This window comes from Cyprinus carpio, chromosome A3 (genome assembly GCF_018340385.1).
Source record: "Cyprinus carpio isolate SPL01 chromosome A3, ASM1834038v1, whole genome shotgun sequence".
NCBI classification, from domain to species: Eukaryota; Metazoa; Chordata; class Actinopteri; order Cypriniformes; family Cyprinidae; genus Cyprinus; species Cyprinus carpio.
Window position 1 is genome coordinate 1,402,464 of NC_056574.1, and position 72,089 is coordinate 1,474,552.

Consider the following 72,089-nt stretch of genomic DNA (forward strand, 5'->3'; position numbering starts at 1 on the left):
TTAATGTTCTGGCCAGACATCAATTATTAATGAGCCCTGACCCGCTAATAATAAGATATGTTGGTTTAGCTTGTCAGTGTGAATTCAATTTATTTATTTATTTGTATTTTTAACCGATTTAAAAGTGAAACTAAGCGAGACTCCTCCCTTTCACTCCCGGGAATTGCTCCTGTAGAGGCGCAATTTCTCTCAGACAATGAAAGTCTCAGCACACACTACACTCCTCACACAGAGCCAAAAATCCATATTCAAATCAAAATAGCCGACTTCCTTTTGGTTGTAGCTAATGACTGTAAATTAGAAATTTGTCCGGCTTGATAAGAACAATATATGTACCGAGTCTGGTGTCTGTTGGTGTCATGTTATCTGCTTCAAAATTAACAGAAAATAATGTTTAAGTTTGACATGTTGCCATGGCACCAATATTATAGATATTAATATCCCCTCAATAGTTTTGTATCGGCCGTGTTTTGACAATATTCTGATGAAGTTTGAAGCAAATTGAGTAAAAATATGATGCTAAATTCAAAGCATTTTTAAAATGACACACTTCCTGCTGCCAGTTGGTGGCGCTATAACTTTGACTCCTAATAGTCACATCTATGCAATCGGCATCATACATCGAACAATCCGATGAAGTTTGATCTAAATCAGAAAATGTATGTGGATGTTATTAGACATTTCCTGTTTCCTCATTTTTTGCCCTAATTTCAACGCCTCGCCACGGACAAACCGTTCGAGATATCAAAAATCCCCTGGCAATTTTTCATCCCCAATGTCTTGAGATCATGTTCACCGAGTTTCGTGGAGAACGGGTGGAAAACCTCAGAGGAGTATTTCAAATTCCAGAGCATGCACTTTTTAAACAGCCCTGAATAGCCGACTTCCTGTTGGGTGGAGCCTATTGCATGAAAAGCGAAAGTTGTTCAGCTCAATGAGATCTATAAGTGTACAGAGTTTCATATAAATACATGCAAGTATGTGTGAGCTATACTTCAAGATTTCTGACTGTGTTCCAGGGGGCGCCGTAGAGCCACTGTGCCACGCCCGGATCCCAGCCTCTGGGGCGTCCTAACTATCATTAATACTTATATGTGTTTTGAGTTTCATGAAATTATATGTATGTTTTCTGCCTCAAAATCACCAGAGAAGAATATTCAGGTTTGACATGTTGCCATGGCAACAATATTATAGTTATCAATATCCCGTCAACAGTTTTATATCGGCCATGTTTTGTCATTATTCTGATGAAGTTTGAAGCAAATTGAGTAAAAATACGATGCTGAATTCAAAGCATTTTGAAAATTGACACATTTCCTGCTGCCAGTTGGTGGCGCTATAACTTTGGATCCTAATAGTCACATCAATGTGATCAGCATCATAAAACGAACAAACCCCTGAAGTTGGATCAAGATCAGAAAATGTATGTGGATGTTATTAGACACTTCCTGTTTCTCATTTTTCGCCCTAATTTTAACGGCTCGCCACGGAAAAACCGTTCGAGATATCAAAAATCCCCTGGCAATTTTGCATCCCCAATGTCTTGAGATCATGTTCACCGAGTTTCGAGGCAAACAGTTGAAATTCCTCAGAGGAGTATTTCAAATTCCAGAGCATGTGTTTTTCACAAAACCCTAAATAGCCAACTTCCTGTTGGGCGGAGCTTATGACATGCAGTGCGAAAGTTGTTTGGTTTGATGAGATCTACATGTGTACCGAGTTTCATATGTATACGTGCAAGTATTCATGGTATATGGCCCTCAGTATTCCATGGGGGGGTGATTGTGGACCTGTGCCACGCCCGTGTATCAATCTCTGTCCGGCCCTAATGGCCGCAGATTCCAAGGTGTGTGCCAATTTTCAAGACTTTTTAAGCATGTTAAGGGCCCCAAAAGCCCCCGAAACCTTGGAGAAAAATAATAATAATAACAAATAATCCTAAGGAAAACAATAGGGCTCTTCGCCCTCCAGGCTTGAGCCCTAATAATAATAAACGAAGCAATTCCAAGAGGGTCCTCGCACCTCGGTGCTTGGGTCGCCATTATGGCTTGAAGCAGCGATGGCGGGCCCGAGCTGTCAGCGCAAACGCCACCCCGGTGCCATCAGTCAAAGTGTGCCCAGCGGGCACATATACAGTAACCGTCTAGCTCAGGGTTGTCCAACCCTGTTAATGGCGATCGACTGTGCTGCAAAGTTTAGCTCCAACCCTAATCAAATACACCTAAAGCAACTAATTAAGGTCTTCAGGATCGCTTGAAAATTAAAGGTAGGTGTGACTAATTAGAGTTGGAGCTGAATTTTGCAGGACAGACGATCACCAGGAACAGGACTGGGCACACTTACTTTAGCAGTTTGGATTTAAGGGATACAGCAATGAAAGGGTTAATCCGAACCATCAAGAGACACACACACAACACAACATATAAAACTTGAGTAACACTTTCAATAAGGTTTCAGTTATATAATTAATTTAAATAAACAATAATTGTCTAGGGGTGGGCGATATGACCAAAATCTTATATCACGATATGATAAGTGAATTAGTCTTCACTGTCTACGTTATTTTCATCTATCTATCTATCTTTTTTTTTTTTTTTTTTTTTTTTTTTTTTGTGTGTGTATATATATATATATATATATATATAGATATAGATATAGATATAGATAGATAGATAGATACTAACGTAGACAGTGAAGACTAATTCATTTATCAGTCAAATAGCAAATTAGCATTATTTGTTTATTTATTTTCTTCTTATTCTAGTTACAAAAGTGATTTAGTCAAGAGCAGTGAGAGATTTTCATGAATGGAAGACAGGACGAATATTGGACAGCTTCCCCTTTAAGACCGAAGTCCGGATCCAATATACTGTTATATATGCGCTTTCTCTCGCAACTGTTTACAATCATTTAAAACCTAAATGACTGTGTTTATGAGGATACTTGCATTTGGACGCATATAAGTGTTTATGCAATCGTTCAAAGCCAATAAAGCGACAAAAATGCTCACGAGATCTATTAGCAGCTGATGCGCAGCTCACGCACTCCTCTCACACAGAAACAGAGACAGCGCGCGCATATAGCTATTGTTTTTGTGTTTCAACGGCCTAAAATCAGTAGTTTATACATTTAAAAAAAATTTTTTAATATTTTTGTTTTTATGTTTGAGCTTATATATCTTTATTATCATAACTGAGTAATTCTGAGTAATTCTGATTCTTGAACAGTAAACTTTGAAGTGTCAGCTTTGTGAACATATGTTGATTATGTATCTAGTCAGAAAGACTCATGAGCAGAAACCTTTTTATTTTGGGTATGTCATTTCTGTCTCTATGCCGAAAATGGGGGTATACTGTTAAGGGGTCAAACTGCAGTGCTTAAAAACCATGACCACGCGCACAGCAACGTGACGTGAGCGCGCGCATGCTGTTATTCACGCGTCTGTCTGCATACACGTGTAATGCATGTGACTGCCATCATTCAAATAATGAAAACATATTGCCGTAAACAATGTGCTTTGCGGCACCACAAAATAAACGATAGAGCACAACATGAATCGATAGACTTTTAATTTCGTCCATCCGATTTAAATCGTCATATCGCCCAGCCCTAGCATTTAATAATGTGAGTCTCTCTCTCTCTCTCTCTCTCTAACACACACACACACACACACACACACACACACACACACACAAAGAATATATATAAGATTCTTGTAACACTTTTCATGATCTATAACCATTTTAAAAAAATACTTTTAATGATCTATAAACATTTGTGAAATGATTATATAAAACTATATTACCAGTAAAATTCATTAACTTTTTAAAATACATATTATTATTCTTTGAAAGTTTTGTATAAATGATTTAAATGCTCTATACGCGTTCTACCATAATTATTTAAAAGTAATCCTATAGCTCCTTCTGGTGGCCATCACTGGTAGTAAAAAATGCATGCTAGATCCAGAAGTTATGATAGTTTTAATTTTATGCTGGCTCCTGAACATGATAAATTTATGAAACTTACTGTGTTTTCTAAGAATGACTTCTACTACATATGTAAAAAAATATGAAGGGTTGGAATAAAGAATTCAAAAGATATAGGAAAATAACTGTTGCATTTTTTTATGTTAATTTAATAAATCGCTATGGCCACACCATTCAAGGTATCCTAAACCCATTCGCAATTTAACATCTTCAGTATATTGGCATCATGTTGACAAAGTTTGGTGTGTATACTGTAATTATCCTCTGAGCAGTATGCATTAATTCACAGCTATATTTTTCCAAAAATCCACATTTAAACCAAAATAGCCAACTTCCTGTAGGTCACAGCTGATGACTGTAAATTAGAAAGTTGTCCGTCTTGATAAGAACAATATATGTACCAAGTTTGGTGTCTGTAGCTAAAACTAACCCCCCCACTTTTGACAAAAGGTGGCGCTATAGAGTGCCTCCTCCACGCCCTTTCATGTGCTTTTGCCATTGTCTAGCTATCATTAATACTGATATGTGTTTTGAGTTTCATGTAATTCTGAGCATTTTATCTGCCTCAAAATCACCAGAACAGAATATTCAAGATTGACACGTTGCCACGGCAACACTATATTAGATATCAATATCCCCACAACAGATTTACATCGGCCGTGTTTTGTCATTATTCTGATGAAGTTTGAAGCAAATCGAGTGAAAATAAGATGTTGAATTCAAAGCATTTTGAAAATGACACACTTCCTGCTGCCAGTTGGTGGCGCTATACCTTTGACTCCTAAAAGTCACATCTATGCGATCGGCATCATACATCGGACAATCCGATGAAGTTTGATAAAACTCAGGTAGTGTATGTGGATGTTATTAGACATTTCCTGTTTCTCATTTTTTGCCCTTATTTCAACGCCTTGCCACGGACAAACCGTTCGAGATATCAAAAATCCCCTGGCAATTTTTCATCCCCAATGTCTTGACATCATGTTCACCGAGTTTCGTGGAAAACGGGTGGAAAACCTCAGAGGAGTATTTCAAATTCCAAAGCATGCTTTTTTTAAACAGCCCTGAATAGCTGACTTCCTGTTGGGCGGAGCCTATGTCATAGAGCGCGAAAGTTGTTCGGCTCAATGAGGTCTATAAGTGTACAGAGTTTCATATAAATACATGCAAGTATGTGTGAGCTATGGTTCAAGATTTCTGACTGTGTTCCAGGGGGCGCTGTAGAGCCCCTGTGCCACGCCCGGATCCCAGCCTCTGCGGCGTCCTGATGGCCGCAGGTTCCAATGTGTGTGCCAATTTTCAAGAGTTTTTGAGTATGTTAAGGCCTCCAAAAACCGAAGGAAGGTTTATAAAAAATAAAAAAAATAAGAATAATAAGAATAATCCTTAGAAAAACAATAGGGCCCTGCGCCCATTGGCTCGGGCCCTAATTAAAGCTGCAAGCAGCGATGAACGGGCCCTCGCACCCGGGCTCACCACCACCGGGTGGCTTTTGTAAAACAGCGAACGGCGAGATATATGCGTTTAATGTGGTAAATATAAGAGAAATATGCCAAAGTCATTTGTATGTGCCAATCTTCCTGCTGCCAGCTGGTGGCGCTATGACTATAACTGGATTTTAGCATGTACATTTCTTCAGTCCAGTACTTTTATCAAGCATATGAAATTTAGTGCAGATTGAAAATGGAATGTTTGAGTTAGTATAAAGCATGAGGTGTCCTATTGCCAACAGGTGGCGCTATGTTAATAACTGAATATTGGCCTTTAGATATCTTCAGGTCATGACTCTTTCCAAATATTTGAAGTTTGGTGCAGATTGGACATTGCATGTTAAGTCAAGACATTTCCTGTTGCCAGCAGGTGGCGCTATGATTATAGTGGAACATTGACCTTCAGATGTGTTCAGGCCAAGACTCTTTTCGAACATGTGAAGTTTGGGGAAGATCGGACATCTTATGCCTGAGTTACAACAACTTCTATTCCCATGGCGAGACATCGAACTTTGTCACGGCGCCATGGCCACACCCTTTAATGAAACCTCAAGATGTTCACAATTTAACATCGCAAAGGCCTTTAGATTAGACTGACCAAAAAAATTATAAAATGTCATAAAATTTCTAGGAGTAGTATGTTACGGCGTAAAACATGTCACTTCCTGTTGCCAGCAGTTGGCGCTATAGCGATATCTGAATATTGGCATGTAGATATATTCAGGTTAGGAGTCTTCTCAAACATGTGAAGTTTGTTGCAGATTGGACATTGTATGTCTGAGTTATAGCAACTTCCTTTCTCATGGCGAAACATCGAAATTTGTAAGGCTGCCACAGACACGCACTTAAACGAAACATCAAGATCTTTGCAATTTAACATCGCAAAGGCCTTTAGATTACACTGACAAAGTTTGGTGTTGATCTGAATAAATCTCTAGGAGGAGTTCGTTAAAGTACAACTCCTGAAAATGGCAAAAACGACACAAATTTTGCAGAGAAAATTCAAAATAACTGACTTCCTGTTGGGATTCGAATTTTGTACCAAGAGACTTTTTTGTAGGTATTGGTGTGTTACATGTGTGTACCGATTTTTGTACATGTATGTGAAACGTAGCTCGAGGTGCACTCCGTTGAAAATGTATAGGTGGCGCTATCGAGGCATTTTGCCACACCCAATGGAATATTGGCCTTGAGATGTGTTCAGGCTAGGACTCTTATCGAACATGTGAAGTTTGGGCAAGATTGGACATTTTATGCCTGAGTTACAATAACTTTTATTCCCATGTCGAGACATCGAACTTTGTGACGGCGCCATGGACACGCCCTTTAAGGAAAACTCAAGATCTTCACAATTTAACATCGCACAGGCCTTTAGAATAGAGTGACTGAAAAAAAAAAATGTATGTCGTAAAATTTCTGGGGGTAGTTTGTTACAGTGTAAAATATGTCACTTCCTGTTGCCAGTAGGTGGCGCTATGACTATAACTGAATATGGGCATATCAATCTGTTCAGGTCAGGAGTCTTATCAAACATGTGAAGTTTGTGGCAGATTGGACATTGTATGTCTGAGTTATAGCAACTTCATTTTTCATGGCGAATCATCGAAATTCGTCAGGCCGCCACGGACACGCCCTTAAATAAAAACTCAAGATCTTCGCAATTTAACATCGCAAAGGCCTTTAGATTAGCCATACCAAATTTGGTGTTGATCTGAATAAATCTCTAGGAGGAGTTTGTTAAAATACAAGGCATGCAAATGACAAAAATGATGCAAAATTTGCTCATGAAATTAAAAATAACCGACTTCCTGTTGGGTTTCGGATATTGCTCCAAGAGTCTTTTTTGTAGGTACTGATGCTTTACATATGTGTGCCAATTTTCGTGCATGTACGTGAAACACAGCTCGAGGGCTGTTGATTTTTTTTACATAGGTGGCGCTGTCGAGCCATTTTGCCACACCCTCTTCTCAAACCTATATCAGACGTAAATTTTCACCAGGTCTGACGCGTGTGCAAAGTTTCAGGACTTTTCGAGCATGTTTAGGCCCTCAAAAATGCGATTCATTTTGGAGAAGAAGAAGAAGAAGAAGAAGAATAATAATAATAAACAAAGCAGATACAATAGGGTCCTCACACCATTGGTGCTCGGGCCCTAATAATAAACTAAGCAGATACAAGAGGGTCCTCACACCATCGATGCTCGGGCCCTAATTAAAGCTGCAAGCAGCGATGAACGGGCCCTCGCACCCGGGCTCACCGCCAGCGGGTGGCTTTTTGTAAAACAGCGAACGGCGAGATATATGCGTTTAATGTGGTAAATATAAGAGAAATATGTCAAAGACATTTATATGTGCCAATCTTCCTGCTGCCAGCTGGTGGCGCTATGACTATAACTGGATTTTGGCATGTAGATTTCTTCAGTGCAGCACTTTTATCAAGCTTATGAAATTTAGTGCAGATTGAACATGGAATGTTTGAGTTAGTATAAAGCATGACGTGTCCTATTGCCAACAGGTGGCGCTAGGATTATAACTGAATATTGGCCTTTAGATATCTTCAGGCCATCACTCTTTCCAAATATTTTAAGTTTGGTGCAGATTGGACATTGCATGTTTAAGTTAGTGTAAAACAAGCCATTTCCTGTTGCCAGCAGGTGGCGCTATGATTATAGTGGAATATTGACCTTCAGATGTGTTCAGGCCTAGACTCTTTTCGAACATGTGAAGTTTGGGGAAGATCGGACATCTTATGCCTGAGTTATTGTAAGTTGTTTTCCCATGGTTTGTAGTCGAACTTTGTCACGGCGCCATGGCCACACCCTTTAATGAAACCTCAAGATATTCACAATTTAACATCGCAAAGGCCTTTAGATTAGACTGACCAAAAAAAAATTATAAAATGTCATACAATTTCAAGGAGTAGTTTGTTACGGCGTAAATCATGTCACTTCCTGTTGCCAGCAGGTGGCGCTATAGCGATATCTGAATATTGGCATGTAGATATGTTCAGGTCAGGAGTCTTCTCAAACATGTGAAGTTTAGGGCAGATTGAATATTGTATGTCTGAGTAATAACAACTTCCTTTCTCATGGCGAAACATCGATATTTGTAAGGCCGCCAGAGACACGCCCTTCAACGAAACCTCAAGATCTTCACAATTTAACATCGCAAAGGCCTTTAGATTAGCCATACCAAATTTGGTGTTGATCTGAATAAATCTCTAGGAGGAGTTCGTTAAAATACAAGGCATGCAAATGACAAAAATGATGCAAAATTTGCTCATGAAATTAAAAATAACCGACTTCCTGTTGGGTTTTCGGATATTGCTCCAAGAGTCTTTTTTGTAGGTACTGATGCTTTACATATGTGTGCCAATTTTCGTGCATGTACGTGAAACACAGCTCGAGGGCTGTTGATTTTTTTTACGATAGGTGGCGCTGTCGAGCCATTTTGCACCCCCCCCTCTTCTGAAACCTATATCAGACGTAAATTTTCACCAGGTCTGACGCGTGTGCAAATTTTCAGGACTTTTCGAGCATGTTTAGGCCCTCAAAAATGCGATTCATTTTGGAGAAGAAGAAAAAGAAGAAGAAGAAGAAGAAGAAGAAGAATTAAAGCTGCAAGCAGCGATGAACGGGCCCTCGCACCCGGGCTCACCGCCATTGTGTGGCTTTAGTAAAATAGCTAACAGTGAGAAATATGCGTTTAATGTGGTAAATATAAGAGGAATATTTCAAAGGCATTTATATGTGCCAATCTTGCTGCTGCCAGTTGGTGGCGCTATAACTATAACTGGATTTTGTCATGTAGATTTCTTCAGTCCAGCACTGTTTATCAAGCATATGAAATTTAGTGCAGATTGAACATGGAATGATTGAGTTAGTATAAAGCATGATGTGTTCTTTTGCCAAGAGGTGGCGCAATGATTATAACTGAACATTGGCCTTTAGATGTCTTCAGGCCATGACTCTTTCCAAATATCTGAAGTTTGGTGCACATTGGACATTGCATGTTTAAGTTGGTGTAAAACAAGCCATTTCTTGTTGCCAGCAGGTGGCGCTATGATTATAGTGGAATATTGACCTTCAGATGTGTTCAGGTCAAGACTCTTTTCGAACATGTGAAGTTTGGGGAAGATCGGACATCTTATGCCTGAGTTACAACAACTTCTATTCCCATGGCGAGACATCGAAATTTGTCACGGCGCCATGGACACACCCTTTAATGAAACCTCAAGATGTTCACAATTTAACATCGCAAAGGCCTTTAGATTAGACTGACCAAAAAAAATTATAAACTGTGAGTTTATTTTTGGGTGTAGTTCGTTACAGCGTAAAACATGTCACTTCCTGTTGCCAGCAGGTGGTGCTATGGTTATAACTGAATTTGGGCATGTAGATATGTTCAGGTCAGGAGTCTTCTCAAACATGTGAAGTTTAGGGCAGATTGAATATTGTATGTCTGAGTTATAACAACTTCCTTTCTCATGGCGGAACATCGATATTTGTAAGGCTGCCAGAGACACGCCCTTCACACGAAACCTCAAGATCTTCGCAATTTAACATCGCAAAGGCCTTTAGATTACACTGACAAAGTTTGGTGTTGATCTGAATAAATCTCTAGGAGGAGTTCGTTAAAGTACAACCCCTGAAAATGGCAAAAACGACACAATTTTTGCGGAGAAAATTCAAAATAACCGACTTCCTGTTGGGATTCGAATGTCGCACCAAGACACTTTATTGTAGGTATTGGTGTGTTACATGTGTGTACCGATTTTTGTACATGTACGTGAAACGTAGCTCGAGGCGCACTCCGTTGAAAGTGTATAGGTGGCGCTATCGAGGCATTTTGCCACACCCGATGGAATATTGGCCTTCAGATGTGTTCAGGCCAGGACTCTTATCGAACATGTGAAGTTTGGGCAAGATCGGACATTTTTTGCCTGAGTTACAATAACTTTTATTCCCATGGCGAGACATCGAACTTTGTGACGGCGCCATGGACACGCCCTTTAACGAAAACTCAAGATCTTCACAATTTAACATCGCACAGGCCTTTAGAATAGAGTGACTGAAAAAAAAAATTGATGCAGTAAAATTTCTAGGAGTAGTTTGTTACAGTGTAAAATATGCCACTTCCTGTTGCCAGTAGGTGGCGCTATGACTATAACTGAATATGGGCATATTGTATGATTGGACATTGTATGTCTGAGTTATAGCAACTTCATTTTTCAAGGCGAATCATCAAAATTCGTCAGGCCGCCACGGACACGCCCTTCAACGAAAACTCAAGATCTTCGCAATTTAACATTGCAAAGGCCTTTAGATTAGGCATACCAAATTTGGTGTTGATCTGAATAAATCTCTAGGAGGAGTTCGTTAAAATACAAGGCATGCAAATGACAAAAATGATGCAAAATTTGCTCATAAAATTAAAAATAACCGACTTCCTGTTGGGTTTCGGATATTGCTCCAAGAGTCTTTTTTGTAGGTACTGATGCTTTACATACGTGTGGCAATTTTCGTGCATGTACGTGAAACACAGCTCGAGGGCTGTTGATTTTTTTACGATAGGTGGCGCTGTCGAGCCATTTTGCCACACCTTCTTCTGAAACCTATATCAGACGTAAATTTTCACCAGGTCTGATGCGTGTGCGCTAAGTTTCAGGACTTTTCGAGCATGTTTAGGCCCTCAAAAATGCGATTCATTTTGGAGAAGAAGAAGAAGAAGAAGAAGAAGAAGAAGAAGAATTAAAGCTGCAAGCAGCGATGAACGGGCCCTCGCACCCGGGCTCACCGCCAGTGGGTGGCTTTAGTAAAACAGTGAACGGTGAGAAATATGCGTTTAATGTGGTAAATATAAGAGGAATATGTCAAAGTCATTTATATGTGCCAATCTTTCTGCTGCCAGCTGGTGGCGCTATGACTATAACTGGATTTTGGCATGTAGATTTCTTCAGTCCAGCACTTTTATCAAGCATATGAAATTTAGTGCAGATTGAACATGGAATGTTTGAGTTAGTATAAAAGATGTTGTGTCCTATTGCCAACAGGTGGCGCTATGATTATAACTGAACATTGGCCTTTAGATATCTTCAGGCCATGACTCTTTCCAAATATTTGAAGTTTGGTGCAGATTGGACATTGCATGTTTTAAGTTAGTGTAAAACAAGCCATTTCCTGTTGTCAGCAGGTGGCGCTATGATTATAGTAGAATAATGACCTTCAGATGTGTTCAGGCCAAGACTCTTTTCGAACATGTGAAGTTTGGGGAAGATCGGACATCTTATGCCTGAGTTACAACAACTTCTATTCCCATGGCGAGACATCAAATTTTGTCACGGCGCCATAGCCACACCATTTAATGAAAACTCAAGATGTTCACGATTTAACATCGCAAAGGCCTTTAGATTAGACTGACCAAAAAAAAATTATAAAGTGTCATAAAATTTCTAGGAGTAGTTCGTTACAGCGTAAAACATGTCACTTCCTGTTGCCAGCAGGTGGCGCTATAACGATATCTGAATATTGGCATGTAGATATATTCAGGTCAGGAGTCTTATTAAACATGTGAAGTTTGGGGCAGATTGGACATTGTATGTCTGAGTTGTAACAACTTCCTTTCTCATGGCGAAACATCAAAATTTGTATGGCTGCCACAGACGCGCCCTTCAATGAAACCTCAAGATCTTCGCAATTTAACATCGCAAAGGCCTTTAGATTACACTGAGAAAGTTTGTTGTTGATCTGAATAAATCTCTAGGAGGAGTTCGTTAAAGTACAACCCCTGAAAATGCACAAAAACGACACAAATTTTGCAGAGAAAATTCAAAATAACCGACTTCCTGTTGGGATTCAAATTTCGTACCAAGAGACTTTTTTGTAGGTATTGGTGTGTTACATGTGTGTACCGATTTTTGTACATGTACGTGAAACGTAGCTTGAGGCGCACTCCGTTGAAAGTGTATAGGTGGCGCTGTCGAGCCATTTTGCCACAACCAATGGATATTGGCCTTCGGCTGTGTTCAGGCCAGGACTCTTATAAAACATATGAAGTTTAAGGAAGATCAGAGATTTTATGACTGAGTTACAACAACTTTTATTCCCATGGCGAGACATCAAACTTTTAACGGCGCCATGGACACGCCCTTTAACGAAAACTCAAGATCTTCACAATTTACCATCTCAAAGGCCTTTAGATTAGATTGACCGAAATAATATGTTGATGTCATTAAATTTCTAGGAGTAGTTTGTTACAGCGTAAAACATGACACTTCCTGTTGCCAGCAGGTGGCGCTATGACTATGACTGAATATGGGCATGTAGATCTGTTTAGGTCCGGATTCTTATCCAACATGTGAAGTTTGGGGCAGATTGGACATTGAATGTTTGAGTTATAGCAACTTCCTTTTTCATGGCGAATCATCGAAATTTGTCAGGCCGCCACGGACACACCCTTTAACGAAAACTCAAGATCTTCACAATTTAACATCACACAGCCCTTTAGATTAGACTGACTGAAAAAAACTATTTGTTGTCATTAAATTTCTTGGAGTGGTTCGTCACAGCGTAAAATATGTCACTTCCTGTTGCCAATAGGTGGCGCTATGGCTATAACTGAATATGGGCATGTCAATCTGTTCAGGTCAGGAGTATTATCAAACATGTGAAGTTTGGGGCAGATTGGACATTGTATGTCTGAGTTATAGCAACTTCCTTTTTCATGGCGAATCATCGAAATTCGTCAGGCCGCCATGGACACGCCCTTCAACGAAAACTCAAGATCTTCGCAATTTAACATCGCAAAGGCCTTTAGATTAGGCATACCTAGTTTGGTGTTGATCTGAATAAATCTCTAGGAGGAGTTCGTTAAAGTACAACGCATGGAAATGGCAAAAAACACACAAAATTTGCTCATAAAATTAAAAATAACCGACTTCCTGTTGGGTTTCGGATTTTGCTCCAAGAGTCTTTTTTGTATGTATTGGGGAGTTACATGTGTGTACCGATTTTCATACATGTACGTGAAAACGTAGCTCGAGGTGCACACCGTTGAATGTGTATAGGTGGCGCTGTCGAGCCATTTTGCCACACCCACTTCAGAAACCCATATCAGATGTAAATTTTCGCCAGTTCTGAGGTGTGTGCAAAGTTTCATGACTTTTCGAGCATGTTTAGGCCCTCAAAAATGCGATTCATTTTGGAGAAGAAGAATAATAATAATAATAATAATAAACAAAGCAATTCCAATAGGGTCCTCACACCATCGGTGCTCGGGCCCTAATTAAAGCTGCAAGCAGCGATGAACGGGCCCTCGCACCCGGGCTCACCGCCATCGTGTGGCTTTAGTAAAAAGGTGAACGGTGAGAAATATGCATTTAAAGTCGTAAATATAAGTGGAATATGTCAAAGTCATTTATATGTGCCAATTTTTCTGTTGCCAGCAGGTGGCGCTATCATTATAATTGAATAATGGCCTTCAGATTTGTTCAGGCCAGGACTCTTTTCGAACATGTGAAGTTTGGGGAAGATCAAACATTTTATGCCTGAGTTACACCAACTTCTCTTCCTTTGGCGAGACATAAAATTGTCACAGCGCCATGGACACGCCCTTTAACAAAAACTCACTATTGCAAAGGCCTTTAGACTAGACTGACCAGAAAAAAATATTGATGTCATAAAATTTCTAGGAGTAGTTTGTTACAGTGTAAAAACATGACACTTCCTGTTGCCAGCAGGTGGCGCTATGACTATCACTGAATATGGGCACGTAGATCTGTTCAGGTCAGAAGTCATATCTAACATGTGAAGTTTGGGGCAGATTGGACATTGTATGTCTGAGTTTGAGCAACTTCCTTTTTCATGTCGAAACATCGAAATTTGTCAGGCCGCCATGGACACGCCGTTTAACAAAACCTCAAGATCTTCGCAATTTAATATCGCAAAGGGCTTTAGATTACACTGACCAATTTTGGTGTTGATCTGAATAAATCTGTAGGAGGAGTTCGTTAAAGTACAACCCTGAAAATGGCAAAAAACAAGACCAATTTTGCAGGAAAAATTCAAAATAACCGACTTCCTGTTGGGATTCGGATTTCGTACCAAGAGACTTTTTTGTAGGTATTGGTGTGTTACATGTGTGTACCGATTTTCGTACATGTACGTGAAACATAGCTCGAGGCGCACTCCGTTGAATCTGTATAGGTGGCGCTATCGAGCCATTTTTCCACACCCGATGGAATATTGGCCTTCAGATGTGTTCAGGCCAGGAATCTTATCAAACATGTGAAGTTTGGGGAAGATCGGACATTTTATGCCTGAGTTATAACTTCTTTTATTCCCATGGCGAGACATCGTACTTCGTCACGGCGCCATGGACACGCCCTTTAACGAAAACTCAAGATCTTCACAATTTAACATTGCACAGGCCTTTAGATTAGACTGACCACAAAAAAGACATTGATGTCATAAAATTTCTAGGAGTAGTTTGTCACAGTGTAAAATATGTCACTTCCTGTTGCCAATAGGTGGCGCTATGACTATAACTGAATATGGGCATGTCAATCTTTTCAGGTCAGGAGTCTTATCAAACATGTGAAGTTTGGGGCAGATTGGACATTGTATGTCTGAGTTATAGCAACTTCCTTTTTCATGGCGAAACATCAAAATTTGTCAGGCCGCCAAGGACACGCCCTTTGACGAAAACTCAAGATCTTCGCAATTTAACATCGCAAAGGCCTTTAGATTAGGCATACCAAATATGGGGTTGATCTGAATAAATCTCTAGGAGGAGTTCGTTAAAATACGATGCATGGAAATGGCAAAAATTACACAAATTTTGCTCATAAAATTTAAAATATCCGACTTCCTGTTGGGTTTCGGATTTTGCTCCAAGAGACTTTTTTGTAGGTATTGGTGAGTTACATGTGTGTACCAATTTTCGTACATGTACGTGAAACACAGCTCGAGGCGCACTGCGTTGAAAGTTTATAGATGGCGCTATCGAGCCATTTTGCCACACCCACTTCTGAAACCCATGTCAGATGTAAATTTTCACCAGTTCTGATGCGTGTGCAAAGTTTTGTGACTTTTCGAGCATGTTTAGGCCCTCAAAATTGCGATTCATTTTGGAGAATAATAATAATAATAATAATAATAATAATAATAATAATAATAATAATAATAATAAACACAGCAATTCCAAAAGGGTCCTCGCACCACCGGTGCTCGGGCCCTAATAATAAACAAAGCAGATACAATAGGGTCCTCACACCATCGGTGCTCGGGCCCTAATAATCCTTAGGAAAACAATAGGGCCCTGCGCCCATTGGCTCGGGCCCTAATAATTAAAGCTGCAAGCAGCGATGAACGGGCCCTCGCACACTGGGTCGGGCTCACCACTACCCGGTGGCCATAGGAGAACAGCAAACGTTGGGACATATGCTTATAAAAAGGTTAATATTTGTGCCACATTTCCTGCTGCCAACAGGCAGCGCTATGATTATAACTGAATATCGGCATGTATATGTCTTCAGGCCAGGACTCTTACCAAACATGCAAAGTTTCGGGCAGATCAGACATTTCATGTTTAATTTAGTGTAAAAGAACTAATTTCCTGTTGCCAGCAGGTGGCGCTAAGGCTATAAATAAATATTGGCCTAAAGATGAGTTCAGGCCAGGACCCATATCAAACACATGAACTTTGGGCAGACCGGATATTGCATGCTTAAAATAGTTTAAAACAAGTAATTTCCTGTCGCCAGCAGGTGGCGGTATGATTATATTGGAAATATTGGCCTTAAGTTCTGTTGAGACCAGGAATCTTATCAAACATGTGAAGTTTAGGGCAGATCAGACATTTCATGTTTAAGTTAGTTTAAAATAAGTCATTTCCTGTTGCCAGCAGGTGGCGTTACAATTATAATTGTTTGAGAATATTCCTAGCATGATTAGCACACTATGGCATATTTTACTGTCTTGTAATAGTGCATAAAAGTGTAAAACATGTCACTTCCTGTTGCCAGTAGGAGGCACTATAACTATAACGAAATATGAACATGTAGATATCTTCAGGCCAGAACTCTAATAAAACTTGTGAAGTTTGAGGCAGATTGGACATTGTATACATGAGCTACAATAATGTTCTGCTTCACTGCATTAATAGCATGCTTTAACACTTAGCTAAGTGTTGCTAGCATGTTTTAGCATGCTTCTAGAATGTTGCCAGTCTATTTAACACTTGCTGACGCTTTTTATTATGTTGCTAGCAGTCTATAACACTGTTAAACATCACTTCCTGTTGCCAGCAGGTGACACTACTATAATCGAATACGGACATGTAGGTGTGTTCGGGACAGGACTCTTATCAAACTTGTTAAATTTGGGGCAGATTGGACACTGCATGCCTGAGTTACAGTAACTTCCTGCTTCACTGCATTAGTAGCACGCTTTACCACTTAGCTAAGTGTTGCTAACATATTTTAGTATGTTTCTAGCATGTTGCCAGCCTATTTAGCACTTGACACTTTTTAATATGTTGCTAGGAGTCCATTACAGTGTTAACCATGTCACTTCCTGTTACAAGCAGGTGGCGCTATGACTATAACTGAATTTGGGAATATTTGTTTGTTCAGGGCATAACACCTATCACACGTATGAAGTTTGGGGCAGATCGGACATTGCTTGCCTGAGTTACAACAACTTCCTGTTTTCATAGCATTAATAGCATGCTTTAGCACTTAGTTAATGTTGTTGCCATGTTTGGGAATATTTCTAGCATGTTTAGCACACAATGGCATAATTTTTTTGTTTGCTAATAGTGCATAGCAGTGAAAAACATGTCACTTCCTGTTGCCAGTAGGTGGCGCTATAGCTATAACCAAATATGAACATGTAGATGCCTTCAGGCCAGGACTCTAATCAAACTTGTGAATTTTGAGGCAGATTGGACAATGTATGCTTGAGTTACAGTAATGTTCTATTTCACTGCATTAATAGCGTGCTTTAACACTGAGCTAAGTGTTGCTAGCATGTTTTAGCATGCTTCTAGAATTTTGCCAGCCTATTTAACACATGTTGATGCTTTTATTATTTTGCAAGGAGTCCATAACAGTGTTTAACAAGACACTTCCTGTTGCCAATAGGTGGCGCCATGACTATAACCGAATACTGGCATGTTGATGTGTTCAGGACAGGACTCTTGTCAAACGTTTGAAGTTTGGCGCAGATCGCACATTGCTGGCCTGAGTTACAGCAACTTCCTTTTTTCACTGCATTAGTAGCATGCTTTAGCACTTAGCTAAGTGTTGCTAGCATGTATAAGTATGTTTCTAGCATGTTTCCAGCCTATTTAACAATTGCTGACACTTTTTAATATGTTCCTAGGAGTCCATAACAGTTTTAACCATGTCACTTCCTGTTGCCAGCAGGTGGCGCTATGACTATAACTGAATTTGGTCATGAGTGTTTGTTCAGGACAGAACACCTATCACACATGTGAAGTTTCAGGCAGATCGGACATTGCTTGCCTGAGGTACAGCAACTTCCTGTTTCACAGCGCAACATCAAACTTTGTCAGGCCGCCAGGGACACACCCCTTGACGAAAACTGAAAACCTTCGCAATTTAACATCACAAAGGTCTTATGATGACCCTCACCAAATTTGAAGACAATCCGATTAAAACTGTAGGAGGAGTTCATCAAAGTATGAGTCATGGAAATGGCAAAAACTGCACAAAAATCCTACAGGAAATTCAAAATAACTTACTTCCTGTTGGGTTTTGGATTTTGTACCAAAATACTTTTTTGTAGATAATGGTGTGCTACATGTGTGTACCAATTTTCATGCATGTACGTGAAACGTAGCTCGAGGCACACTCCGTTGAAATTTGCATGTACGCGCTATCGAGCATTTTTTGCCACACCCACTTCTGAAACCTATATCAGATGTAAATTTTCGCCAGTTCTGATGCGTGTGCAAAGTTTCGTGAGTTTTGGAGCATGTTTAGGCCCTCAAAAATGCGACTCATTGCGGAGAAGAAGAAGAAGAAGAAGAAGAAGAAGAATAAACGGAGCAATTCCAAGAGGGTCCTCGCACTGCAGTGCTCGGGCCCTAATAATAAACGGAGAAGTTCCAGGATGGTCGTAGCAATTCAGTGATGGTGCTCGTAATGATGTTATTGGGCAAAGCAGATACAATAGGGTCCTCACACCATCGGTGCTCGGGCCCTAATAATAATTAAAGCTGCAAGCAGCGATGAACGGGCCCTCGCACCCGGGCTCACCGCCAGCGAGTGGCTTTAGTAAAAAAGTAAACGGCGAGAAATATGCATTTAAAGTTGTAAATATAAGTGGAATATGTCAAAGTCATTTATATGTGCCAATCTTCCTGTTGCCAGCAGGTGGCGCTATCATTATAATGGAATATTGGCCTTCAGATGTGTTCAGGCCAGGACTCTTATCGAACACGTGAAGTTTGGGGAAGATCGAACATTTTATGCCTGAGTTATAACAACTTCTCTTCCTATGTCGAGACATCAAATTTTGTTACCACGCTATGGACACGCCCTTTAACAAAAACTCAAAATCTCCACAATTTAACATTGCAAAGGCCTGTAGATTAGACTGACCAAAATAAAATGTTGATGTCATTAAATTTCTTGGAGTAGTTCGTTACAGCGTAAAACATAACACTTCCTGTTGCCAGCAGGTGGCCCTATGACTATAACTGAATATGGGCATGTAGATCTGTTCAGGTAGTAGAAGTCTTATCAAACCATGTTAAGTTTGGGGCAGATTGGACATTGTATGTCTGAGTTATAGCAACTTCCTTTTTCATGGCGAAACATCGAAATTTGTCAGGTCGCCATGGACACGCCCTTTAACAAAAACTCAAGATCTTCGCAATTTAACATCGCAAAGGCCTTAACATTACACGGACCAACTTTGGTGTTGATCTGAATAAATCTCTAGGAGGAGTTCGTTAAAGTACAACCCCTGAAAATGGCAAAAATTACACAAATTTTGCATAGAAAATTCAAAATAATCGACTTCCTGTTGGGATTGGGATTTCGTACCAAGAGACATTTTTGTAGGTATTGGTGTGTTACATGTGTGTACCGACTTTTGTACATGTACGTGTAACATAGCTCGAAGACAAATTTTGTTGAAAGTGTATAGGTGGCGCTGTCAAGCCATTTTCCCACAACCAATGGAATATTGGCCTTCGGCTGTATTCAGGCCAGGACTCTTATCAAACATATGAAGTTTAAGGAAGATCAGAGATTTTATGACTGAGTTACAACAACTTTTATTCCCATGGCGAGATATCAAACTTTTAACGGCGCCATGGACACGCCCTTTAACGAAAACTCAAGATCTTCACAATTTACCATCTCAAAGGCCTTTAGATTAGATTGACTGAAATAAAATGTTGATGTCATTAAATTTCTAGGAGTAGTTTGTTACAGCGTAAAACATGACACTTCCTGTTGCCAGCAGGTGGCGCTATGACAATGACTGAATATGGGCATGTAGATCTGTTCAGGTCCGGAGTCTTATCCAACATGTGAAGTTTGGAGCAGATTGGACATTGAATGTCTGAGTTATTGCAACTTCCTTTTTCATGGCGAATCATCAAAATTTGTCAGGCCGCCACGGACACACCCTTTAACGAAAACTCAAGATCTTCACAATTTAACATCACACAGGCCTTTAGATTAGACTGACTGAAAAAAACTATTTGTTGTCATTCAATTTCTAGGAGTAGTTTGTCACAGCGTAAAATATGTCACTTCCTGTTGCAAATAGGTGGCGCTATGACAATGACTGAATGTGGGCATGTCGATCTGTTCAGGTCAGGAGTCTTATCAAACATGTTAAGTTTGGGGCAGATTGGACATTGTATGTCTGAGTTATAGCAACTTCCTTTTTCATGGCGAATCATCAAAATTCGTCAGGCCGCCACGGACAGGCCCTTCAACGAAAACTCAAGATCTTCGCAATTTAACATTGCAAAGGCCTTTAGATTAGGCATACCAAGTTTGGTGTTGATCTGAATAAATCTCTAGGAGGAGTTCGTTAAAGTACAACGCCTGAAAATGGCAAAAACTACACTAATTTTGTCGAGAAAATTCAAAATAACTGACTTCCTGTTGGTTTTCGGATTTTGTACCAGGAGACTTTTTTGTAGGTATTGATGTGTTACATGTGTGTGTACCAATTTTCGTACATGCACGTGAAACACAGCTCGAGGCGCACTACGTTGAAGGTGTATAGGTGGCGCTATCGAGCCATTTTGCCACACCCACTTCTGAAACCCATATCAGATGTAAATTTTCGCCACTTCTGAGGAGTGTGCAAAGTTTCGTGACTTTTCGAGCATGTTTAGGCCCTTAAAATTGCGATTCATTTTGGAGAATAATAATAATAATAATAATAATAAACGAAGCAATTCCAATAGGGTCCTCACACCATCGGTGCTCGGGCCCTAATAATAAACAAAGCAGATACAATAGGGTCCTCACACCATCGGTGCTCGGGCCCTAATTAAAGCTGCAAGCAGCAATGAACGGGCCCTCGCACCTGGACTCACCGCCAGCGAACAGCTTTAGTAAAAAAAGGCGAACGGCGAGAAATATGCATTTAATTAAAGTCGTAAATATAAGTGGAATATGTCAAAGTCATTTATATGTGCCAATCTTCCTGTTGCCAGCAGGTGGCACTATCATTATGATGGAATATTGGCCTTCAGATGTGTTCAGGCCAGGACTCTTATCGAACACGTGAAGTTTGGGGAAGATCGAACATTTTTATGCCTGAGTTATAACAACTTCTCTTCCTATGTCGAGACATCAAATTTTGTTACCACGCTATGGACACGCCCTTTAACAAAAACTCAAAATCTCCACAATTTAACATTGGAAAGGCCTGTAGATTAGACTGACCAAAATAAAATGTTGATGTCATTAAATTTCTTGGAGTAGTTCGTTACAGCGTAAAACATAACACTTCCTGTTGCCAGCAGGTGGCCCTATGACTATAACTGAATATGGGCATGTAGATCTGTTCAGGGTAGAAGTCTTATCAAACATGTTAAGTTTGTGGCAAATTTGACATTGTATGTCTGAGTTATAGCAACTTCCTTTTTCATGGCGAAACATCGAAATTTGTCAGGTCGCCATGGACACGCCCTTTAACAAAAACTCAAGATCTTCGCAATTTAACATCGCAAAGGCCTTAATATTACACTGACCAACTTTGGTGTTGCTCTGAATAAATCTCTAGGAGGAGTTTGTTAAAGTACAACCCCTGAAAATGGCAAAAATGACACAAATTTTGCAGAGAAAATTCAAAATAACTCACTTCCTGTTGGGATTGGGATTTCATACTGAGAGACTTTTTTGTAGATATTGGTGTGTTACATGTGTGTACCGACTTTTGTACATGTACGTGAAACGTAGCTCGAAACGCACTCCGTTGAAAATGTATAGGTGGCGCTGTTGAGCCATTTTCCCACAACCAATGGAATATTGGCCTTCGGCTGTGTTCAGGCCAGGACTCTTATCAAACATATGAAGTTTAAGGAAGATCAGAGATTTTATGACTGAGTTACAACAACTTTTATTCCCATGGCGAGACATCAAACTTTTAACGGCGCCATGGACATGCCCTTTAACGAAAACTCAAGATCTTCACAATTTACCATCTCAAAGGCCTTTAGATTAGATTGACCGAAATAAAATGTTGATGTCATTAAATTTCTAGGAGTAGTTCGTTACAGCGTAAAACATGACACTTCCTGTTGCCAGCAGGTGGCGCTTTGTTAATTTTTGAATATGGGCATGTAGATCTGTTCAGATCCGGAGTCTTATCAAACATGTTAAGTTTGGGGCAGATTGGACATTGTATGTCTGAGTTATAGCAACTTCCTTTTTCATGGCGAATCATCAAAATTCGTCAGGCTGCCACGGACACGCCCTTCAACGAAAACTCAAGATCTTCGCAATTTAACATCGTAAAGGCCTTTAGATTAGGCATACCAAGTTTGGTGTTGATCTGAATAAATCTCTAGGAGGAGTTTGTTAAAGTACATAGCCTGAAAATGGCAAAAACTACACTAATTTTGTCGAGAAAATTCAAAATAACCGACTTCCTGTTGGTTTTCGGATTTTGTACCAGGAGACTTTTTTGTAGGTATTGATGTGTTACATGTGTGTACCAATTTTCGTACATGCACGTGAAACACAGCTCGAGGCGCACTACGTTGAAGGTGTATAGGTGGCGCTATCGAGCCATTTTGCCACACCCACTTCTGAAACCCATATCAGATGTAAATTTTCGCCATTTCAGAGGAGTGTGCAAAGTTTCGTGACTTTTCGAGCATGTTTAGGCCCTCAAAATTGCGATTCATTTTGGAGAAGAAGAAGAAGAAGAAGAAGAAGAAGAAGAAGAAGAATAATAAACGAAGCAGATACAAGAGGGTCCTCACACCATCGGTGCTCGGGCCCTAATAATAATAAATGAAGCAGATACAAGAGGGTCCTCACACCATCGGTGCTCGGGCCCTAATAAATGAAGCAGATACAAGAGGATCCTCACACCGTCGGTGCTCGGGCCCTAATTACCAAACATTCATTCATTTTCAGAATTTTAACCTTTTAAATGCCAGTTTCTTTACACAATGCCACTATTGCTGTTATTGTTTTTTATATAAATAATAATAATAATTATTATTATTATTTTCCATATACTAAATGCTACGCAGATGTTTTTTTCTTTCTTTGATTAATACAGTTTTGGGTATGTCAATGATTAGCAATAACAATGATTTTGATGCATTATTATTTTTTTAATATTATTTTTTTATTTATTTATTTTTTGTGCAATGTCAGATTTGTGCATATGGCATCCACAGCCACAGTCACGGTGCCTTTCTGGCAGACATCTGTTGAGCTGTGGGCTGGGCGACACCTAACACCCTGCTGCACAATTCCCCCTCATATGGGGATGCAAGCTCCTTTCTTCTCCCAGTGGAGTTCCCCATTCAAACCATGGTATTCAAACCATGAGCATCCTCCAGCAGGCCCCAGTGTTAGCATGCCTGGGGTCCCAGTCAGCCCCTGATTTTTGATTTCCAGTACAATAAAATTTCTTTCTTTCAAACTATTTACACACACATAAAAGTATCTGTACACACATACAAACCACACTCTGACATCCATACAAACATACCCACACACTTATAGCTGCATAATTAATCCAACTGACTCTATAGTAGACTATAATATGCATAAGCAGAAAACAGGAATAAAGCAAGTATTTGATTTATATGCCAAACTTTAAAAATGGCATCAACAATCTGTAAGGACAATTATAAAGTGTTCAGATCACTGTGGAAACTGTTTGATGTTAACAATGCTACTGATATTTTCTGCTTCACTCTTACATCATGTTTAGACACTGAGCACATATACATGCACACCAGTAAGCTGACAACTCACTTCCCCATTTACGCGCACATCAGTAAAGCTCCATTTAAATGAATTCATTAAATAATCAGGTTATTTCCCTGTAGTGATGTCAAAATATAATAATTTGCATATCTGACTCCAAGTATTCCATACATTTGTCAGTTGTGATGTTAAATTAAGCTTACAATATGTCAGCGGGAAACTTACAGCTCATATTATATCCTCTTTAATGCAGTTATAAACTCAGCATTGTGACTGAACCACTTCTACTGCACAAGATGAGAACACATTTTTATAATTTTTTTTTTTATCAGAGTCATGAAAAAGTCTGCTTTTGTGATATATTTCCTTCTTAGTTTACTGTGAGACACTTGCTCGGTCTAGATGTGCTTAACTCTGCACTAACAATGCGTTCCTGTCACGTATCACAAATGCACACTTCAATAAGCCAATAGAAAGTGGGTTATTGCGTTTACATGCCGCACAAAATCAGAGTAAAAGTCAAAAAACTACCCATGTCGACCGGTTTATGCTTAAGCCGTTTATGAACTAACTCAGATAAAAGAATACGGGTTACCGCGTTTACAAACCAAGTGCGTTTTCCACTTATTAAGCATAATCAACTTAAGAACATGCATTTAAAATCACTCACTGTCTGCCCCTTGTCTTCCAGGCCAGCTCGTACCACCTCTTGGCTATCTGATGTTCTCAGTGAGCATCTTTCTAAGCTCAGAACTGCAGAAAGAGTATGGCGCAAATCACAAAAACCTACTGACCTTAATGTATATCAATCAATCCTCTCTTCATTCTCTGCTAACGTCTCCACTGCTAAAAGGATATACATGTGCATCTCAATAAATAAGAATGTCGTGGAAAAGTTCATTTATTTCAGTAATTCAACTCAAATTGTGAAACTCGTGCACTGTTGCCCAGTGGTCCAAAGTCCTCTTTTCAGATGAGAGCAAGTTTTGTATTTTATTTGGAAACCAAGGGCCTAGAGTCTGGAGAAAGGGTGGAGAAGCTCATAGCCCAAGTTGCTTGAAGTCCAGTGTCAAGTTTTCACAGTCTGTGATGATTTGGGATGCAATGTCATCTGCTTGTGTTGGTACATTGTGTTTTTTGAAAACCAAAGTCACTGCACCCATTTACCAAGAAATTTTGGAGCACTTCATGCTTCCTTCTGCTGACCAGCTTTTTGAAGATGCTGATTTAATTTTACAGCAGGATTTGGCACCTGCCCACACTGCCAAAAGCACCAAAAGTTGGTTAAATGGCCATGGTGTTGGTGTGCTTGACTGGCCAGCAAACTCACCAGACCTGAACAAGAAGAAAATGAGAAGCAAGAGACCAAAAAATTCAGATGAGCTGAAGGCCGCTGTCAAAGAGACCTGGCCTTCCATACCACCTCAGCAGTGCCACAAACTGATTACCTCCATGCCATGCAGAATTGAGGCAGTAATTAAAGCTACATGAGCCCCTACCAAGTATTGAGTACATGTACAGTAAATGAACATATTTTCCAGAAGGCCAACAATTCACTAAAAGAAAAAAAAATCACAGGAGCATATTGCTAATTTTTTTTTGGTCTTATGAAGTATTCTAAATGGTTGAGATAGTGAATTGGTGGGTTTTTGTTAAATGTGAGCCAGAATCATCACAATTAAAAGTACCAAAGACGTAAACTTCTTCAGTTTGTGTGCATTGAATTCATTTAATACACAAGTTTCACAATTTGAGTTGAATTACTGAAATAAATGAACTTTTCCATGACATTCTAATTTATTTAGATGCACATGTGGATGAGCCCCAGACACAGATCTCCTGTAAAGACCTTGTCTCAGATGACCACTGGGACAAGACCACAGGAACCAGTTTAGTCCTCTGCACAATGTGACTTTGCTGCAGCCTGGAACTGAACTGCTGGTTTCGTCTGTTCAGAGGAGAATTGGCCCCCCAACTGAGCCTGGTTTTCCCAAGGTTTTTTCTCCATTCTCTCACCGATGGAGTTTTTGTTCCTTGCCGCTGTCGCCTCTGGCTTGCTTAGTTGGGGACACTTCATTTCCAGCAATATCGTTGACTTGATTGCAAATGATTGCAAAGATACTATTTAACCCTTGTGCATTGTTCAAATTCACTACCCTTTCATTATGTTCGGGATGAAAACATCCACTCAATTAAACTGCTGTAAAAATGTATGAGTTTAAATTTTTTTTTTGATTTTTTTTTGTTTTTATATTTTTATCAACCTCAGTCCTGATCAAAACTACCAAATGTTTTTAAAAAATCCAAGATTTTAACTCTTTAATTGCTATGTTCATAAATGATGTCACTGATTTGGGGGAAAAAAAACAAACAAAATGACTTATTTTCAGTATAAAAGTTATTGTGGCTGGATTTTTTTTTTTACTTTTTATAACAGTCTTGGGCATGTCAAAGATTAGTAGCAACATTGGCTTTGATGCATTTTTAGTTTTTGTGCAGCATTAGATTTAAATTTAAATTTATTGTTGGTGGTTTTTGCCCCATTGACTTCCATTATAAATGACATTTTTTGATTGCAAAGCCATGACACCATATAATCATGCATTCTTGATTGTTTGTGGTTTTCCCTGTTGGGAAGAGGTAAAATTTGTTATTTTTACAGTTGATCACTAGGTGGGACCATTAACCCTTTAGAAAGGCCTGTGCAAAAAAAGCTTAGTTTCTGACTTGTATACAGTAGGTGGACATCCAAAACGTCGTTTCTACCGCCGCTCGTACCGCCGCCGCGGCGTCTGCAAAGTGCATTTGCAGCTTTTGACCGCTGAGTGGCGCTTTAATCACAAGTTTTCAAACAAGCGCATCAAAGCAACCACACATCAAATAGACGTCAGCTTTGCCTCACCAAAGTGCTATATTTGACTGCAGTCGGGGAAAATGAAAGAAAAAATATTTAATATTCACAGATGAAAGTTTAGTCCTTATGAAGATATGTGCGTTTCTTAGAATGAATTCAAGCAGGATAATGTCAAGCCTATGAGCCTGTGCTTATATTTTCTCTACACCATATTTTAGATTAGACACGTTAAAATAGTGTGCAGTATTATTTATATAATATGAATTATGTGTTATATTATTAAAAAAGAAAATGTGGTTTACTTTGCATCGGAGCATTAAAAGTGGTATCCGCCTATTGTGAGCTAGGCTTGCGTGTTTTTATAATTTATTTCTTTATTTTAGTAAAACGTAAGGCATTGTATAATTTCGCTCCCATTATTTAGGCCTAATTAAAACAAGAAACGAATAAATTAAAGCTGCACGATTTAACTAAATCATTGCAACTCTAAAGAATGGATGGATTAATACAACGTCCTCACTTATCAACAAAGTGCACACGATGTAAAAAAAAAGGAGCTTCATTAATTGACAACTTCAGTGATTTTAAATGGAGTCTTCTTTGCTTGCTTTCATATAATTTAAGTAAAGTTAAAATAAATAAATAAAATAAATAAATAAATTGCAGCCGCATTTAAATGCATAATATAAAATGTATAATATTCCGTAAAAATATCAGTGCAAGATTTGCTCTGCATGATGCTGAGTGCACGTGCAGCATTTATTCTTATTTGTCTACATATTTTATCTTCTTTACAAATCTTGTTTGGTTTTATTTTGGATAATTGCATGTAAAAAATTATTTACTTTGTAATGCATATGCAAATTGTGAATTATTATTCATATTCAAGTGTTTGTGCAAAAATTATTAATGCGCACGCATGACAGGGAGGCGCCCTCTCGATCACCTGATTTTTTCCTAATAATGAAATAACTGAAAATCTGGATGTCTCACATACATGAGAAATATATCTACAGAAAGCTTGAAATGTCTTTTAAACGAATCAATTCAAAACGAAAGCATTATGTAATCTGTGAAGGTTGTATTTCTCTTTAGAAGCGCGTCCATGTGGAGAGAGAGTCAGCACTGTGAATTTCATCTTGCAGCCGACAAGAAAACATTTGTTTATTAATAAATAATTAAAATGTCTCCTTTTTCATAATTATTAGGCTACTTCTGCCTGTGCTTTGTGACAAACTTAATGCATATTCTTGAGCGTGGAATATATTAAGGCTGGATTATAGTTGTAAATTTAATATTTAATATTTAATAACTTGCGATTAGTTGAATAATGACAAATGAACGACTATAGAAAAATCTTACGTGGGAAGCAGACCTATTAAATACCCTCTAGACATCTCTGTTAAAGTTTTTAAAGAATTTTATACGCGTTTGTGCATAAATTCCTCTTTCAGAACGGTCTGTAATGGAGAGATGCCTTAACACTGATTTTTCCTCTGAAACACAAAAAACGAAAATTGAAATAAAATAAATAAGTTATGTTTTGAGAATGATTGGGCTCAAGCCTCCCCCGCGCGTTTGAGACACGCTGCCGAACAGAGTATGAGCGGAGCGGTGTTATTCTGACTGAAGAGGAGCGGATTTTTTAAAAGTCGGAGCGTCGTGGTTTTCACTCGCTCCAGCACTGCTCCATCACGAATACAATTCATGCCAACAGCCCGTAATATAACTGCATATTTAGCAAGAATTCACATGATAATCATATTTAGCTATAGCTTGATACAGATGTATCTCTCCGATCAGAAGATTATAATGACGGCAATAGTCGAGCGGGATGTTACAGGCTAGTTCTCAAGGAGTTTGTCTTCCTTTTACTGATTATTTTCGGGGTTAAAGCATGATTTAAACAGTTACAGCACATTCACACGTAATCGCTGTCGCAATAATGCATTCAAACAAATGTAATCTTGCAGTAGGCTACTTCATCTGTATCTGATTTTGAATGAGCAGAAATCTGTAACAAATTCATCGATCTGTAGATAAAATAACTGACGAAAATGTAAACTGTTATTTTCATTACAAACAAAATTAGCGCAGCAGAAAGCAGCAATTATACCTTTTAATGCTGACAATTTTATTAGTTTGGCGTTTGGTAGGACAAAAAGTTTGCACACAATCAGGGGCGTCGCACCCGTGGGGAGGAGCGTCTCGCTGCAGCCTGCGGTGGACATCCAACCCGGCCCACATCCAAGTGTGACGTCACAGACCACGCCCATGTCAAAATACGTCACATTCTCAATCATTTTGAAACAGGAAGAAGCATCGATAATAAGATAATTTGTATTGTTTGCCAACCGCTAAAAAAAGAAGCTGTTGTTTGCCGTGTCGGTAAGTAAAAAAAAATATCTTTGGTCTTTACCAAACGTTGACAACTTTAGAACGTGTCCGTCATTTGTGTGCATGTGCATAAACAACAGTAAGTATTTTTAATTTCAACTTCACACAGGCACGTTATTGCTAGCAACAAATATACTTTATATATATATATATATATGTATATATATATATATATATATATATATATATATATATATATATATATATATGTGTGTGTGTGTGTGTGTGTGTGTGTGTGTGTGTTTGGGGGTGGGGGGTGAGATGAGTGTTTTTATGTTGGGGGGTCTATATCCACACATGTATGTATATATGTATGTATGTATTCGTGGCATGCATGCGTACACACACACACACACACAAATACATATATATATACATACATACATGTGTAGATAGATAGAGAGACAGATAGATAGATAGATAGAAGGCACAAGTCTTACAACATAAAATCAATTATGAATCAATGTGCAATATATATTTATACCCTTCCCCCCCCACACATAACACTCATCTCACCCACTCAGACACACACACTTCATCCCTCTCACACATATGTACTTACCTGCCCCCCCCCACCACCACCACCACAACCACACACACACATACATATGACATCTTTAATGATATACTCTGATCACAGTACCCATGCACAGTAACTTGGTTGGGCAACCGCATCATTTCATTATGTCTTGCTGGATAACTCTGTGTATGTCACAAATTATCTTTGTATTCTTCTATATTAACGAAAAGATCACATAATGTTTGTTTGTCATGTTTTACAGCATTCTACACATTTTCAGTCCAAGCCTGATGCAGAGCAGTTCTCCCGGGTTAAGGGGTCCCTGCTGCAGTTTCACCAGTAAAGAAAATTACTTTTTACAGTTCACTTGAAGGACCACATAAGCCATGCAGTGATGCATCGAGGTATGGTGAGAGCATTTCTTTAGATATTGATTGATTTTTGTGGTTTAAAATCATAAATATGTTTATGTAGAATGATGAGGTAAATAATTTTTAGTGGACACATATATCCCCCCAACACGTATGTATTCTCTATTTTTAACAGGAGCGCCAAGAGGACATAAAGTGGAAGTTTGTAAGGGACATTGGTCCAGCGTGGTACAGAGTCATCGTGGGTTATTCTGTGGGGAGGTGACAGGGCCTGCCGTTTCTCCAGATGGAAAGTAAAAATCAACAGAATGCCATCAAAGACTACCTGGAGGGAGAATCGGAGGATATATTGAAGCAAGGAATCTCTCTGTGTAGTCTATGTATGTATGTGTGTGTACTGCATGTCAAGAACTGTTTATCTGATCATTCAGCTGTTCATTCAGCTGCTCAGACTTTATAATATTTGGAGCATACCTTTTGTTAAACAACCAGTCAAAAGTTTTTTGAACAGTGAGATTTCTTTTATGTTTTTAAAGAAATATCTTCTGCTCATCAAGCCTGCATTTATTTAATCGGAAGTACAGCAAAAACAGTCCAATTTTAAAATATTTGTATAATATTTTGCCTTTTGTAATATATTTTGCTATTTAAAATAATAATTTTCTATATTTCTATTAAAATGAAATTTATTCCTGTGATTTCAAAGGTGACTTATTCCAGTCACATGATCTTTCATTCTAATATGCTGATTTGATGCTCAAAAAACATTTTATTATTATTATTATGTTAATACACTGAAGACTGGAGTAATGATGAAGAAAATTCAGCTTTGATCACAGGAATAAACTGCATTTTAAAATACATTCAAATAGAAAGCAGTTCTTTTAAATTGTAAAAATATTTAACATTACTGTTCTGTTTTTGCTGTGTTTTGAATCAAATAAATCCTGGTGAGCAGAAGAGACTTTAAAAAATAATAAAAATCTTACTGTTCAAAAACTGGTGGTGTATATTATTATTATTATTTTTTTTATTTTTTTTTTGTAAAATTGTACATGTAATTATTTTTGTAAAATAATAAATATAAAAATACCCAATGAAACAATGGATGCCTTTTTCATTCATCTTTAAGTATGTGGAGGACCTGGACATGTTTCATATCAAGTTGTGATGAACAAGGCCTGAAGGTCAATGTCATGTTACTTATATAATCTATCAATGCAATCTTTATTCAGCCTAAGTATGTGTAGCCTACTGCATATGGGGAACTGTTGATTCTATCATTCAAATGTTAACACTTTATGATAAGTGGAATAAATCTTTAGAAAATTAAATGACAATTATACAATACCAACTTTTACAAATATTTTTGGATACTTTTACAATACCAAAATCTAATTGTCCCCTTTAAATTTGATGCATTTCAATTTTGCCTTGGGTAGGTCAAAATCGTTTTTTAATAAATGTGAATTTATCTCATTACATAAATGAACAAGGTAAGGTTTAAAAGTTTTAATTGACAATAAGCCTACTTTAATCAACATAAGCGTTTTAGGAGCTGTTATGATGACAAAATCAGCTCCGTATATTAGACATATTAAATATATATTAGATTTAAGTTGTGCCATTTTAGCCTAGACATCCTTTACAAAAAATAAGAAAACGTGTATTAGGTAAAACGAAGGACAATATTATTTTATTTAGATCCCATTAACTTCCATAAATTGCTTCAACATACTTCTGGGTTTCCAGGTACGGGGATGGGGAAATCACATGAGGAGACGTATTTGATACGGGCGTGGCTTTCGTTTACGTCACACTTGGACGTGGGTGGGGTTGTGTCGGGATGGGCGTGACTTCTGACGTCACACTTGGATGTGGGCGGGGTTGGATGTCCACCGCAGGCTGCAGCGAGCCCTACTTGCCCGTGGGGGATGTGGGTGTTTTAACACCCACACTTTTCCCGGTGAGAGGGTTCAACACCCGCACTTTTTCTGCAGTTTTTCCACAGTTTTGCACAAACGCCTAACTACAGTCGCTCCTCTGTTTCTCTGGCCGCTCTGTGTCTGCGGTCGCTGCGGCTGCCTCCTCTCCCCGTCCCTCTCAAACTTGACACCGGCTTTGAGTGTGACCGGCTGATGATTGGCCGTCCCTCTCAAACTTGACATCGTCTCCTGGTGTGTTAGATTTATCGGTCAGCTCGTGCTGAGGAGGCGTATATCTGGAGTTTTTAACAAAAATAATTTCCCCCTGAGATTATTAAAGTATTTCTGATTCTGATTCTTTAGCAAGTCTACTGTTGTGTATTTGTACAACAGAGTTTTGACTTATTTTCCGTGTGTTCCGAGTGTGTAAATCTTTATTACAAGCAAATGCACGGTTCTTAATGAACTTTGTTTTTCTGCTTCCATAAAAGTGCATAGGCCTATATCATGTTGCCTCGTTTATCTAAAGGTGCTCTTTTTCTTGTTTTAAACCTAGCCAAAAACCCGTGTGTTGCGTGTATAACACAGAAGCCTTTAATTAGTATTCATTTATTGTGAAATTACTGCATTTCCGTGTCAATCCATGTTAATTTTTACCGCGAACAATGCGCTGTCATTTCAATTCAGCGCATGCAGCACAGCAAAAATAGACTCGGTACGTAAACGATTGCTGCACTGCTGCAGACGCACTGCTCCTGGAACGAACTGACGGACCACAACTGCGTGAACGCTGGAATCCATTAACATGGGTGCGTAAAAAAAAAAAAAAAATGCAACGCATATGCAGTGCAGACGGAGTATGTGTGAAACAGGCGTAAGGTTGTTTGCAACTTGTGCAATGCGGAATTAGTTTACTGTAGGAGTTCTTCCAGTCTCAAGTACCACCTAAACGCAAAGCATCCCTTAGCTAATGCAGAAGATGCCGGGCCAAGCAATGTAGCGCAGGGGGAAGAGTCGACGTCAAACTACTATGTTTGAGTGCAGCACAGCTCTATCAGTACTAACAAGTACATACTTATTGAACATAATTTGAATGCCTTCGGCAGAATTCAAATGAGCCATTTTAATCTAGATTAATCTAGATTAATTCCAAGATTACATTGAGAGTAATCTAGATTAAAAAAAATAATCTATGCCCACCACTAGTTTTTATACTTATCTAGTATCACTCATTTAAATGGGAAGCTTTTTATATCTTGTATGTTATACATTTTGTGCCCCTCTGTCACTGTATTCATCGTTTTTATTGTTAATAAACAAACCACATGCATCCCTTTTTATTTTTATATGGTTTCTACGCCCCTGACATGCATCCCCTAATGTTTTTGAAATGTTGAACTCTCCTGTAATTTAATTAATTAATTAATTTATTTATTTTTATTTTATTATTATAAGCTATTATGAACATAACATTTCAACTTTAGCTATGGAGTGAAGGCGGAGCAGTGTTTCTGGTATCAATGAACCGCGGAGCTTAGTGATTATTAAATGCTAGGAACGCGGGGGGAACGCGGAGGGAAATTGTTGCTGCTCCACTCCGCTCACAAAGGCCTACTGTACTGAGTGAGAGAGATGTTTCGCCCTATATGAACAAGGCCGTCCAGTGTAGACACGGTTAGACAGTGTCTGCTATATTTACAAATAATTGATATAAGAAATAAAAATAAATACATAACCTAAACCAGCGGCATAACGGAATGAAAATATAGACTAGGAAATTGATTTAGGCCTACACTTGGTCTGTCCTCCGTCAATGACACTGACTCACTGCGGAGTTGCCAGTTTTAATCTGAACAGCTCTTAACGCCGAGTGGATGGTTAGATGCATGATGGGCTAGTATTAAAAAATAATATATTGTTATATTAAAACTTGTTTTGAACAATTTCTTTGTCATTTGAATATTGATTTTAAGTAGGGAGGCAAAAAAAAAAATCGATTTAAATTGGAAATCGTATTTTTTTTGTGAAAAAGTTAAGGCAACTTCCTCTGAAATTAAGTTATAATAACTAATAAACTTTATTGCGCTATACAGTAGTCAACATTTGAAGTGGATCAAACCTTTCTTTTAAAGTTGTCCTAAAACATGTTCTGCAAGTTTGAAACCCTCATAGACTGTCCATATGAAAGAGCAAGAGATTCACACCTTTATCTCGACCCCCACAAGTTATACAGAACTACCCCCAGCCCCCTCCAGCTGGACTGAACTCGGTCTGTTTGTTGGCTGTGAGGAGCGGTGTGTTGTCATGTTACTGGGTTGAAACATGCCTGCATTCACAGCAGCCTTACTCTTTTTATTCATTATTTTCCCGCAGCCCATATTATTATTTTCACTAGACCAAAATAATATCAAATTATCAATTGATAATTAATCAATTATTTTTGCCAAAATCTTTGTTATTTGTGAACGTAGGCGTTTGCGGAAGGCTTTAAGACCAAGCAGAATCCTCCGCTAGCTGCTCCCGCTTCACAGCGAGCATGACTCGCGCTAACTGACCCAGCTTCACCTTCCGCGGTTTGATTTTACTAAATCGGAATAAGAGACAAATGTTCAATCAATTATAATGGTTTCTTTCTTGCAAGAAAGGCTCACAGTCGCACAGTCAGTCAAGAGAATGTGAGAGTGCTCGCCAAGATGGGAGGCTTTCTACCTCTTTATATCTCTGCTACTCATAACATAGATAACATAGGGCAACAGGCAAGGCTCCTAACCTACTGAACCTTTTTTCTGCCTTATTAGGAAAGAAAATTTTCCACTTTATGGAGCGCTATTGATCCTGTAACCAAACAGATAAAATAATATGTAGAAAATCTCAATTTTACCAGTTTACTGTCATTTTATTGTCATTTGTCTCTCTATACAGTCATACCTGGTTGGAACCATTTTTTTGGATCCCTGGAAACTAACTTTGTCTGGCTGTTCACACTTGGGGAAGAGGTGGTTATCATGAACATGTACATTTTGTATGTGGTTCTGCAGTGAATTCCACTTCGCCACCTTTTCTGGCCCAGACTCAGAGGAAATCGCACTCCAGTAAACATGGTTTTTGATGCTGTGCAACCATTTTTTCAGCACCTCGCAGTCCTTAATTTTTGAAAGTTTGTCAAGTTTTTTAGATAAACCTATACAAAGTAAATGCTTTGTTGTACAATCATTATTTCAAGATAATCAAATTACCCCAAAAATAAAAATTTACAAGTTAGGTTGAAACAGTTAAACACAATTAATTTAACAAGAATCAACTTTGTATTTGATTAATAATACAAAGATAATTAATTACCTTTCTCAAAGTGCCACACGTCATAGAACTGAGTGATATTGCGGTCCCTCGGGTACTTCTGAATCTGTGGATGGCGATCGGTGACTATGTAGTCAACAGCTAAACCATTAGAATATGGGTTGTTTTTTAAATGTTTAAATCCTTCCTTTTCCATATGATAACTGCCACCAACCTCGTTGCTCTGTTGTTGGGTACACAACATTTCAAATGTAAGAGTATAAACAATAACAGATTAAAGAAAGTGTAACAATTTTTTTTTTTTAAATGCTTAGGGATTACTAACCTGAACTAGTTGAAGATCCAGAATTTTGTTGGTTTCCATGTGCATAATTGTGTAGCTGCCAAATTTGGCTGAGTGTCCTATTGTAAACATCAATCATATATAGAACATCACTGAGAACATCAGGATCATAATATTTTAGGAAAACTCAAAGACTATAAAATAAACAGCGTGAATTTTTTTATATACTTTAAATGTACCTGGCGTGTCAGCACGCATATCTCCAGCCAAAGCAACATAACCTCCCTCTTGCAGCTGTCTTATAAGATTCTATTGATCTTGGTTCCACTTGTGTATTATGGTAGGCTCAATGAAATTCCTGGCATGAATCCTAAAAGTTACAAAATGCATCATCTGGAGCTTCATGGCCTTGAAAATCTATTAACATAGAAATCAAATAACATTGATACAGTACATACATACTGAAACAACACAATACTTTTTTGTGAATTTTATTGTAATTGTAATACCTCCTCTAGTTGTTTAAAAGATCCACCGGTAAAATACGTTGCAGCAGACAATAGCAGGTTTCCAAGTGGGGTACTCCCTACAATGGGCTGGCTTCTGCCACTGACTGTCTGTGGTAGTTACACTTTTCACAAAGCTGGGTGAATGCAACAAAAGTCCCCCTTCGTCTGCTCTGGACAACACACTTTGTCTTACAAACTGGACAGGACACAAACAGCTCTCGAAGACAGCTTTCAAACTTTCTGTTCAGGCTTTCTCAAGCCAACTTAAAGTTTGTCTTGACGAACTTTTTTGTCCAGTTGTTTTACTCCCTGACCGAGGGCACCCTTGGCACAGACGCTCTGGCGCACAGCTGGCCGCTGGGCCTGCGCAAGTATGCATTTCCCCCAGTGAGGCTTCTTGCACAGACGTTGTGCAAAATCAGGGAGGACGAGGAGCAGGTCCTCAAGGTTGTGCCGTTTTGGCCCGGCCGGACCTGGTTCCCCGAACTTGTACCCCTCGCGACAGCCCCTCCCTGGCCAATTCCTCTGAGGAAAGACCTTCTTTCTCAGAGACGGGGCACACTCTGGCACCCGCGTCCTGATCTTTGGAACCTACATGTGTGGGTTCTGGACGGGTCACAGAAGGTTTAGTTACCTTGCCACCTAGAGCTTAGAGCTTTGTCTACCAGACACGCCTATGCTCTGAAGTGGAACCTCTTCATCACCTAGTGTTCTTCACATCGTGAAGACCCCTGGAGTTGCCCGATCGGGTCAGTGCTTTCCTTTCTTCAGGAAGGGTTGGAACGAAGGCTGTCTCCTTCCACCCTGAAGGTCTATGTGGTCGCCATTTCAGCTCATCATGACCCTGTTGATGGTAAGTCTCTTGGGAAGCATGATCTGATCATCAGGTTCCTGAGAAGGGCCAGGAGGCTCAATCCGCCCTCATCAAGTTCCCTCTTGGGACCTCGCAGTCATTCTATCGGCACTGCAGAGGGCTCCCTTTGAACCCTTGCTCTCAGTAGAGCTTAAGTTTTTATCATTGAAGACTGCGCTCCTGACGGCTTTGGCTTCGGTTAAGAGGGTCGAGGACCTGCAGGCATTTTCCATTGACAAAGCGTGCCTGGAATTCGGGCCGGCTAACTCTCACGTTATCTTGAGACCCCGGCCTTGATACGTGCCCAAAGTTCCCACCACTCCTTTTAGAGATTAGGTGGTGAACTTGCAAGCGCTGCCCCCGGAGGAGTTAGGTCCAGCCCTGGCGCTGCTCTGTCCAGTACGTGCACTCCACACTTACGTAGACAGAACTCAGTGCTTCAGGACCTCAGACCAGCTCTTTGTTTGTTACAGAGGCCAGCAGAAGGGAAAGGCTGTCTCCAAGCAGAGGAGATATTATAATAATAATAATAATAATAATAATAATAATAATTATAATAATAATAAACTTTACTTTATATAGCGCCTTTAAAAGTAGCATCTCAAAGCACTTTACATAAAAATATGAAAATAAAAGATACACATAACAGTGCAGGCAGTAAAAAACTAATCAAACAAAAAAAAAATAAAAAAAATAAAAAGCCAATATAATAACAAACAAAGTAATCACATGAATCACATAAAATCTATCCTAAAAAAGTATGTTTTAAGGGACGATTTAAAAACACTGAGGGATTCTGCATTCCTAATCTCAGAGGGCAGGGAATTCCACAACTTAGGAGCCAAAGAAGTACAAGCCCAATCACCAATAGTTTTTAGCTGTGTTGTTTGGACAGGTGAAAGGACCCGCTTCAGAAGAACGTAGAGCATGTATAGGAGTGTAGGGGGTTAAAAGCTCACACAAATATTGAGGGGCCAAATTATTAAAGGCCTTATAAGTGAGCATGAGGATTTTAAAATCAATACGAAAACTAACAGGAAGCCAGTGCAATTTTTCCAGGATAGGTGTGATGTGCTCCCTTGCACTGGTCCTAGTTAGAATTCTAGCAGCTGAATTTTGTACCAACTGTAATTTACTTAGTGTAGCTTTAGAAACTCCAGCAAGCAATGCATTACAATAATCAATGCGTGAGAAAACTAAAGTGTTGATTAACATTTCAGAGAAATGTCAACATGGGACGTAATTTGGCAATGTTTCTGAGATGAAAAAATGATGCTATGACTGTGTTACGAACATGATGGTCAAATGTTAAATTGGGGTCAAATATCACCACCAAAATTTTTAGTTTAGTTTGGAATTGTAAAGCAGAGCCATCCACACTTAAGGTTATGGACTCTGCTTTTACCCAACTGATGAGGTGAACCAATAAGCATCACTTCAGCCTTGTCACTGTTTAGACTGAGAAAATTTTCAGACATCCATTTTTTAATCTCAGTAAAACATTGAGAAAGAAGAGACACAGGCATATTGACATCAGGTTTTGAATGATCAAAACCTGATGATCAAAAATCAACTTCACAACAAATCCTTTAAATTTAACAAATTTTTTTATCAGAGCAGAAAAGGAATTAAAATATATAAGTCTGATGGATAAATATAATTGCAGTATATAATAATATAGGCTTAGCTATAAACAAACAAAAAAAAATAAAGGAATAATAATTTAAAGCGAAACAATAAGGTAAGGTTGGGCTCTCTCATTCAGGAGAAATCCAAACGTTTCCATATTCGTGATTTTGAGTGTTTTGCTAAATGTTGGGTCAGTTTGCGCGCGTCCCAACATTTAGCAAAACAGGAAAACATTCAGTCTGCCTGAAGGAAGACGTATTTCATTGTAAGTTAATGCTGTTAAATAGAGAGTTAATTAGAGAGAGAGAAAAAAAAAAAAAAACTAGTGTAGGCTATTCTTAAACTTGGAGCTCATTATATTGAAGTACAAATCCAAACACGAGACGCAAACCTACACTCTCAGTGTTCTTTCACTGAAAAGTATGCATTTTATTTATTTATTTACAGGCTATATGGTTGAAATAGTAATATTTCAGTTGAAAACTTTAAGCGCCATTGTTTAAAAAAATGCATCAAATGTTTCATAGACCTTCAGTTGTCATGCTTTGAAATCCCATGCCATTTGTAATTTCACTGTATTTTCACCTCCTAAATTACTACACCAATTCTATAATGGTAAAATTTATTCAGACCGATGGCATTTTTTATGACATTATTTATTTTTATTTTTAATTTTTAGAATAGGCTAATTGAAGCCTACATAAATGGATTTATCAAAACAAATATAACTTTTTAACTGCAGTCAGATATAGGCCTATATTATTGTACATTACAAATATTTGGATCGTCCCTTATTTTATTAAAGAATAAATACTTATTTTCTTCAAGAATAAACATTGTAAATAAATAATTAAAGAAAGAACCCTCTATTAGCCCTTATTTGTAGGTTGTAGGAGATATGCGAGCAATTCATAGATTTAAAAAATAAAAAAGTGGGGTGCTTTGGTTTCAGAAAACGAATACACCTCGTAAAAAAATGGCTATGATGTAAAAGTCATGCTAACTTATTAATTCATAGAAATAATTTAAGCAATTAAAACCTTTTTTATACTAGATTCAACTTGAATTTCAATGCAATTACACTGACTTTAAAATCTCAAGGAGTTTATAAGTTGAAACGGTAAAATGTCACAGTGCATGTTAAATAGCCTAAATGAACTTGTATCTTATATAGTATCCGAAGACTTGATTGCATGTTAGCATAAAACTAACAATTTATTATTTTTTTTTTTTTTATGAACAATTCCTGTATAAAATGTGACAGCAACCTTTATATCAAACATTTTGAAATCGTCCACAGCTGAACAACGAGAGAGTTATATTTGTTTTGTTCACGAAGTGAATGTGATGCACAAAGTCACTTTTAGATGCAATGGAAAAATAAAGCTGGATAAAAACATAAACGAAAACACGCTAAAAAATAAATTACATTTGTGAGAGTTGCATTTTATTACATTCAGAAATAATAACGGCAGGCCTAATAATGCTATAGGCTAATGTACCAACAGGACATTTTTAGTTCCCTTCACTTTACAACAAATCCTTTAAATGTAAAACATTTATCAGAACAGAACAAGAATTACAAATATATAATTCTAATGGATAAATATAATTGCAGCAGGCTATATAATAATATAGGATTATAAACAACAACAAAAATAATAATTAAAATAATTTAAAGCGATAGGCTACATAATGTAAGGTTGGGCTTATCGCTCTCATTCGGGACAAATCCAAACATGTTGCCCATTTGAAGCTAAACTCTTATTTATTAGGTAAAATAGACTTTGGATTTCACACGTGTTTCAGTATCGACGGGAAAAAAATCATAATTAGCAAAAATATGCCAAAGTGGCCCGCTGCTCACGCCGCATGGCTCGGTGAACGACTGCTGTTTCTAATGAATATGTGCGCGTGAAGGCACCAGCGCGATCAAAGTCACAATTCACAATTATTGGTCACACAGTAAAGGCATAATTCAAAAATGCAAAGTGTTTGCAGTTTGAAAAATCAAGAATTATAACAGAGTTAATAAGAATTATTTGTAAATGCTGGACCGTTCTCATTACGCTCTGCAAATGGAACCTGAAGATTATTATTATTTTTTTTTTTTAACCAAGAATGAACGGAATGAAAAATTTTAATCCGTATATATATATATATATATATATATATATATATATATATAATGACTGTTTAAAAACAATAGCATGCATAAGAGCCTTTGTGTAAAGGGCTTTCTTTAAATTTTTGATGAGTAGACTGTAGCCTAAGACTATCCTATTTTTTTAATGGCTTTTAAGGATATTATGATGTATATTATAATGTTATTGTTGTTTAACGTCTTCCTTTCATTTTACAATTACATTCAGTTCGCAATCCGTCCCTTTGCGCCACCTGGTGGTAATTTCGCGAATGATTTTAACACGCGACTGATTTGCAGTTAACGCCGCGGCCCTGCGGCGGTGGTACGCGCGGCGGTATTACCCATTTTGGATGTCTACCTACTGTATGAAGCTATATGGAGTATAACAGCAAATTATAGTGTTTGTGTGTGTGAGAGATTCTTGATTGTTGGTGGTTTTCCCTGTTGGGAAGAGGTAAAATTTGTTATTTTTACAGTTGATCACTTGGTGGGACCATTAACCCTTTAGATAGGCCTGTGCAAAAAAAGCTTAGTTTCTGGCTTGTATATGGAGCTATATGGAGTATAACAGCATATTATATTGTGTGTATATATGTGTGTGTGTGTGTGAGAGAGAGAGAGAGAGAGAGAGAGAGAGTGAGAGAGAGAGAGAGAGAGTGTGTGTGTGAGAGAGACCTTTGCGCTCTTACCTTGATGTATTTGAGAAAATCAAAATGTACACCTCTCTCTCTCAGAACTACATGGAGTAAACAAATGTGTAATTATGCACCTGCTGCCTTTTAATGGTGGTGATAAGTATAGACTAAACAAAAGCAAAGTACGTGGATTTAAACACTTGCATACCATCCTGCTGGTCATTTGATGGTGAGAAGAGCAGCAAGCAACACAAGAAAGGGCTTGACTTGTACCAAAGTTTTAGAAATGATTATGCAGCTTGACCCCTCCAGCGAGCTGCAGCTTATTTGAAGTTGGTATTGCATTTTGGTTCATAAAACATTATGTTCATAAATCTGATGCAAAGTAGATTTTTTTTTACAGGATTTTAAGGTTTTAAACTGGCTTTACCATTAAGAAAAGACAAGCATTTCACACATAGGCCATCAGTACTTTTCACCATCAAAAGGCAGCAGGTGCATAAACACACTTCTTTTTTTTTATTGTTTACTCCATGTAGTTCTGAGAGCTGAGGTGCATATTTGGATTTTTTCTGATACATCAAGGTAAGTGCACAAAGGTCTCTCTCACACTTTCTCTCTCTCTCTCTCTCTCTCTCTCTCTGGTGCATGCTGGGAGGTTGTGGGGAGTTGAGCGCGTGTTTGAGAGCGTTGCTGAGAGTGATTGTGAATAATCTTTCAGTGTCTTTTCTTTATATTTCTCTTCTCTTCTTTCCTCTTTTCCCCTCGGGTTGAGTGTAGGAAGAGGAGTTTTTTCGTGGTTGTGTGTGTGTGCGCGGTGTGTGGTCGCCGGGATGGCGGCTGCTCACGCGCAGGGAACGCCGACTCTGTCACTTCGAAACGGCTGCAGGTGTGTACCTGAGTCCGGGGTGACAGTGGAGGATTTGCTCTTGATTATCGGTCAGAAAATTGGTTTTAAAAACATCGTCTCTGCTTCCCGGGTTAAACAAAGCGGTTGTTATGTTTTTAAAATCTGAATTACTCGTAAATGAGTTGACAAAAACAAATCTTTTGTTTTGCTTGTAAACAAAGTTTAGCGCTTCCGGCTATGCCAGCACTTCATCTTGTACACTAGGTGGCGGTAATACTCCTAAGGAGTGAGCAGCCAGTAACAAGTAGTAGTAGAAGAGAGACCGTCGTCAGTTTAGTTCTCGCGCATGCGTCATGGAGCTCTCGTGAACGAACGTCAGAGGCCTACAAGAGAGAAAATGAATAGTTGAATAAAGTCGTTCTTTTGTTTGTTTTTTTTCGCACGAAAAGTATTATCGTCGCTTGAGAAACGTACGGTTGAGCCACTGTAGTGGCATGGACTATTTAAACATTTTCTTCACTGACTTTCTGGACGGACAAGTTTGGGCCCCCTTAAAGCCAATGGAGGAGTATTCCAGCGCTCATATTTAATCACAAAAATATTAATTTGTGATCCGAAGATGAACGAAAGACTTACATGGTTGGATCAACATGAGGGTGAGTAATTACTGACAGAATTTTCATTTTTGGGTGAACTATCCCTTTAAGACATCGTCCTAGCCACACATTGATATCCAGTGAGTGATGTGTGTGTTTCGTCTGCAAGCATAAGATGATATGCTACTGCTGCCTGCCGGTGTGGTGCAGTAAAATGACAGACGGGGAGACATTAATTAATTTCTCATCTCAATTTTATGCTGGTTTTATTGTTACACATGATGCGGACTTGACTGTACTCAGAATATTTTCCAAGTCCAAAATGTTCAAGCCTGTGTCAAGTCCGAGTACAAATTCACCCGAGTGCATGACAAGTCCGAGTTCATTCAAAATTGGACTCGAGTCTGAGTCCAAGTTCGAGTACCCCAACTCTACAAAGTAGGGAACATTTAACTGTTCATGAGGTAGATTACTTGGGGGAAGAAACTGCCTGGCTGTCCTGGTATTTGTGGCTCTGAAGGGCTGGTCAGATGGCAAAAGTTCAAAAAGGGGATAACTTAGATGTGAGGGATCCAGAGTGATTTTCTGAGCCCTTTTTAGTCCAGATGTTGCAGGATGAAGTGCAGTCCCATGTTGCCTGCATCATCCACTGACCTGTTTGCTCAGTAAGCAAACTGCAAGGGGGTCCAAGTGATGTCTTTCAGATAAGCCAGAATCAGTTTTTCAAATGATTTCATGACGACATTAGGGCCACAGGTCTGGAGTAGTTAAGTCCTGTTATATTGGGTTTCTATGGAACGGGGATGATGGTGGAGTGTTTGAAGCAGGAAGGGACTTCACAAAACTCCAGTGATCTGTTGAAGATCTGTGAAAAGATTGGGGCCAGCTGGTCAGCACAGGTATTCAGACAGGCTGGTGTCACACAGTCTGGGCCTGGTGCCTTTTTTCTTTAGTTTTTCCTGAAGTCCTGGTGCACATCGTCCTCACTGATCTGTAGTGCAGCAGTGGGGGAAGGGGGATTTCAGGAGGTGTTAACAGTTGTGTAGAGAGATGGTCAGAATGGGTGTGGGGGGTTTCGAATCTACAATAAAACTTGTTCAGGTCTTCGGCAAGTTGTTGATTCTCCTTAGTGCTGGGGGATGGTGTCTTGTAGTTTGTGATGGCTTTCAGACCTTTCCACACTGAAGCTGAGTAATTGGAAGTGAACTGATCTTCCAAATCTTTAGTGTAGCTCCTTTTAGCCGCTCTAATCTCCTAATTCAGTGTGTTCCTGACCTGATTATACAAGACTCTGTCCCCATTTCTGTAGGCATCCTCTTTGGCCTGACAAAGATGTCTGAGTTTTGCTGTAAACCATGGCTTATCATTGCTGAATGTTAAATAAGTCCCGGTAGGAATGCATATATCCTCACAGAAACTAATATACAATGTTACAGTCTCTGTGAGTTCATCCAGATCGGTGGTAGCAGCTTTAAAATCACTCCAATCAGGTCAAAACAGGCTTTTAAAACCTACTCTGTTTTATTGGTCCATCTCTTTACAGTCTTTACTACAGGTTTAGCAGATTTAAGTTTTTGCCTGTAGGTCGGTATAAGATGTACCAGGCGGTGATCAGAGAGCCCCAAAGATGTCCATGGGACAGAGCGATATGCATCCTTTATTGCTTTGTAACAGTGATCTAGCATATTACTGTCTCTGGAGGGACATGTAACATGCTGTCTGTATTTTGGCAGTTCACGGGAAAGATTTGCTTTATTTAAGTCCCCAAGAATGATTAAAACAGAGTCCGGGTGTTGATGCTCTGTCTCTGTCATCTAATCAGTGAGTTTTTGCAAAGCCAGATTCACGTGCGCTTGCGGAGGAATGTAAACACTCACGAGAATGAACGAGTGGTGAATAGAACGGTTTACAGTTAATGAAGAGCGCTTCTAGATTGGGACAGCACATCTTCTTTAACACAGTTACATCTGTACATCACCTTTCATTGATGTAAAAGCATGTATCGCTGCCGCACGATTTCCCCGTTGATTCCGCGCCGCTCTGAATAGCTGAAAGCTCACCAGATGGAGCGCTCTGTCTGGTATGGCGTCATTCAGTCAGGTTTCCGTGAAACATAGAGCAGAGTGTGAGAAATTGTCCTTATTTGTCCGGGAGAGCAGAAGTAGTTTGTCGGTTTTGTTGGGTAAAGATTTAGATGCTAGGCAAAGGCGTCCGAAATCTGCGCTTACTGTGCTTGACGAGCGCGCCGGCTTGCTTCCCCCGTGCATGTCCTGAAGCATTTGATCAGCGCAGCTTCTCCGCCAACTACAGAATTCTGCAAAACATCTGAATAATCAAAAACCCGTAGGAGATTTTGTGGTGTGTTCTGGCGAATGTTCAGCAGTTCATCCCTGGTGAAACTGATTGTGTTAAAAGAAAAAAAAAAAGGAAAAACTAACAAAAACACACTGAACAGCAAAGCATGCTGGCTGCCATGTGCAGCACCTTCTTGGAACCAAACTAATGTCAAGCGCATTGTTGTAGCGCAAAAGTACATTAATTTGATGCACGAGTGCAAATCTCTCAGCTCGCACGTGGATTTCATGTGCTCTCGTACTAAAGCCTTGGTTATACTTTTTGAGTGCACAAGAGTCTGTTAGGGTCCGCATGACGTAAAAATCATCATTGGAGGGTGTACGCGGAGGCTCAGAGCGGACATCCCGTGTGCAAGTTATATGAGTCAAAAGTAATGGGTTGACATACGCTGCTCTTGCCCGGAGGGTGTGCGTGCACTTAAAACGTGTTTGTTTCAGTGGTGAATTTATCCTCTCGCTCAAAGTGTGCATGTTTGGACTGGTTTTGGACTTCGGAATATAATGCTGATGAGTATTTCAATAATTTTAGTAACTCTTGTTTGAACATTGTTAACAACATTGCTCCTTTGAAATGTAAGCGTTCTAAAGAAAAATCTGCGCCCTCGTTTAATGACTCTATTCATTCACTCAGACGAGTATGTAGAAGGGCTGAACGCAAGTTTCGTAAGGACAGACTGCAGGTGTCTTACGAAACGCTAAAGGAGTCTTGTTTTTCAGAAGGCTATTAAGTCCTTGTCTGAAATAACCAGTCGCTCAGTCACCTGGAGTGTGTTTGATCACATTTCCTTAGAAAACCTGTAAAGATATTATTGCACATTTAAATCCCACCTCCTGTCATTATGATTTTATTCCTTCACATTTTTTAAAGCAAATTATAGATATCGTAGGGCCTGATCTTCTGTTTTTTTTTTTTTTTGTTGTTTTTTTTATCAATACCTTTTCTGAAGAAACCCAATCTTGATGTTTCCATGCAAAGTAATTTTAGACCAATTTCCAATCTCCTGTCAAATCCCTTTTATTGTTACATCACCACAGCACATGTTCCTTGGTGAGTGAAATTTTTGGGAGCGTGCTCCAGAAATTGCAGAAACAATTTACATATAACCATACAGACTTCAACAGATGACAATGTGCAATATGCACATACATATAGTCAGTACACACAGTGTACTATTAGACATACTTACAGTTAGCACTACACATTATACGCAATATATACATACAGTTAGCACTACACATTATACACTGTACACAGTATGTACACATTCTACATTATGTAGACATATATACACATAAAAATATGCTAAGGTGCAACAGAATATACATGAACTGGATACACAAAATGTCATGGATGTGCATTGGATGGTATCCAGTGGTAGCAGTTAGATTATTGTATTAAATGCAGTGTGTATGTATAGTCCAGTGTTGAACTGTTGAAGTTAAAGTGCAGTGTGTGGCATACCATATGGTGGGAGTATTCTGTAGGGTGCTGTAGGGTGTAGTAGTTTTGACTGTTCATTAGTCTGGTAGCCTGAGGGAAAAAGCTATCCCTCAGTTGGCTAGTGCGGGATCGGATGCTGCGGAGACATCTTTCTGAGGGCAGCAGAGAGAGCAGTCTGTGGAACCGGTGGCTGGAGTCACTGATGATCCTCCGGGCTTTCCTTATACACCACCTGGTGTAGATGTCCTGGAGGGAGTGAAGCTCACCTCTAACAATGTGGCGGGCAGTTTGCATGACCCTTTGCAGAGATTTGCGGTTGCCAGCGGTGCTGTTTCCAAACCAGGCAGTGATGCAGCCCATCAGGATGCTCTCCACAGTGCAGGTGTAGAATGATCTGAGGATGCTGGGGCTCATTCCAAACTTCCTCAGCCGTCTCAGGAAGAAGAGGCGTTGATGTGCCTTCTTCAGCACTGCATCAGTGTGTTTAGACCAGGTGAGATCTTCACTGATGTCAACGCCGAGGAACTTAAAGCTGTTTACCCGCAATGGGTGTGTGTTCTCTGCTCTGTCTCCTAAAGTGAAGTGTGACGTGACATACAGCCAAGTATGGTGACCCATACTCAGAATTCATGCTCTGCATTTGACCCATCCAAAGTGCACACACACACAGCAGTGAACACACACACACCGTGAACACACACCTGGAGCAGTGGGCAGCCATTTATGGTTCTCCTGACACCATTTAGTCAGGGTGCTCACCTCCTCTCTGTAGGCCGTCTCATCGTTATTGGTGATTAGGCCTATCACCGTTGTGTCGTCAGCGAATTTGATGATAACGTTGGAGCTGTGTGTGGCTGTGCAGTCATGTATGTACAGGGAGTACAGGACTGGGCTGAGGACACAGCCTTGAGGAGCACCAGTGTTGAGGGTCAGCAGGGGATGAAGTGTTGTTGCCCATTCTGACCACCTGACTTCTGCCTGTCAGGAAGTCCAGGATCCAGCTGCACAGAGATCTGTTTAGTCCCAGAGTCTATAGCTTCGCAACAAGTGTGGGAGTCTGTATGTTTTTGATTGGTTTGTTGTATTGAGCTTTGAGATTTCTCACATAAGTGTTCTTATTTTCCAGGTGGGAGAGAGCAGTGTGTAGGGTGAAAGCAATAGCATCGTCTGTAGAACGGTTGCTACGATATGCAAATTGTAGCGGATCCAGTGAGGCAGGCAGCACAGAGCAGATGTAGTCTCTGATGAGTCTGGGTGTAAGAGCAACGGGCCTTCAGTCATTCAAGCATGTGATTTTATTTTTCTTTGGTATGGGCACAATGGTGGATTTTTTGAAGCACGAGGGAACCACAGACAGAGAGAGGGAGAGGCTGAAAATGTCTATGAAAACTCCAGCTAGTTGGGATGCCATCAGGACCCACAGTCTTGCGGATATTCACCCATTGGAAGGATCAGGTTACATCCGCGACAGAGACAGAGAGTGCACTCACCTCTTCTGCAGCAGCCGCGGGAGTGCTCTCTGTGTGGGCGGTGTTGTGAGCCTTGAAATGAGCATAAAAGTTATTAAGCTCATCCGGTAGAGAGGCGGCAATGTTCACAGTAGCTGATTTATTCCCTTTAAAATCTGTGATGTTATTAGTGCTCTGCAACATGCTTCTTGCGCTGTTGGTGTTGAACTGTTCTTCAACTTAGTTTTTATTTTGTCATTTGGTGGCTTTGATGTATTTCCTGAGATCGTACCTGGCTTGTTTGCAATCATCAGCGTTTCCGGATTTAAAAGCGGATGTCTGCGCTGACAAGGCTGCTCGAATATTGCTATTAATCCACAGTTTTTGGTTGGGGTATGTACGCGGATTGTTTTTGTCGACAATACATCTTCTACACACTTCCTGATGAAACATGTTACAGTTTCTGAGTATGCCTCTATGTCATCATCAGACGCGGCCCGGAAGATGTCCCAGTCCACGTGATCAAAACAGTCCTGTAGTATAGCATCTGATTGGTCCGACCAGCATTGAATTGTCCTGAGGGCGGGTGCTTCCCGTTTCAGTTTCTGCCTATAAGCGGGTACTCACTCAACTACAGTATTTTCTGAGTTCAAATTCAGTATACAAACTGTTCAGTCAGGTTATAGAAAATTACATAGCATTGAATCTGCATTATTGAAAGTTACAAACGATATTATGCTGTCTTCTGATAATGGGAATGCTGTTGCTTTGGTCCTTTTAGGTCTCAGTTCAGCATTTGATATGGTTGATCATAAAATTTTAATTTCTAGATTGGAAAGTTATGTAGGCATTGAGGACATCGTTTTAAAATGGTTACAGTTATATTTAACCAATAGGAAGTTTTCTGTATGTATTGGAAAACATACTTCTTCAGTAGTACACCTCTCCTGTGGTGTTCCACAGGGATTGATCCTTGCTCCTACACTTTTCTCTTTATACATGCTACCACTGGGATCCCTGTTTTTCCCTTGTTTCATTTATATGCTGATGATACCCAGTTGTATCTCACACTTAAACGTAACGATTCATGTTCTATTGAGGTTTTGCTAGCATGCCTACGGGATCTGAAATCATGACTTTCGCAAAATTTTTTGGCCTTAACTTTTTTTGTTTAAAGTGTGATGGTTTATGGACACGCAGTGCTTTGATGGTTAACTTCGTGAAACACCAAAAAAAAAAAAAAAAAAAAAAAAAGTGAAACGTGTTAGCTGAGATTCTTGCGATTCGAATGATACTAACTATTTTAAGAAACCATTAACACAGCAGGTACAATCAGTGTCTTTGTCTGACCAGCAACAACCAAAAAAACAATAATCGAACTGAGGAAACTCACCTATAATGCCTTTAGTTCGTCCAAAAATCCATTACATTCCAAAAAAAAACGGTGTAGTTACACTGGAAAGGGTCCAGACTATCCAATTCAGTGAAATATTTAGTCCATAGCAAATGTATATGTTGATAAACATCCACAGACTGAAGTAGTATCATTTCAGATTAGCCAATAGAGCAATCAATACATCTGTGTTTTCTCACGTGTAACTTGTGTTTGCCTGCACAGATCACAAAAACAATGGTCTTAAAATGGCCGCTGAACTCTGTCCTTTTGATAGACACCTCTCTTGAGCCAATATCTGCTTCTATGAGGTGTTTATGGCCAGTTATAGCCAATAAGCTTCACCTTCAATGGACTGTTCAGCCTCTCTTTGATGGACCAATAGATCGAGCCTATTGCATCAGAGTTTGGAAATGACGGTCGTTTCTGATAGCCAATGAAATTCTGAAAAGATTAATATGCATTTTTAGTCGGGGGGATCAAACTATCAACACATAGCTCCGTGCGCAAAGTGAGAAAGGAGGTCGTGCGTCATGCGCCATGGGGCGGGCGTAAAAGACACTCATATAGTGGACCGTTCTCAGAGAGTTTTTGAGCTTGGAGAAAGTTTGACCAAGAGAGAAATGGCGAAGAGAACGACGAAGACAAACTTTTCACTCGAAGAAGTTGTGGAACAATGCACTCGGCGTGACAGTGATGAGTCGGAAGATGACATTACTGACGAAGAGAGCACGTCTCATCTGTTGACTCCATAGCGGAGGATCTGTTTTTGGACGGGGAGGACGTCACTCTCGACAAGTAAGTGTTTCATTATATTTGATAACATTTACTGTATGTACTGAGGTATGTGGTGAGACCGTGTCCGTGTGTTGGTTCATTTATTCGCTCATACAAAAGTTTGGTTTTGGTGCGCGCATGTATCCATGGCTGTGTTTGTTTGTTTGTGTGTTTGAGGCGTCATGCTTTCGACCGTGTTTTGGTTAGCGCGTGTATTCATCCCTTTGTTTGTGGGTGCGTTTGGAGATGCGTCATGCCTTCGACCGTGTTTTTGTGTGAGCATGTATCCATGCGTTTGTGTTTGTGTTTGTGTGTGTGTGTGTGTGTGTTTGAAACGTCACGCTTTCGACGGTGTTTTGGTTAGCGCGTGTATTCTCATACACGCGCTAACCAAAGATGAGTGCCCATCCTCATCTTTGACTCTCCTCTGAATGGTATCCCCAGTATGGGCTGTGTGGATTGTTGAACATAAACACATCTCTTGTGTCTCTCCACTGGCTCCCAGTCTTCATCTGATTCAGTGTCAGGTGATTGTCTGTGATAATGATTGTCTGATTGTCTGCGTTTGGAGATGCCTCATGCCTTCGACCGTGTTTTTGTGTGAGCATGTATCCATGCGTTTGTGTTTGTGTGTGTGTGTGTGTGTTTGAAACGTCACGCTTTCGACGGTGTTTTGGTTAGCGCGTGTATTCATCCCTTTGTTTGTGGGTGCGTTTGGAGATGCGTCATGCCTTCGACCGTGTTTTTGTGTGAGCATGTATCCATGCCTTTGTTTGTTTGTTTGTGTGTGTGTGTGTGTGTGCACATGTATACTCATGCACCGGTGTAAATGTCTATTTGTTTGATTGCATGTTTCTGTTTATTTATGTGTGAGCATGGGGAAAAAAAGTAGAATACAGAAAAGATGTAAATGTTTTGTAAAATTATTTATTTTATTTTTTATCACAGACAATCACCTGACACTGAATCAGATGAAGACTGGGGAGCCAGTGGAGAGACACAAGAGATGTGTTTATGTTCAACAATCCACACAGCCCATACTGGGGATACCATTCAGAGGAGAGTCAAAGATGAGGATGGGCACTGGGTGTTGTGGGACATCTCTGTTCCACCAGCAGTGAAAGAGTACAACCGGTAGGTGTTATATAATCAACCATCTTTTAATCTATTTGAAAATAAATAAAATGTGGCTCAATGTTGTTTTGTTCTGTCCATACAGGTGCATGGGTGGAGTGGACCTCTCTGATGCCCTGATCAGCTATTACAAAGTCATCCACAATACCCAGAAGTGGTACTTCATGGACATTGCCATTGTGAATGCCTTCCTTCTTTACAAGGTTATCACTAAAGGTAAAGGACAGGTACCAATGCACCAGAAGGCATTCAGAGAGACTCTTGTTGAAGAGCTGTCAGCGGTAGCAGCAGTTGACAGACCTGCTCCATCGCCCACTCCACACAGAGCACATCACAAGCCTGTACATATAAGTGGAGACAGAACCACAGGTCGTCTGAGGTGCAGACATTGCCATGCAAAGACACCTGTGAATTGCTCTTCTTGTGATGTGCCTTTGTGCTTTTTGCCAAGTCGTGATTGTTATAATGAGTGGCATGTTGCCAATAACCTGTAACTTTATTTTTTTGTAAATAGTTATATAGTGTAATACATTAGTGTGTTTTAATACATATATATATAAAACATAGCACTTGTTTTGTCTCTTTATTTGCACAAAGTTTAGTGTCAAGAATTGAAAAAACAAAAATGATTGACAGTGAATCTGGATAAGGAATATAATAGCTCTGAGTGTAACCTTTCATTAGAGACCAAAATTATGACTGTAAGTTGAAGCATTCAAAAATTACAGCCTTTTATGTGTCAATGGTTACAAAGGGCTATTTGGAGTCTCCAAGTGTCCTTTTTTTGGGGGGAGCGCCTAGACATAAACTTATATAAATGTGTGTAAAACACTAATTTTCTAAGGTATTGTTATAAAATTGGTAAATTTTGCTTGGTAAGGCTTCATGCTTTGATCCCATTGTGTTTTCCAGCTAATAGCTCCCAACTATAGTCATCTGCAGGCATCTATTTACAAATAAAATGTAAGCGGAATGTTTTTTTTCCCCCTTTTTTTTACTGTGTTCCAAATTATATTACTCAATATCAGTAAGACTTACAGTGATTCTGACTATTTAGGAAGAAACCTTAGAGTGTCACCTTTCAAAATATACCAAACCATGCATATACTCCAAATGGTTCAAGAACAATGTGCAATTTACTTTGGGTATGTCTTTTTGTAGGCGGTTTGCTCAAATTTTACCGGATCTTTAAATAAGAAAAAACTGAAGTTGTATTATTTGGACCAAGTGACTTTTATGATCATGGTGATCTGGATCTAGGCCTTTTAAGCTCTCATGTTACTCTGTGTGCTAAAATCCTTGGCATTTATATGCAAATTGTATATGCAAATTGTAGCGGATCCAGTAAGGCAGGCAGCACAGAGCAGATGTAGTCTCTGACGATGCCATCAGGACCCACAGCCTTGCGGATATTCACCCATTGGAAGGATCAAGTTACATGCTACCACTGGGATCCCTGTTTTCTAAACATGGAGTATTGTTTCATTTATATGCTGATGATACCCAGTTCTATCTCCCACTTAAACGTAACGATTCATGTTCTATTGAGGTTTTACTAGCATGCCTACGAGATCTGAAATCATGACTTTCGCAAAAATTTTTGGCCTTAAATGAGAAAAAACTGAAGTTGTATTATTTGGACCAAGTGGCTTTTATGATCGTGGTGATCTGGATCTAGGCTTTTTAAGCTCTCATGTTACTCTGTGTGCTAAAATCCTTGGCATTTTAATTGACTCACGACTTTGGTTTGATAAACAGATTAATTCTGACGTCAAATCTTTTTCCATTTACGCCGCCTTGTAAAAGTTACAACTTTTCTCTCCCTAAAGAATTTTGAAACAGTTATCCACGCATTCATTACCACACATCTTGACTATTGTAATTCACTTTATTATGGAGCTAATAGTTAATTTATTGGGGTTTAAAGTTTGTTCAGAACGCTGCTGCTAGGCTGTTGACCGGTAGCAAAAAAATTGATCGCATTACTCCCATCTTGATGTCTCTGTGCTGGCTACCGCTTAAATTTAGAATGGAGTTAAAAATTTTAGTCTTCATTTACAAATGTTTACATGGCTTAGCTCCAGGCTACCTTTCTGTTTTGGTACTCCCTCATAACCCAGCTAGGTCACTTGGGTATGGGGATCTTGGATTACTCCCTGTGTGTAGGACTTTGCTAAAACATAAGAGGGGACAGAGCCTTTTCAAGCGTTGGCCCCAAACTATGGAACAGCTTACCAGTGTCGATTTGAACGGTATCATCTCTTTCTACCCAGGTGGAAAAGACATAGTATTAAATGTATTAAAAATATACTTGAAATTCAAGTAGTATGTTTATTAGGGCCAAGCACCGATGGTGTGAGGACCCTCTTGGAATTGCTCTGTTTATTATTTGGGCCCGAGCACCGATGGTGCGAGGACCCTCTTGGAATTGCTCTGTTTCTTCTTCTTCTCCTTCTTCTTCTTCTCCACAATGAATCACATTTTTGAGAGCCTAATCATGCTCTAAAACTCACGAAACTTTGCACACGCATCAGAACTGGCGAAAATTTACATCTGATATAGGTTTCAGAAGTGGGTTCACGCACATGTTTGATTAGAGTCTTGGCCTGAAGATATCTTCATGTTCATATTTCGTTATAGTTATAGCACCACCTACTGGCAACAGGAAGTAACATGTTGAAATATTCTCAAACATGCTAGCAACACTAAGTAAGTGCTAAAGCATGCTATTGATGCTATGAAACAGGAAGTTGTTGTAACTCATGCATATAATGTCCGATCTGCCCCACATGTTTGATAAGAGTCCTGGCCTGAACTCATCTTAAGGCCAATATTGATTTATAGTCATAGCGCCGCCTGCTGGTGACAGGAAATTTGGTACAAATATTTACCATTTTATAAGCATATTTCCCAAAGTTTGCTGTTCACCTATGGCCACCGGGTGGAGGTGAGCCGGGTGCGAGGGCCCTTTCATCGCTGCTTGCAGCTTTAATAATACACTTGTATTCTGTACATTTGTTTATTTGAAGTGCATTTAAAATATACTGATTTGCATTTTAATATATTTCTAAAAAGTATACTAGAAGTACTTTGGTAATAATTATATGCTTAGCTACACTTTTAAGGGATATGCTAAACACAAGCATACTTTTAATATATTCCTAAAAGTATAGTAGAAATAGTATGTTAATAAATATATTCTTAGTTTCACTTTTAAGAAATATACTAAACTTAAGCATACTTTTAGTGACATTTTAGTGTATTTACAGAAAACACACTTATGTTACTCTTACTTAAAGTATATTTTATGCGTACCATGTGTCACGGTTGGTAAACCGTGATCTCGGGGTTTTTCACTATGTGGGTGAAGTTTGTGTGTTTCGCGTCAGCACTGATTGTTTCATGTGGGCGTCTCCGCTAATTGTTATCAGCAGCAGCTGTCACTCATTACTTCTCCCTATATATTGCCCGGTCTAGCGTCTTGTGTTTGTCAGAGCGTTGTTTCAGTTCCGTGTCTTATGTTCTGCCCTCCTTGTGTTTGTTTCTTCGTTGGATTGTCTTGTCTCCCCGGAACCCCGTCCACTCATCTCATCTCATCTCATCTCACCGCTGGATTCTCCACTTACCTTCTCGGCTCGCTTCCCCACAGTTCCTGTGTCACCCTCTCCTGCTGCCAACTCACCACCTCACCCCGGATCCTCTGTACACCTGCATCTTCCCGGACTGTGTATCCCCAGTCAAGTATCACCTGTGTTCCTGTCTTCATGTGCCTTGTTTATTTTATTCATTAAAAATCACTAACTCACACTTGCTTCCTGCCAATCCTTTCACCAGTCGTTACACTATGTGTAAGAACATAACAAAATGATTACACTTTTAGCGGGATTTTAATGTACTTTATAACAATGTGTAGGCCTACTGCAATATATTTTAAATATGTATGTATTAATATTTTTAATAACATTTTATTAATTCAAATTTTAATAATTAAATTGGAAAAGTACAATATTTTTTTTTTTTTTTTTTTTTTTTTTTTTTTACATTTACAATGTACAAACCTTTGTCAACTATTATTAAGCATTGCAATACTTAAAATATGTTGTTTAATATGTATGTTAAAACGTTATACTTTGGTTGATTAGGCTGTTGTCATAATACATTAATTGTAATACGCTACTACTGAAATTCCCACAAGGATTTCAACATCATATCTGAAATGCTTTAAAAACAAAACAAAACAATTTAAATTCAAACTCAAACAACACACTGACTAAACCTGATTAGTTCCAGAGCCATTGAATGGTTCTGATTGGCTCATATGATAATGCGCTAGGTGTTCTGAAATATTCAGTGTCTGAGATATTTGGTGTCACTGGGCGGAGCATACATGGATATTCATGAGTTTCCTGTTTTGCATTAAAACGACTCTGTAAATATTAGTTCGTTGTCACTGGATCACAAAAGATTTTCAAAAAGGTGTGTTTCAGCATAGAATGATATTATACTTTGTTTATAAATGTTAATATGCAAAATAATTTACAGATTGTGTCATGGTTAGTGATTGTCCAAATTATTTACCTTAGGTATATGCTCCAATAAATGAGCCTACAACTATTAAGCATTTTTATAATATTCTTATTTTACCTTGAGAGTCCCTAAAATGTGTAGTTTAATAACTTTGCCAAAATGTATCTGTTGTGCCATAAAGTTTGTTATGATGATTATTCTGTGCCATTTCTAATCGTTTACTCAATCATTCAAAAAAGTTTTTAATAACAAAGTGAAGACTGAATGTTTTTTACACATATGAACTGTAATATAACATTTTATTTTTTTTAGCCCAAAATGATACATTTAATGGACAAAATGCAAGATTGTAAAAATGACTTTATCCATGTGATTTTTGTCTTTAATCACATACTGCATTGTGGAGCACTGTGATTCAGATAAAAATGATTTTGACTCAAATGTGTGTTGGTCAAGTTGTGAAATCAGCAACGTTGCAGTACTTTAACAATATTTTTCTTATAACAATTAAAATGTTTTACATTTTAATAACAAATGGTAAATCAAACCATACAGTAATTTGTATATTTTCATTTTAAAGATAAAAGTAGATTCCTTTTGCTGATTAAAGACAGCAACTGATTCTGTTAAAGTTTTATTAACAGATGTGGTGAAGGCATTACATAAATAAAATTTTTCAACACACCTGTATAAATATAAAATACATGGTCATGTAAAAAAAAAAAAATAAAAAAATAAAAACAGATGAAAGCTACACAAGTGTCTACTTTATATGCGTTTAGGGATAGGCCTACTGATCAACACAAGATAGTTAATGTTATGGGATTTTTGTGGGATTTCTTTGGTAAGTAATATCTCTTATGGATCTAAAACCTGTTATAAATTCCTATATGAACAACAAATGGCAAATAGAGTTTTATAAACCGCCAACAAACTCAATGAAATCAGTCTAAATGTTGGGAGAAGAAACACACTTCCAAATCAATGGGACCAGATTGTTTATACCCATTGCAGAATAGGCCATTCAAGAATGACCCACATGTTTTTAATATTAGTAGAATATCCACCAACATGTTCTTTTTTCCAAAACCCTTTATCCATGAAACATATTTTATAAGGTCGTGCTTGGTTTGATTACCTTTGATTATCTTGATTCCAAAAGTGTGGAATTTATTTGTTTAACTTGGTCATCATCCACCATCCCCTGCATCAGATTAAAACAAAAAAAAAAAGAAAAAAAAAGTTAATTCTGAGAACGTTAACCCATGTCTAAATGTATGTGTGCAATAGTGGCCTCATATACGACATGAGAAAATTAAAGTCTCCCCCATTACAAGTGCTTCTGCAAGCTATAGGAAAAAAAACAAAAACAAATAACAACAACAAAAAAAAAACCAGCCAAAAGTGCTAGTAGCAAACTCTACTGATTTGTAACAGATACATTAATTACAAACAGCTTCTCCACATGAACTGCAATCTGGTTGAAGGCTGTCATGCACTTCCATGTGACACCTTTTTAAAGGAGAAAAAAAAATGTTAAAGAGTTGTTCCTTCATAAGAGTCTTTATATTGTTCCTTATTTCTCACCTTACAGTCTTACTATACAGTAAGCAAGTTTTATTGTGCCCCCATATATATGTTACACACTTCAAACGACACTTTTAATAGCGAAATAGGAATATAAGAAAATGTTTAACAGCTGCTAGCCCATTTACTTGTAGCGTATTCTAACGATAGGCTACCTCTGGCAAAACAGTGTCTGTAATCGTTGAAAATACATATAACACAGGAAACAATTTATAACATTTTGTGCACAAACGAACAATTATATTCTAAGCTTGCTTAACTTCGGTCGAAGCTGAAAGGTATTACCTTGTCGAAAAGTTTTTTTGATCCAGTAAAAACGCACTAATATTTTCAGAGTCGCTTTAACGCGAAACAGGAAACTCACGAATATTCATCCTTACTCTGCCCAGTGACACCAAATATCTCAGATACCGAATATTTCAGAACACCAGAGAGCTTCTTAAATCAAATATGATGTGAGTGCAAATTTCCTTTGAATGTAAATATAAATCTAAATTTAAACAGTTATATTATATAGAGTGATTGTGTATCTTTAGAGCACTTGGAGGAAACCACACAATTCATATGGATTACTTTGGCAATGTTTTTTTTTTTTTTTTTTTTTTGATTACCTTTTTGAAATGAGAACATCTCTGGTGAATCGTCTTTCATCGTAGGGACATAAATCTCTCAGATTTCATTAAAATATCTCAGCTTTTATATCAGTATTCATATCGCTGTTAGTTTTAGTGGACTATGCAATGCTCTCAGGGCAGGAGTACTCAATATTCATATCGCTGTTAGTTTTAGTGGACTATGTGCTGCTCTCAGGGCAGGAGTACTCAGTATTCATATCGCTGTTATTTTTAGTGGACTATGCGCTGCTCTCAGGGCAGGAGTACTTGATATTCATATCTCTCGTTTTATTAATGAATTATGTGCTATCTTCTATGACTAACCATTGTTCATTCTTTTAAACAACACATTATATCAATCATGAACAACATTAATTAAACATCAGCTCCCTGGGCATTCTTGACTGTTGTAAAACTGAAGCAAGTTGTCCCACAATCCCATAATATACAGTGTAGTCTACACTGCGTAGATAATACATTTTTTTCATTTGTTCTATATAGTATTGATATCCTTTTTTTTTCCTGTTTGTTTTAACGAGTTATAGTCTAGTAAATATATGCATATTTTTAAGGGTATTTTTTTTTTCTTAAATCATTACATTTTTAAATCAGTAGACAATGTCTGTATTATTGATTGATCTTTTACTTTCTTCTTCAGTTACCTGGAGGAGCTGGCAGAAACTGGACAACTTAAAGGAGCTAACACTGAAGAGGCATCTGATGCTGCCGAGTCCAAAATGGTGCAAAAATAGAGATGAGTATCATCTTAAAAGTATCATCTTTTTATTTTCATCAAAAAATAGAGAAATAGAGTATGAAAAAAGATGTATGTTTGGTTCCACCTGATAAAAGCACATAATAGCCAAATTCAGAGGGTAATTGGTTCTCATGGGAACATAAGCAATTTTCAACATTTACAGGGGTTAGTCTGTGATTTTATTGCCATCTGAATCCAGAATGTCATTGTTTTTCTCCCACCATCATCCTCCGGCCGAATTACCGAGGTCATGTGTTAATTTATTGCTGTCCAAATCCACATCTCTGAGAATAAATTGTTTCAAAATTAACTGTTTAAATCCATGTTCACCACCGTTTAACACCATATACTAACTGTTGTACTTTGCATGCATATTTCTGAAAAAAAAAAAAAAAAAAAAAAAAAAAAAAAAAAATATATATATATATATATATATATATATATATATATTGAAATGCTAGAAAGTATTTACAAGAATAATATTTCATTACTGCTCCATCACAGTGATTGGGTGCTGTTAAGAACAAATAGACCAGAAAAGCACATAAACATTTGAAATGGGTTATTATTATGGCAGTAACAGGTATGCAATACAATTTTAAAATATCTATAGGCCTACAATTACATACATAAAAATGCAAACCAAGCAGCTTTGTTTGCCTCGTGTAAATAAGAGGTTGCATTTACTTATCAATGCTAATCTCCACATTTATAATGACACCCATCATTTTGAGAGATAAATTTTAAGAAAACCATTTCAGCTATATTCTGTCTATTTTCCTATTTTTAAACCAGAGATTTAAATAATAAATATTATTCCAAGAGTATGACATTTTATTTACAGCAGACAACCATGCAACTAGCCATGTCAGCAGGTTCATAATGATCACACTTCTTCTTTCTTCTCCACTGTGAATAAATCATCAAATCCAAGAGTTGTCACTGAGGTGCCATGTAAATAAATTTTTACATAAATTCATATGAGTAACAATTACCGTCTGAATATGACTTCTCTGTTATGTTCTCATAAGTTATTGCAGAGAAATCAAGCCTTGTAATTCAAAAAATATCCAAATTGTTATTTTTTGTTTTTTTTTGTTGTTGTTTTTTTTTTTTTTTTTTCGTGCTGTAAATGTTGTTTTATTCAGTGTCTGTTGTACAGATTGTTTGTGTAAGAACAAAATGAAAGAAATGTTGATTGAAAATAATCAGTTTACAGGTCCAATATTACAGTAAAATAATCTAGTATAATTATGGCTTCTTTCCTTTTTTTACAATTACGATTACAAACAAATCCAATGAATTAAAAGCATGTACAATACACAGGAAGATTTTGCATCAAAAGGTATATGCATCATTAAACTGCTGTAGTTTGAACGTGCTCCCTTTAAACCAGGCCCTAGGATGCCTTGCCAGATAACTTCTCAAAGCCAGTTTCTCAAAGTCTCCAGAAGTGTTTGCAACGTCTTCCTGCATTTGAAATGCATAAAGAGTCTGGTTTCAATTTACACTGATAGGTATGAAAAAAAGTTTAAATAAATAAATAAATAAATAAATAAAAAATACATGTATTTTACCTGAAGGATTTAGTTTTGGACATTGAATCATTGCTCATTTTCATATATTTTCTGGACCATTTATTTTTGTGGAGCAAACTTGTACACCAGGAACATTATATCACTGACCAACTCACTGCACAGCATCTGAAATGTAGCAATGCTCTATTGGTAAACAGAGGATTATTCAGGGTTTCCGCTATGTACATTAGTCTACTGTAAGTAGTGGCGAACCAGCCCGCCATTCCTTAAACGTGTACTAAGCGATTTTTGAAACACGCTTTTGACCGCAGTGTCTGACCGAGTCCCAAAACACACTTGTAGCCAATCAGCAGTAAGGGGGCGTGTCTTGTCCTGATAGCGAGAAGAGAGCGCTCAATTTGAGTGCACGGGTATGGAAGGCCCAGAGGGTCTAAAACACGTGAATTTTAACGCGTAAACAACACGTTAAATACGCGTATTTCACACGTAAACAACATGTATTTAACGCGTTAAATACGCAACGTTTACGCGTGAAAAATCAGCGCGTTAAATAAGTGTATTTAACGTGTTAAATACACGTGAAGTACACGTGAAATACACGTGAAGTACGTGTGAAGTACGCGTTAAAAATCAGTTTGAACGGGTCAGTGTCATTGGCTGCTGAGGACTTGGGTCAAACTACTTCTGTGAGCTTATGGGGTGTACCATTCATAGACTAGGATACCACCATTTAACATGCTATAGATCAGCTTATTCAGCCTAATTATTTTGTCCTTTTTTGTCTTTTTTGTATAGCCTATGGAAATAATATATTTAAATTGCAATTTTATGAAAAATTTGATATTATATTAGAAATAAAATTGCCTTGTTTTTCTCCACGTACACTTTTTTTTTTTTAGTAAATAAACTTATTAGTGGACATTTTTTTTTTGTGATTGATCTTAATTTAGTTTGAATAATTTTTTTTTTATTTGTGTGGGTAAGTTAGTTTGAGTGGAAGCAATCAATGCGGGTTTAGGACAGGCCATTGTAATCAATATATGTCTTTGGAAAACAACGTGAGCTTTTCTTGTGCTTACATTTACAGCTATCACCAGCAGGCGGCACTTATTATGCATTATTTAAGACTTTCAGGTCAGGTATAAGAATTTGATTTGGCTTTCCTGACAGCAGAAGTATTCTACCACTTCCACCATTTAAGATCCTCCTATTTACTTTTCTTTTCTTTTTAGGGCCAGAGCACTGCAGTGTGAGGACCCTATTGGAATTGCTCCTTTTATTAGGGCCCGAGCATAGGACCCTATTGGAATTGCTCCGTTTATTAGGGCCCGAGCATCGATGGTGTGAGGACCCTCTTGGAAGTGTACGAGGTGCAGTGTACGAGGTCCCTATTGGAATTGCTCCGTTTATTAGGGCCCAAGCACTGATGGTGTGAGGACCCTCTTGGAATTGCTCCGTTTATTTAGGGCCCGAGCACTGCAGTGCGAGGACCCTATTGGAATTGCTCCGTTTATTTAAGGCCCGAGCACTGCAGTGCGAGGACCCTATTGGAATTGCTCCGTTTATTAGGGCCCGAGCACTGCAGTGCGAGGACCCTCTTGGAATTGCTCGTTTTTTTAGTGTCTGGGAGCAGATTGTTTGTGGAACCTATTGTATCTGCTTTGTTTATTATTAGGGCCCGAGCACCGATGGTGTGAGGACCCTATTGTATCTGCTTTGTTTATTATTATTAGGTTTGTAGCACCGATGGTGTGAGGACCCTCTTGTATCTGCTTCGTTTATTCTTCTTCTTCTTCTTCTTCTTCTTCTTCTTCTTCTTCTTCTTCTTCTCCAAAATGAATCGCATTTTTGAGGGCCTAAACATGCTCGAAAAGTCCTGAAACTTTGCACACGCGTCAAACCTGGTGAAAATTTGCATCTGATATAGGTTTCAGAAGAGGGTGTGGCAAAATGGCTCGACAGCGCCACCTATCGTAAAAAAATCAACAGCCCTCGAGCTGTGTTTCACGTACATGCACGAAAATTGGCACACATATGTAAAGCATCAGTATCTACAAAAAAGACTCTTGGAGCAATATCCGAAACCCAACAGGAAGTCGGTTATTTTTAATTTTATGAGCAAATTTTGCATCATTTTTGTCATTTGCATGCCTTGTAATTTTAACGAACTCCTCCTAGAGATTTTTTAAGATCAACACCAAATTTGCTATGCCTAATCTAAAGGACTTTGCGATGTTAAATTGCGAAGATCTTGAGTTTTCGTTGAAGGGCGTGTTCGTGGCGGCCTGACGAATTTTGATGTTTCGCCGTGAAAAATGAAGTTGCTATTACTCAGACATACAATGTCCAATCTGCCCCAAACTTCACATGTTTGATAAGACTCCTGACCTGAACAGATTGATATGCCCATATTCAGTTATAGTCATAGCGCCACCTACTGGCAACAGGAAGTGACATATTTTACACTGTAACAAACTACCCCGAGAAGTTTTATGACATACATTTTTTTTTCAGTCACTCTATTCTAAAGGCCTGTGCGATGTTAAATTGTGAAGATCTTGAGTTTTCGTTAAAGGGCGTGTCCATGGCGCCGTCACAAAGTTCAATGTCTCGCCATGGGAATAAAAGTTATTGTAACTCAGGCATAAAATGTCCGATCTTGCCCAATCTTCACATGTTCGATAAGAGTCCTGGCCTGAACAAATCTGAAGGCCAATATTCCATCGGGTGTGGCAAAATGCCTCGATAGCGCCACCAATACATTTTCAATGGAGTGCGCCTCGAGCTACGTTTCACGTACATGTACAAAAATCGGTACACACATGTAACACACCAATACCTACAAAAAAGTCTCTTGGTACGAAATTCGAATCCCAACAGGAAGTCAGTTATTTTGAATTTTCTCTGCAAAATTTGTGTCGTTTTTGCCATTTTCAGGGGTTGTACTTTAACGAACTCCTCCTAGAGATTTATTCAGATCAACACCAAACTTTGTCAGTGTAATCTAAAGGCCTTTGCGATGTTAAATTGCGAAGATCTTGAGGTTTCGTTTAAGGGCGTGTCTGTGGCGGCCTTACAAATTTCGATGTTTCGCCATGAGAAAGGAAGTTGCTATAATTCAGACATACAATGTCCAATCTGCCCCAAACTTCACATGTTTGAGAAGACTCCTGACCTGAATATATCTACATGCCAATATTCAGATATCGCTATAGCGCCACCTGCTGGCAACAGGAAGTGACATGTTTTACGCCGTAACAAACTACTCCTAGATATTTTATGACATTTTATAATTTTTTTTGGTCAGTCTAATCTAAAGGCCTTTGCGATGTTAAATTGTGAACATCTTGAGGTTTGATTAAAGGGTGTGGCCATGGCGCTGTGACAAAGTTTGATGTCTCGCCATGGGAATAGAAGTTGTTGTAACTCAGGCATAAGATGTCCGATCTTCCCCAAACTTCACATGTTCGAAAAGAGTCTTGGCCTGAACACATCTGAAGGTCATTATTCCACTATAATCATAGCGCCACCTGCTGGCAACAGAAAATGGCTTGTTTTACACTAACTTAAACATGCAATGTCCAATCTGCACCAAACTTCAAATATTTGGAAAGAGTCATGGCCTGAAGATATCTAAAGGCCAATATTCAGTTATAATCATAGCGCCACCTGTTGGCAATAGGACACCTCATGCTTTATACTAACTCAAACATTCCATGTTCAATCTGCACAAAATTTCATATGCTTGATAAAAGTGCTGGACTGAAGAAATCTACATGCCAAAATCCAGTTATAGTCATAGCGCCACCAGCTGGCAGCAGGAAGATTGGCACATATAAATGACTTTGACATATTCCTCTTATATTTACCACATTAAAACGCATATTTCTCGCCGTTCGCTGTTTTACAAAAGCCACCCACTGGTGGTGAGCCCGGGTGCGAGGGCCCGTTCATCGCTGCTTGCAGCTTTAATTGTTGTTGGCTGTTTTTCATTTTTCTTGGAGCGATGATGCTTTTTGTTTTGATTGGGATTATTTTTTTTTTTTTTTTTTCTTTCTTTATTCCTCTAATTTTTTTCCAAGGGTTCGGGGGCTTTTGGGGCCCTTAACATGCTTAAAAAGTCTTGAAAATTGGCACACACCTTGGAATCTGCGGCTATTAGGGCCGGGCAGAGACTGGTACACGGGCGTGGCACAGGGTCTCTACAGCGCCCCCTGGAATATTGAGGGCCATATATCATCCATACTTGCACGTATACATATGAAACTCGGTACACTTGTAGATCTCATCAAACCAAACAACTTTCGCACTGCATGTCATAAGCTCCGCCCAACAGGAAGTTGGCTATTTAGGGTTTATGCTCTGGAATTTGATATACTCCTCTGAGGAACTCCACCCGTTCGCCACAAAACTCGGTGAACATGATCTCAAGACATTGGGGATGCTAAATTGCGAAGATATTTTTGATATCTCGAACGGTTTGTCCGTGGCGAGGCGTTGAAATTATGGCGAGAAATGAGTAACAGGAAATGTCTAATAACATTCACATACATTACCTGATTTAGATCAAACTTCATCGGTTTGTTCGATGTATGATGCCGATCGCATATATGTGACTATTAGGAGTCAAAGTTACAGCGCCACCAACTGGCAGCAGGAAGTGTGTCATTTTCAAAATGCTTTGAATTCAGCATCTTATTTTTACTCGATTTGCTTCAAACTCATCAGAATAATGATAAAAACACGGCCGATGTAGATCTGTTGTGGGGATATTGATATCTAACATAGTGTTGCCATGGCAACACTTCAAACTTGAATATTCTTTTCTGGATTTTTGAGGCAGATAACATGCTCAGAATTACATAAAACTCAGAACACATATCAGTATTAATGATAGCTAGACACTGGCAAAAGATCATGAACGGGCGTGGAGGAGCCACTCTATAGCGCCACCTTTTGTAAAAACTTGGGGGGTTAGTTTTAGCTACAGACACCAAACACGGAACATAAATTGTTCTTATCAAGACAGACAACTTTCTAATTCACAGTCATCAGCTACGACCAACAGGAAGTTGGCTATTTTGATTTGAATATGGATTTTTGGAAAAATATAGCTGTGAATTAATGCATACTGCTCAGAGCAGAATTACAGTATACACACCAAACTTTGTCTACATGATGCCGAAACATTGAGGAACTTAAATTGCGAATGGATTTTGGATAGCTTGAACGGTTTTGGCCGTAGTGATTTATTGAAATAACAGTAAAAAAGTAAACATAAATTGTCTTATATTTCTTAAAGTGCAGCTTCCAAACACTTCAAAATTTTATATATAGAGGACAAGTCATTCTGAGCAAATATGCATAGTTTCACGACTTTACAATGCTCTATGGATAATAGAAAATTAAAAAAACTGTCAGTCATCTGATATCACTCTGAGGCCACTCTCTCTGTGTGAGAAAAAGGAGGGTGCTGAGTCACTCTGATGGCTCTGCCATTGCCCTTTGAAGAATGTGTGTGTGTTGAGAGTATGTGTGAGAGAGGGGTATGTGTAGAGAGAGAGAGAGAGAGAGAGATATCAAGCTATCCAGAGAGAGAGAGACTTAAACATCTCTTTAATCATCATCAGAAAAAAAAAATCAGTATTTTAAATTAATATTGTTTATGTTGTTGCTAATGGTGTTTTTTTTTTTTTTTTTTTAAAAAAAAAAAAATCATAGACTGCATAGTCTTCACTGTTTAAAACTAAATATAGATTAATCGTTTTTGATGTTACAAAGGTTATTTAGGTGGGGTTTTTTTTCCAAAAAAAATCAGAAAAAAATCAAATGTAAATAACAGCATAGTCTTCACTGTTTAAAACTAAATATAGATTAATCATTTTTGATGTTACAAAGGTTATTTAGTCAGAAGCAGTGAGCACTTGTATTTTTCTTTGACAGCATTAGATTTATTATTAGTTTGCTTTCACTTTAAGAACCAATCACGGGTTTAATATACACATGCCTTTTCTTTCTGAACTGTTAACATTAAGAAATATGCCTAACTGACTGTGTTTACTAGGATATTCCCCAAAACGCGCATTTAGATGTTATTATGTATTTATTGATCCATGCACAAAAAAGCGAAGAGAGCTCAGTTTAGTATTCGCGCGTGCGGCTGTCTGTGTGCGTGCACGCGCTTCAGATGTGATCGCGGTGAAAACTCACACAGCGCTCGACTGTTCCGCGAACAATCCCGAGCGTTTTATATGCTCACCTTGTGCCTTATACCGAGTCCTAATCGGTGAGTTTGAACGAGAATGCACCCGTTGACGGACATTATGTGAAAATGTAGACAGTGTCAAATAAGCTGCCTATTTATATAACAGATGTCGATATTGTACGTGTGCTATCGATGCATCGATCGATCCATATCGATGAATCAATACACCCCTAATATATCAAATGTAAATAACTGCATAGTCTTCGCTGTTTAAAACTAAATATAGATTAATCGTTTTTGATTTTACAAAGGTTATTTAGGTGTTTTTTTTTTAGGTGCTATCGATGCATCGATCCATATCGATGAATCAATACACCCCTAATATAGGCTATATATATATATATATATATATATATATATATATATATATATATATATATATATATATATATATATATATATATATATATATATATATATATATATATATTTTATAATAATAATAATAATAATAATAATTTCAAACTCATTTAAATACTGACCTTTGACATCCTGTGACATGACATGTATCTGAATTTACACAAACTCGTGATGTAACAGTAAAACAGTTCAGCTCACAGATGAAGACTAAGCTGTAATGCCGGCAAAAATATTTCACAAATGCTTATAGATCAATAAAATCATTAAACATGCTATGCACGGTGTGCATCATTATTAGGCACTTTATATTCTGATGATATTTTCCAAGCACATTTTTCCAATTCCACATCCCATCAGTCTTAATAACTACTATACATTTGGTATTTGATCATTTATGAGTGATATATAATTGTCCATTATTGCTGGAAGTGAAAAACTGCTTATATTCAGGAGTGCTGAATTATTAGGCATGTTTTCTTTTACTGATAAAATTAGCCAAAAAAAAATAACATACTGTTCTGCAGATGTTATAACATATCACATGAAAGTAATTATTTTTTGTAGAGAGGTTTTTGAATTTTCCTTATGGTAAGATGGATATATATTGTAGATTTTTTTTTTTTTTTTCAGTGAAAGTAATGTGTAAACAGCATCATGTAATATTTTTTATGATGGTTAGTTGCATATTTGTCTATTTTAGTTTCCATAAAGTTACTCTTAAAAAGCTCATTTTTGTTAAATTTTTTTTTATGAAGAGTCTTAATTCTTCATTCTTTTGCAGTTAACTTGTGTCTTTTCTCCACCTGTCAATTTCTGTATTGCAATAGTTTTGAATAATTCTCATGGGGATTTAATAATTTTTGACTTTTCAGTCTGAGTTACAACTCTTTTTTGGCTCATTTCATCTGTAAAAAAAAAAAACAATTGCCTAATAATTCTGCACACCTGAATATAAGGAGTTTTTCTCTTCCAGCCTTCAGGGACAATTATATATCACTCATAAATGATTGAATACAAAATTAATGGTAGTTATTAAGATTGATGTCGTTGGGAATTGGTAAAATATGCTTGGGAAAAAAAAAAAAATTAGAATATCAACATGCCTAATAATTGTGCACACAGTGTAAATCAATAAAGGTTTTAGTAACACTTTATAATAAGGTGTAATTTGTAAACATTAGTAAATGAACATGAACAATATATTTTCACAGAATTTATTAATGTTTGTTGATTTTAGTTCACAGTGCATTAACTAATGTTAACAGATAATTTTTTTTTTTTAAGTTTTGACTATTAACTGACATTGACATGCTATATAATTATTGTTCATGTTAATTAATATAGTTAATGTTAATAACTGAAACCTTATTAAAAGTGTTACTAAAGTTTTATATATTGTTCTGTGTGTGTGTGTGTCTTTCATAGTCTTGATGGTTTGGATTAACCCTTTATTTGCTGAATCCTTAAAACCAGACTGCCATAGAGTTACTGTAAATGCATGTGCCCGCTGGGCACAATTTTCCTGATGCCACCGGGGCGGTGTTTGCGCTGATGGCTTGAGCCCGCCATCGCTGCTTGCAGCTATATTTAGGGCCCGAGCACCGATGGTGTGAGGACCCTCTTGTATCTGCCTTGCTTTAGGGCCCGAGCATCGATGGTGTGAGGACCCTATTGCTGCTTTGTTTATTATTAGGGCCCGAGCACCGATGGTTACCCTATTAATTGCTTCGTTTATTATTATTATTCTTCTTCTCCAAAATGAATCGCATTTTTGAGGGCCTAAACATGCTCGAAAAGTCCTGAAACTTTGCATACGCGTCAGAACCTGGCGAAAATTTACATCTGATAAGGGTTTCAGAAGTGGGTGTGGCAAAATGGCTCGACAGTGCCACCTATAAATGTTCAACGGTGTGCGCCTCGAGCTACGTTTCACGTACATGTACGAAAATTGGTCCACACACATGTATCACACCAATACCTACAAAAAAGACTCTGGGTAACAATATCCGATAACCCAACAGGAAGTCGGTTATTTTTAATTTTATGAGCAAATTTTGTGTATTTTTTTTTGCCATTTCCATGCGTTGTACTTTTAACGAACTCCTCCTAGAGATTTATTCAGATCAACACCAAATTTGGTATGCCTAATCTAAAGGCCTTTGCGATGTTAAATTGCGAAGATCTTGAGTTTTCGTTGAAGGGCGTGTCCGTGGCGGCCTGACGAATTTCGATGATTCGCCATGAAAAAGGAAGTTGCTATAACTCAGACATACAATGTCCAATCTGCTCCAAACTTCACATGTTTAATAAGACTCCTGACCTGAACAGATCGACATGCCCATATTCAGTTATAGTCATAGCGCCCACCTATTGGCAACAGGAAGTGACATATTTTACACTGCGACGAACTACTCATAGAAATTTTATGACATCAATGTTTTTTTTTGTGGTCAGTCCAATCTAAAGGCCTGTGCAATGTTAAATTGTGAAGATCTTGAGTTTTCGTTAAAAGGCGTGTCCATGGCGCCGTGACGAAGTTCGATGTCTCGCCATGGGAATAAAAGATGTTATAACTCAGGCATAAAATGTCCGATCTTCCCCAAACTTCACATGTTTAATAAGATTCCTGGCCTGAACACATCTGAAGGCCAATATTCCATCGGGTGTGGAAAAAATGGCTCGATAGCGCCACCTATACAGTTTCAACGGAGTGCGCCTCGAGCTATGTTTCACGTACATGTACGAAAATCGGTACACACATGTAACACACCAATACCTACAAAAAAGTCTCTTGGTACGAAATCCGAATCCCAACAGGAAGTCAGTTATTTTGAATTTTCCCTGCAAAATTGGTGTTTGTTTTTGCCATTTTCAGGGGTTGTACTTTAACGAACTCCTCCTAGAGATTTATTCAGATCAACACCAAAATTGGTCAGTGTAATCTAAAGCCCTTTGCGATGTTAAATTGCGAAGATCTTGAGGTTTCGGTTAAACGGCGTGTCCATGGCAGCCTGACAAATTTCGATGTTTCGCCATGAAAAAGGAAAATGCTCTAACTCAGACATACAATGTCCAATCTGCCCCCAAACTTCACATGTTAGAGATATGACTTCTGACCTGAAAAAAGATCTACGTGCCCATATTCAGTTATAGTCATAGCGCCACCTGCTGGCAACAGGAAGTGTCATGTTTTACGCTGTAACAAACTACTCCTAGAAATTTTATGACATCAATATTTTTTTCTGGTCAGTCTAGTCTAAAGGCCTTTGCAATAGTGAATTGTGGAGATCTTGAGTTTTTGTTAAAGGGCGTGTCCATGGCGCTGTGACACAATTTTATGTCTCGCCAAAGGAAGAGAAGTTGGTGTAACTCAGGCATAAAATGTTTGATCTTCCCCAAACTTCACATGTTCGATAAGAGTCCTGGCCTGAACAAATCTGAAGGCCAAATATTCCATTATAATGATAGCGCCACCTGCTGGCAACAGGAAAATTGGCACATATAAATGACTTTGACATATTACACTTATATTTACGACTTTAAATGCATATTTTCTCACCGTTCACGCATTTTTACTATAGCTCTTTTACTAAAGCCACCCAATGGCGGTGAGCCCGGGTGCGAGGGCCCGTTCATCGCTGCTTGCAGCTTTAATTATTATTATTCTTCTTCTTCTTCTTCTCTTCTTCTTCCAAAATGAATCGCATTTTTGAGGGCCTAAACATGCTCGAAAAGTCCTGAAACTTTGCACACGCCGTCAGACCTGGTGAAAATTTACGTCTGATATAGGTTTCAGAAGAGGGTGTGGCAAAATGGCTCGACAGCGCCACCTATCGTAAAAACATCAACAGCCCTCGAGCTGTGTTTCACGTACATGCACGAAAATTGGCACACATATGTAAAGCATCAGTACCTATAAAAAAGACTCTTGGAGCAATATCCGAAACCCAACAGGAAGTCGGTTATTTTTAATTTTATGAGCAAATTTTGCATCATTTTTGTCATTTGGATGCCTTGTATTTTAACGAACTCCTCCTAGAGATTTATTCAGATCAACACCAAATTTGGTATGCCTAATCTAAAGGCCTTTGTGATGTTAAATTGCGAAGATCTTGAGTTTTCGTTGAAGGGCGTGTCCGTGGCGGCCTGACGAATTTCGATGATTCGCCATGAAAAATGAAGTTGCTATAACTCAGACATACAATGTCCAATCTGCCACAAACTTCACATGTTTGATAAGACTCCTGACCTGAACAGATTGATATGCCCATATTCAGTTATAGTCATAGCGCCACCTACTGGCAACAGGAAGTGACATATTTTACGCTGTAACAAACTACCCCGAGAAATTTTATGACATAATTTTTTTTTTTCAGTCACTCTATTCTAAAGGCCTGTGCGATGTTAAATTGTGAAGATCTTGAGTTTTCGTTAAAGGGCGTGTCCATGGCGCCGTCACAAAGTTCGATGTCTCGCCATGGGAATAAAAGTTATTGTAACTCAGGCATAAAATGTCCGATCTTGCCCAAACTTCACATGTTTGATATGAGTCCTGGCCTGAACACATCTGAAGGCCAATATTCCATTGGGTGTGGCAAAATGCCTCTATAGCGCCACCTATACATTTTCAACGGAGTGCGCCTCGATGTACGTTTCACGTACATGTACAAAAATCGGTACACACATGTAACACACCAATACCTACAAAAAAGTCTCTTGGTACGAAATTCGAATCCCAACAGGAAGTCAGTTATTTTGAATTTTCTCTGCAAAATTTGTGTCGTTTTTGACATTTTCAGGGGGTTGTACTTTAACGAACTCCTCCTAGAGATTTATTCAGATCAACACCAAACTTTGTCAGTGTAATCTAAAGGCCTTTGCGATGTTAAATTGCGAAGATCTTGAGGTTTCGTTTAAGGGCGTGTCTGTGGCGGCCTTACAAATTTCGATGTTTCGCCATGAGAAAGGAAGTTGCTATAACTCAGACATACAATGTCCAATCTGCCCCAAACTTCACATGTTTGAGAAGACTCCTGACCTGAATATATCTACATGCCAATATTCAGATATCGCTATAGCGCCACCTGCTGGCAACAGGAA

General features: G+C 38.5%; 1 protein-coding gene and 1 long non-coding RNA gene across 2 annotated transcripts; one reads left to right on the forward strand and one right to left on the reverse strand.

The window, feature by feature from the left end:
- Nucleotides 1-35,469: 35,469 nt before the first annotated feature.
- On the reverse strand, nt 35,470-36,178 carry LOC122138916. Its single transcript, XR_006155891.1, has 4 exons — nt 36,086-36,178; nt 35,816-35,993; nt 35,619-35,695; nt 35,470-35,516 (listed from the first exon to the last, which is right to left on the reverse strand). It is a non-coding gene; the product is annotated as an uncharacterized LOC122138916 (long non-coding RNA).
- Nucleotides 36,179-49,929: 13,751 nt separating this feature from the next.
- LOC122138893 (piggyBac transposable element-derived protein 4-like) lies at nt 49,930-51,850 on the forward strand. Its single transcript, XM_042733939.1, has 3 exons — nt 49,930-50,228; nt 51,156-51,341; nt 51,427-51,850. The coding sequence occupies exons 2-3, from the start codon at nt 51,214-51,216 to the stop codon at nt 51,833-51,835; spliced, it is 537 nt and encodes a 178-aa protein (XP_042589873.1). The 5' UTR covers nt 49,930-50,228; nt 51,156-51,213; the 3' UTR covers nt 51,836-51,850.
- Nucleotides 51,851-72,089: the final 20,239 nt, after the last annotated feature.

Bases quoted from the DNA above. Each gene is read 5' to 3' on its own strand.
- LOC122138893 (XM_042733939.1), top strand. From the start codon at position 51,214: ATGTGTTTATGTTCAACAATCCACACAGCCCATACTGGGGATACCATT. The intron at 51,342-51,426 runs GTAGGTGTTATA...CTGTCCATACAG, and splicing joins GCAGTGAAAGAGTACAACCG to GTGCATGGGTGGAGTGGACC.